The sequence below is a fragment of the Spinacia oleracea genome, chromosome 2 (assembly GCF_020520425.1).
Source record: "Spinacia oleracea cultivar Varoflay chromosome 2, BTI_SOV_V1, whole genome shotgun sequence".
Taxonomy (NCBI): Eukaryota; Viridiplantae; Streptophyta; class Magnoliopsida; order Caryophyllales; family Amaranthaceae; genus Spinacia; species Spinacia oleracea.
Window position 1 is genome coordinate 75,285,258 of NC_079488.1, and position 72,089 is coordinate 75,357,346.

General features: G+C 35.2%; 1 protein-coding gene and 3 long non-coding RNA genes across 4 annotated transcripts; 1 reads left to right on the forward strand and 3 right to left on the reverse strand.

The window, feature by feature from the left end:
* Positions 1-22,745: 22,745 nt before the first annotated feature.
* Positions 22,746-25,854, forward strand: LOC110792910 (leucine-rich repeat extensin-like protein 4). Its single transcript, XM_021997729.2, has one exon. The coding sequence runs from the start codon at positions 23,250-23,252 to the stop codon at positions 25,125-25,127; it is 1,878 nt and encodes a 625-aa protein (XP_021853421.1). The 5' UTR covers positions 22,746-23,249; the 3' UTR covers positions 25,128-25,854.
* A 12,890-nt stretch (positions 25,855-38,744) lies between these two features.
* Positions 38,745-42,012, reverse strand: LOC130467004 (uncharacterized). The gene is made up of 2 exons (XR_008927162.1): positions 40,871-42,012; positions 38,745-39,014 (listed from the first exon to the last, which is right to left on the reverse strand). It is a non-coding gene; the product is annotated as an uncharacterized lncRNA (long non-coding RNA).
* A 3,815-nt stretch (positions 42,013-45,827) lies between these two features.
* On the reverse strand, positions 45,828-49,717 carry LOC130467005 (uncharacterized). Its single transcript, XR_008927163.1, has 3 exons — positions 49,570-49,717; positions 49,372-49,471; positions 45,828-46,105 (listed from the first exon to the last, which is right to left on the reverse strand). It is a non-coding gene; the product is annotated as an uncharacterized lncRNA (long non-coding RNA).
* Positions 49,718-50,224: 507 nt separating this feature from the next.
* Positions 50,225-51,473, reverse strand: LOC110792906 (uncharacterized). The gene is made up of 4 exons (XR_002534534.2): positions 50,676-51,473; positions 50,524-50,589; positions 50,390-50,438; positions 50,225-50,309 (listed from the first exon to the last, which is right to left on the reverse strand). It is a non-coding gene; the product is annotated as an uncharacterized lncRNA (long non-coding RNA).
* Between the last annotated feature and the right edge of the window lie 20,616 nt (positions 51,474-72,089).

The window sequence follows — 72,089 nt, forward strand, 5'->3', positions numbered from 1 at the left end:
ACTTCTGAATCTTTGAACTAGCCAAACAGATTCAACTTATATCACATTTGAGTAAATAAACCTATATTCACTCAAATCCATGTGAAATAATAAAGTCATAAAACCTTTCTTTAGCTTTGAACTCTATCGTCTAGGCGTTCTAACAATAGTTCATATTCTTTGTTACTTTCAACAAGTAAGACTAGCTTGTCTTAAGTTGATCTAGAAATCAACCAACTTTCAAAAGTCCATTAAAATAGAGCTTGTGAATGTTAACTTGTTGATATGGTCTAAGCAACAATGCCAAAGATTAGTGGAACTCAAATCAAGGGGTTGATTTGAACCTAGTAAAGTTCTTTAAAGAGTTGTTTGTTTTAATCAAGCATATTGACTCAACCTGTAATTGACCATTTCATTCAAATAAACAAACAAATATTGTTTCTGTTTTTCTTGAATGTGAGTCTTTCTGTGTTTGAAAACAGAAATTTAGGTATGTTGATTATGGAACAAAATAGCCATTAAGTTCCAGCCTTTGAAAGGACTTAAAACAAACTAGATGACCCTACAACTAATGTAGCATTGCCATGCTTCATTTCCCACTTGTAGGTCATTAGTGTAGCCTAACTTCCATTGTTTGAGTTATTACCGAAGTAAGAACCTCAAGCGGTATATGATACCAAGGAAGTTTGATTGCTAGGTCACTTCTCTTTAAACATAAACTTATAGGTAGAAACGGAATCGTAAATTCCTTTCATTTGTTCCTTGTTTTCCTATTTCTTGTACCCTTTCTTATAGTCTTAAGAATTGAATTCTTTAGTGTTGACTTTTATACTTTAGACATGTCCAATGTCACCAACAAGGTTCTTTACCATTTTAATTTATGTTGAATATTTTGTTTCAACTAGATGATCTTACCAGAAGCTTCTAAATTTCTCTAAGTATCGATCTATTCGAATGTCTAGGGACTAGACTCATTCGAGAAATAAATGGACAAAGATATTAGGCTATTAACCATTGGTAAGGCTGAGCGTTTAAACTCAATGCTTTATGATCTCAACTACATTGTATTTTGAATTCACAAGCACCAATTGGTTTGCCATTCGATTTTGATATTCGAAAACAACCATAAAAGTCGATATAAGAAACGTACATCTTAAATTGCTCACTTTCTCTCATTTCCGTGAATCGTTCTTGGATTCACTACCAATCGAGGAAATTTACTGTTACCTTTCTAAAAGGATTTATTGCAGTGCAAGATATTTAATTATAAACAATAATTAAAACATAAATTGAAGCATGCAAAGTCTAAACATTTATCATGAATAATAACTTGAAAATTAAAGCAATCATGCAATTCAAACAAGTTATTACATTTTATTCGAATTTATTGTTCCGGCAGGTGTGAATAAAATGATTCCAAGATCCTAAAATCATTGAAGAATTAAGCACAGTTTGTCGACTTAATCCTAAAACATCTTAGGTAAGCAAAAACCTTTTGCTAATAGTCTAGAAACTATTCTTCGTTGATAGGCACGTCTAAGAACTTATTAGGTAAACCTATCGATTTTGCCACGACATAAAAGGACTCCTTACTTATATCGTTGAGTTTCACCAAAACTAACATGTACTCACAATTATTTGTGTACCTTGCCCCTTTAGGACCAATAAGTAACACCTCGCTGAGCGAAAACTATTACTAGATTGATGTAAAGGATATCCAAGCAAGTGTATATTTTGGCATGGCACCTTTTAACTCAATTTTTAAGTTTGGAACTTAAGGCTCTTATTATGTTGGTTAGATTTTAAGTGAACTAAAATCCTTAATCATGCAACATAATCAAGCTTTGATCTCATGCATATTTAAGACATATTTAAAAGCAATAAATAACTTAAAACATGCATAAGATAAATGTGATCTAGTATGGCCCGACTTCATCTTGAAGCTTTAACTTCAAAGTCCGTCTTGAAAATCTCCGTGGGAGGCACCATTTTCTTCAAATAGGATAAGCTATAATTAAAACTAATTACAACTATTTGATGGTACGCAGACCATATTTGAATTAAAAAACAACTTTGGTACTTTAGACCAATTACATTCAAATTAATGGTACGCAGACCATATTTTCTATCCTATTTGGGCCATACTAGTCACTTCATAACCTGCAAAACAGTACATATACAATATATACCATTCACCCATTCATTATCATGAATGGCCCACATAGCTGGTTAGTAAAACACATTATGCATCACGTAAATATTTGCAGCAATTAATCAAGGGCACCAATAATCTACCAATTATTCAGTCCTTATTAATTCTAATCAAGTTGTTTTAACCTTAAGGATTTGTAGACCTAATCAAGAGTATATGACTAAAAGGGCTCCCACTTAAACCAATAAATTCATATGCTTTACTAATTTTAAACATAAAAATGTATTTCTAGTCTAACCGGAAACATACAAATTTAATTAAAATTTAAAGTTCATATAAATTTATAATTGAATCCAAAAATTTAATTTATTTTCAGTCGTATTTAAATTAATTCATGATTTTAATTTTAGTAAAATAATTAGAATAAATAAGATTTATTATAATTATAATATTCAAAATTAAAATCCAAGAAAACAATTTAAATTATTAATTTTAAAATTAATTAAAATTACGTAAACTGAAAATTTCAAATTAAAATTTTAAAACAATCTAATCGTAACGCAACAACCCCACGCAACGCACAGCCATGGGCCACACGCACACAGCCATTGCTGGCCATGTGCGCGCAGCCCATGCGCTGCGTCGCGTCGCTGCTGCTCACCATCGCAAGGCGCGCGCCAGCGCTCGTCGCAACAAGCACGCTGCTCACCATCGCTGGGCGCAGCGCTCGTCGCACGCTTGCGCGAGGCAGTGCGCGCTGTGGCGCAGCTCGCTTGCTGCCCACACGCGACTGCTCTTGCCTTGCTCTCGCCCTCGCCCATTCGCCCATCGCACATAGCCCACGACACAAGGCAGGGCTGCTGCCTTGTGCTCGTGCACCATGGCCTTGCTCATTGCATTCGTACTGCATGGGCGACGAGCTCCCTTGCTCGTCGTCACACGCCCGCACTATACAACACCCCTTAAGGGTAACACGTAGCGTCCATTGCTTTGTGCGTGCAAGGTATATGAGCGAATCGCATAAAAATTTAAAATTTATATTCAAAATTAATGACAAATTAATAAATAACATTAATTTCATAATTTTAGGGCAAAAAATCGAAAATTTATTATTCAATTGATTTCCGATTAACATGGATTCAAGTCTAGGTCATAAAAATTTAAAATTTTAACATAAATTTACAATTTTTATGGTGGTTTTTAATCATAGGTATCTAATTAAATTATAACTAATTATGAAAATCAAATTAATTCTAAATTATTCCAATTTTCAACAAATTAATCATAATTACAAATTAGATTGCATAATTAACAAGGCTAGGCATTCAAACTTGTTAAACATATACAATAGGTCAATCAAAAATTCAAGATTTATCAACAAGAATCGCAAATATTTAATTTAACATCTTAAATTTACGAAATTTTGCATTCGAAAAACTAAAACCTCCGAAAATTCATAGTTAGGCTTCGAATTTGAGAATTCTGGGTTCGGCCGAAAAATTTTATTTTTGTCAAAATTTTAGAATGCCTTTTACATGCGGAATTGACACAAAAATCACTCGATTTGGATGAGTAACGAAGAAACTGCCGAAAAACTGCGTACGTATAATTAAATAAACGCAATTTGCAATTAATTAACAATTACGAAAATTAATCACCCCTTTTAATTCTTGCAAATTTGTAATATTTAACCATGTTCATGCAATTTAGATTATGAAAATAATAAGAGGCTCGTGATACCACTGTTAGGTTATGATACATATGACAATTCATAAATCATGCGGAAAAACCATAAAGTCAGGAAAGCATATTATTTACACATAATCATTTAGCATAGAATAGATGCATACATGTTGTAGCGTGCCTTCCCTAGTTGCGCCCGAACCGAACAAGAACAAGTCTTTAGGACTCCAAATGTCGTCCCTCCGTAGATAGTCCACAGTACGTCCGGATCCGCCTCAAGTTAGATCGACCAACTAGAATCGCCCTTAAGGTGCTTAGGATTTTCGGCTCTTATTGCAAGTGTATGGCTGATTTATATTTCAAAAACTTACCCTTTGAATACTTCAATCGTACCTGCAAATAATGACCCTAGGCCCTTATTTATAGAGGTATGGAAAAGGAACTGGAATCCTATTAGGATACTAATTAGTTAAACTAGAATCCTAGTAGGACTCTAACTAATTAATTTTATCCTTTTAGGATTAGGAATTTAATCATCAAACAAATCCTACACAATTTAGGTTTCGTATGTGAACACAAACTCTACACGAGCATGACCCACGAGCGTGCAGGCCATGCCCGCGCACAGCCCACACGGCCGCTCGGCCCACGCGAGCCGCAAGCCCACGCGAGCAGCAGCACAGCTCGCAGCCCATTGCTGCGCGCGCTGCCATGGCCTAGCCTTGCGCTGGGCCTGGCGTGGCCTTGGCTGTTCGTGTGGCGCGCTTGGCTTGCTGGGCGATGGCTTGGCTTCGTGCTGGGCCCTCGTCCGGCAGGCCTCGTCCGATGCTTATTCGTACGATACGCTTCCGATTAAATTCCCGGTTCCGGAATTCATTTCCGATACGAACAATATTTAATATTTCCGATTCCGGAATTAATTTTCGTTTCAAACAAATATTTAATATTTCCGTTTCCGGAATTATTTTCCGATTCCGATAATATTTCCGATTCTGACAATATTTCCGTTTCCGGCAATATTTCCGATTCCGGCAATATTTCCATTTCCGATAATATTTTCCGATACGTACCATGTTTCCGTTTCCGGCAACATCTACGACTTGGATAATATTTATATTTCCGATACGATCCATATTTCCGTTTTCGGCAATATCATCGTTTCCGGAGTATTCATTTCTTGCTTGTGACGATCTCAGCTCCCACTGAAACCAAGATCCGTCGATTCCGAATATCCATAGATAGAGTATTTAATGCCATTAAATACTTGATCCGTTTACGTACTATTTGTGTGACCCTACGGGTTCAGTCAAGAGTAAGCTGTGGATTAATATCATTAATTCCACTTGAACTGAAGCGGCCTCTAGCTAGGCATTCAGCTCACTTGATCTCACTGAATTATTAACTTGTTAATTAATACTGAACCGCATTTATTAGACTTAACATTGAATGCATACTTGGACCAAGGGCATTATTTCCTTCAAAATGATGATTAGGAGAGTTGTGAATAATGATGGATGTTGGACAGAAATGAGTGTAAATAGGCAAAAACTATAACATGTGCCCTGCACATGATGAGTCAAAGGCCGGAATTGCGAAGTCAACGTCAGAAATGGGTTAGGGTTGTCTTTCGCAAAAAAAATTTACTTTAAGGCTTGTCTTCACAAAAAAATTTTAAAAGGTTGTTTCTCGCAACAGTCAGGTTATAAAAGGTTGTTTTTGATAAATTTGTCATTTATTTAATGGCATTGAATTTTATGTTAAAATACATAGCATCCAATATGCGCTATGTTCTTATTGGTACATTGATCCTTAGGGTTAACGACCTCCCTCATTGTTATTAATGTAAATAGATGTAGACCTATAAATTAAAAACTAAGACATTTAATAATACCATGACAGTACGACAACTTTTGTGTAAGACCGTCTTTCCGAAAAGACCGCTTTAATTGCTTAACTAATTGGTTCTATTGCTTAACTAATTGGTTCCATTTCTTAACTAATTGGTTCCATTGCTTAACTAATTGGTTTCAGTGCTTAACTAATTAGTTCCAGTGCTTAACTTATATGACACCAAGGCGGTCTTTTTTGTAAGACCGTCTTATATAAAAGTTTGTAATGACAGCACACCAATACTCATACTTTGACTTATTTAAAATTTATGGGTGCTAAAATTAAACTTATTCAAATATAATCAAAATCATAACTTGTTTTTATTAAACGGTCTAAATATTGACTTATTCCCATCAATTTATCCTATATAATTATTCTCCGAATAACAATTATTATTCTACCTCGGACTACCATGATCACAATTAACAAAAAGAAAAGGAAGGTGTTGTAAAGAAACACCATGCTTTCAGAGAGTGATAGATAGCTCAATTGGTTAGAGCTTCCATTCCGGTTTCAGGTGATCCTGGAATCGATTCACATTCCCGCCCTTGTGGCTCATTCGAACCAAAAAAAACACCATGTTTTCACACTAGCTACTTCCTAGACGACGCCGTTACCTCACTTTTACTTTCTTTCTTTCTTTCTTTGTTCCGTAAATGATGCCTGAAATGCATTTGAAAGAAATGACAAAGATTGGAATTAACATTTTAGAATATTATTATTCTAGTTGTTACTTGGATTGCGTTTGAATAACGTACAAATATTGGAGAAACTCAACGTAGCCTTTAATCATGCCAATTTGCTAATTATAAAATTACTACTCCGTGTGATTTGGAAGTTTTAATTATTAACGCGTAATACGAAAGATTAAGAGTGTAATTACGCATAATTAAGGCTAAAAAGTTCACTAAGGTGAAAGAATGAAAGATTGGTATGTGGCCGGATATGTCGTTTAGTTTACCCTAGAGATCCTCTTAGTTCTTAGATTATAGATTTATAGTTTCTCATCATAATCCTTGCTATTTTTCAGGGTAGGATATGATGAGGGCAAATGTCTTCTTTATCACCCTAAAGACTTGAATAGACTAAGATAGTTGGTCATCAAACATATGTTCTATTGGTTGAAACTCAATGTTGTTCACATGTGAACTGTCCCACATTAGAAATGTTGTACTCCGTATTTAAGTGTTTTCAATGTTAATATGAAGAACAAGAAAGTAAAAACTTACAGAACTTGTTAAGGTTTATACAACTCTCAACACACACTGTCACTCTTGGGTGTGAGATGGAGTTACTGGTACTTATGTCCAAAAGAGAGACAACAAAGGAAGAGAAGAGGGAATGATTTTTAGTAAGCAAAACAAAAAATGAAGCATGTATTTATGGGATTAGTAGAGAAATAAAAAAAGCCAAGAGATTCAAAGGAATCCAATGACCATAATCATGACAATTAATCTTTGATAATGAAGAGTTAAAACCACCTTACAGATTAGTAGAGGAATCAAAACAACCAAGAAAGCCAAGAGATTCAAATGAATTCAATAACCATAATCATGACAATTAATCTTTGATAATGAAGAGTTAAATCTACCTAAATGAAGAGGAACTCAAATACATTTTAATTCAACATAGAAAGATTAATAGCCCTTAACTTATTCTTAATAAGACTGTTACAAAACGAATCACGAGGAAGCAAATCCATTGTACAAAATACGTCTTTTGGTCTCCGCCCGATGGTCCGCCCGATCAAGCTACCACCGTCTGGTCGAGCGCACGTTCAACAGACCAAAATCTCTTTAATTCGCCCGGTCTGGCGACCTCATCAGTAAAATAATACGAGTCATCCGCTCGGTCGGGCGAATTACTCACTCACTTTCACTTTTATACCTGCACCCGATCGGGCGACATCCGCCCGATGACCATCGGACGGACTCTTTTTTATGGCTTCACTTCCAATAGGAGAAAGAGGAGATAAACAGTAATTCTTAAATGGAATTGGTTCACTCTAAATTTATTGTGGGTCATGCCGAAAAGAAAGTCGACAAATTGATTCTAATTTATTTTGACATGTTTATTAGAATTATTATGAAAAAAATAACAAATTGGTGTCATTAGTACATGTTGTGTGCTTGAATAATGTGATTTTAAGTCACGACTCTCTTTTGAAAACACATGGTTACTTTGATCCAAAAAATGGTTACTATATCTAAATTTATATACTCATTATATGAACAATAAAGGTCATTTATGTATGTAAAAGAGGTGTTAGAGTAAATTGTTGGTTTTGGGTCCATAATAATTATTGTGGACCAGATACACGCAAGAATTATTCGGAGATAAAATAAAACCTTACTACCTCCGTTTCAGAAAGTTCTTTACGCTTTGGAAAATGTGTCCAAAGTATAAAAACTTTGACCGTAAAATTCTCACCATTATATAAATCAAAACGTTACATGTAAGTTCTTGTTAGATTGGTCTCGGGATGTATTTTCAGAATATCAAATTTTTATAATTTTTTCACATACGAAATTGGATATATTAGTAGTTAAATATTGCATTGAAATCCGTGCAAATAGTAACTGTAAAGATCTTTTTGAAACAGAGGTAGTATAAGATTGTGTAGTCACTCTCATTATTTCCAATTTGTTTTAGTGTGGAACCTCCATCATGCTTATAAGTGAATCGAAAATTTCTCCTCGTTATTAGGTTGTCCAGACCCATTTCATATTTCTCTGAAATTTAACATGGTATCAGAGCCCAGGTTTGTTGGACCTTTCATAACTGAGTATTTCTAAGCCACTGGTTAAGGGAAGACCTCTATAGGATGTTCATTCCCAATGAGGGCTATAATATCTTCTGGTGTGCTCTAAGGACAATCCACTATTGTCAATTGGTTTTAGTGTGAAACCTCCATATTTCCCTGAAATTTAACACTATTGTCTAATTTATTTTTTTGGGTGTAGAGAAAGCCACTAAGGGTAAGGCGACAAATGATGTAAACGGGATTCAATCTTAGGTCTTGAGTACCACACCCTGAAAACTTTATCAACTAAGCTAGTTGACATTCACAACACCATTGTCTATGAGACAATGAGTAGATGCATTGGCAATAATTGTTTAAGAACTTGATTGTTATTTATCTGAAATTTAACATATCCATGAGACTATAAGTAGATGCATTGCCAATAATTGTTTAAGAACTTAATTACTCAGTATTTATTTTATGCAATAGTCCATGCAAAATCATCTTCATATTTTCACATAGTTTTATAAACAAATCTCATCAAATTCTCCTATGCCAGGGGAAAAAGAAAAAAATCTCATCAAATTCAATGTTATTTTTCGATGGTATTTGTCTTCCCCTTTATAAAATTATACTACCTTATATTTCTAACAGGGCCGTCTCTGGCAATTCGGAGGCCCTGTGCTAAAATAAAAATATTGGGCCCTTATAAATTTTTACGGGCAATTATTTAATGTGAACACATAATTATTTTATTTATACAAAATATAGAGTCGAATTAATAATATGGTTTAACATTTTATGTGCGATGGTTTGAGAAAATTGATGTAAATGTTTGATGGACATGAAAAAAACAAATAAAAAAGGGGGTAGGGGAAGAATCGAACTCTAGACTTTGCTACCTCAATTATTAGTCCTTACCAACTGGGACAAAGATCACACAATGCATAAAAAACAGCTGTTAAATATATAATATTTGTTCTTGGAGGTTTAACCAATATAAATTTATTTTGGGCCCCCAAATTTTTGTGGCCCGGTGTTGTAGGTCCACCTAGACCTCCCTTTAGCCGGCCCTGATTTCTAATTTCTATTCACTTCTTTTTTTTTGACGGGGAAGAACAATTTCATTAATAATCAGCCATACGGCATCTACAATAACAAAATAGATCTGCATACGACAAATTCAAAGAAAATACATAACAATTACAGTCAAAACAATTACTATTCTGCATCCTAAAGCACATCTCGTACTCCACCGCTTCTAGCTTAACGCGAGCAGTGATTTTCGATGTTTTCGCATCTTTCCATGTAGAGCCCTTCGTAATATGCGCCCGAATTGTTCTGATTGGCGAGTTGATGATAAACTCTAAACCTGTATGAATCCAAATTTCCTTCCCAATTATTGAAACCCTAAAAAAATTCTCATCCATGGATGAGAATCAAGAACCTAGAAAACTCTAGGAAAAACCCAAATAAATTGGGAACAAACCCAAAAATAAATTGGGAACAAATCAACGGAAAAAACAAAACAAGACAATACATAAGGAGAAAACAATACCAATTGACTGTTGGTTCAGTGGTGATTGAGGCTGAACTTGGTAGGGAGGACCCGTGTTCGATCCCCCGCAACAACAATTGGGAGGGGAATGGAACCTAACCACTCAGAACTCGCCCCGAATCCGGATTAGCCCTAAGGGTGAACCGCGGATGGTACACCAAAAAAAATAAGGAGAAAACAATGAAAAAACAAGAATGAGGAGAGAGAAATTAGACTATTTCCCACCTAAACGGCAAAGAAAACTAAAACTCTAAAAGAGGAGAGAGAAGAGAGAAAAAGGAGAGAGAGAGGAGCGGCGCAACTTTCCATTTCTATTCACTTCATGTCTGATGTTTACATATAATCTTCATTGTTGGTTCCAATATTTTATTATCTTTACCGTTTAACGCAAACCTTTAAATCAAATTTTTTTTATTACCATTGAATATTATCGTTAAATTTCTACTTTCATCCTTATAACTTATCTCTTTTATTGTCTTCCCAACCTTTTCTCTTCCTGTCGTATTAATTAACTTTCTATTATTATGATTAGTTTACGGAGTACTCTCTTCACCCTGCAAAAAACTTACCATTTGTTTTGAAATAAATAATAGGAGTTATAATCTTTTTCTAACTCTAAAATAAAACTAAAGCTTGAAAATGTCAAATTAATTTTTTTCGTATTTAGTATCGATAAATCATGTCTAAAAGGTTGAAGTACGTACAGCATTTCTTATAATACAACCCTTGGACAAACTTTGAGGGACAGAGGCCGGCAGTACGATCAACAAAAATATAAAAAATGATAAGAAAAATTGACATAAATACTCCCAACTTTCACACATCTTCTAAAAATAATTCCAACTTTTGATTATTTTAGAATAATCCAAAGTTTAGGGGTTATCTTCTCAAAATAATCTAAACTATCAATTTGTCTATGTACAATAGACCCAAAATAGATTAGTAATGACAAGAAAAAAAGACTTCGGATTATTCTGAGAAGGTAACCACTAAAGTTTGGATTATTCTAAAATAATACAAAGTTGAGATTATTTTGAAAAGATGAGTGAAAGGTGGGATTATTTATGTCAATTTTTCCAAAATGACATCATTAACTAGAATCCCAAACATGAAACTCTAACAGAGACTCGAAGTATCGATTAGATGGAATGAAAATGTGTGAATAGAAATAGTACGAAGTATAACTTTAATGAACAAAGTACATTTCATTTTTAAATTTTCCTTTACAATTTGCTTATTGGCATAATTATATGCATTTCTATGTGTACAGATTGAATGATTCGTTAGAACAAAAATTCATGGCACACTGATCAAATTTCCTGACAACAATCATCCAAAAGAGGATGGTTAGTTGATGCTTTAATTTTATTTATATAAAGGCCAAACGACTCTATGAGTTATTTTAGGAATACATGAAACTGCTATGAGTTAGAGCATGTGAATATGGCAGGGGAAAACACTCACACTCCCAGTTTCTCACATACATAAACATTTACACAAAGTTACGTTGCCAAACTGGTTAGGAAAGTATCAATGGGATTTTGACCTAGTATTCCGTAGTAGTTAAATTAAGGGTACGTGACAAATTATTCAGTAAGATATGATTTTACCATTTTGCAATCACAGGTTCAAATTGAAACCCCCATCCGCTAGTTGTAGTTCACTAATTTGTACTTCCTTTATAGTTCATTCGCACACACAAAAAAGTTGCAAAAGTTATATGTTGGTTTACAGCATTGCCAGCATGCTGATCAATCGTTCATTGTAAGCAATGCAGCCATACATCAGCACAACAACAACAGCAACAACCACATCAATGCTCTAAAGTCCAAGCAAGCTTCTAGAAGATTTCCTAACTGATTTCCCTTGAAATCAGGAGGTTGTTAGAGCTGCATATTTATGATTCATGTAATGATATCTTGTATGTAATCTGAGATGTACAAACCAAGCATTCCCATTGGTTTAAACACATCACTAGTTGTAGCCAACAAAGCTGTATATATACAGCTTGATCATTGTAATTCATTTTCATGATTCATCAATAAAAACATTCTCTCTTTCTCTTAATCTTTTCTAAGACAGAATTCATCCTAGAAGGAGAATTCTGACATGGTATCAGAGCAAATCAATAGATCCTGCTCAAATTTTTCCGCAAAATCTCTTTCTATCCTCTGATTAATCAGCCAGCTTGATTCAGATTGTTTCAATCAGCTGATTTGCTTGATCAATCTCTTGAATTGTTCGAGGTTTTTTGTTTTAGTTTGATTCAAATTCTTGAAAATTTACTCAAGAATCTCAAAATTTCATTATGCCTGATCAAGAAGAACCTTCAATCAATCCTAATTCAGCTTACTACCTAAGCAACAATGATCTTAATGCATCCAAGTTAGTCAGCATCATCTTCGATGGAAAATGCTTTAATGACTGGAAAAGGTCTATGATGATAGCACTCTCAGCAAGAAACAAATTATGTTTTGTTGATGGAAGCCTCAACCAACCAGCTTCAAACTCTGCAAATTTCAGAATATGGAACAGGTGCAATGATTTGGTGATTTCCTGGATTTTAGCTTCATTAGAACCTTCTATTGCTAGAAGTGTGTTGTATCTTAAAACAGCTAGAGAGATATGGTTGGATTTAGGAGAAAGATTTTGTCAATCATCAGGACCACAACTTTTCTCAGTACAACAGAAGCTGTATGACTTGAATCAGGAAGATGATGAACAGATTTCAAGTTTTTTCACTAAGATTAAGTTGTTATGGGACCAACTTGATGGCCTAGATCCTTTACCATCTTGTGTTTGCACAGGTTGTAACTGCACTCTAACTCAGAAACTTCTGAAGTCTCAACAGGATCAAAGACTTATTCAATTCTTGATGAAATTGAATGAAAAGTATGATCATTCCAAAAGCACCATTCTGATGATGACACCTTTGCCAACAATATCAAGAGCTTATGGACTTCTTCTTCAAGAAGAGCAACAGAAAGAAGTCAACAGCAGTAGAAGTCATGGTTTGGAATCTACAATTTTTGCTGCCAGAAAATTCACTGAAAATAAAGCATACAAGCCACAATATACTTCATCTTTTGGTTCACAGAATCTGAGTGGAGGAAATACTTCAAGAAACTTCACTTACACAAGGAATAGCTTATACTGTGAACACTGCAAAATGAAAAACCACACAGTTGACAAGTGTTGGAAATTACATGGCTATCCTAAAGATTTTAAGGGAAAAGGAAAAAGAGTGGCAGCTGCTGCACACTTAGAAGAATTTGCTGAACAGGATGCAACAGGAAATGCAGAACAAGGCACTGTCTATGCAACTTTTACTCAAGAACAATATGATCAACTGATGAATTTTCTCAATAATCAGAAGGTTGCTAATCAAGCTGAACATAATGGCTCTAGTTCTCTTGGCTTAGCAACTAGCACTCATTTGAGAGGTACTTTCTGTCTTTTGTCTAATTTCAAAACTAAGTGGATATTAGACAGTGGGGCAAGTGATCACATGTGCTCAGATTTGGCTATGTTCAGTAGTATTGAATCAGTAAATGATAAATTGCACACTATCACCATTCCTGATGGCACAGAACTCACAGTTACACATAAAGGAGAAGTTGATCTAGGCACTATCATTCTGAAAGGTGTACTGCATGTTCCAGGGTTCCAGTTCAATTTAATTTCTGTTTCCAAGCTGTGCTGTGATGATCAATGTTCAATATCATTTACAACTGATGAATGTTTTGCACAGGACCTTTCCAAGAACAAGCATACTCTGCTTGGTAGATTGGACAAAGGCCTATACAGTTTCAATAAAGATTTGCTAAAATCTGACAACAATTCAGTAATCAATAATCAAGCTCTCTCAACTATGTCAGAAGTGGAAGAAGCAAAATTATGGCACCTTAGACTTGGACATATGTCATTTGGAAAAATAAAGAACATCAGAGGAGTTGATGTTAAAGGATGTTTAGCAGAGTGTTTTTGTCAGATATGCCCCTTAGCTAAACAGTCTAGATTTCCCTTTTCTGTAAGCAGCATTAAAACAGTTCAACCTTTTGAGTTGTTACATATAGATGTTTGGGGTCCCTACTCTGTGTATGATACTGCTAAATGTAATCAATTCCTCACCATTGTGGATGATTACACCAGGATGACCTGGACTCATTTAATGAGAAATAAGACTGATTCTGTCAAAATAATGCATGATTTTCTTTTGTATGTTGAGAATCAGTTTGGTTATACAGTTAAGCAAATCAGATCTGATAATGCTCTTGACTTAACTGAAGGAGATATGAGACTTCTGTTTTTAAAAATAGGCATTGTTCATCAAAAGAGCTGTAGTTATACACCACAGCAAAATGGTGTTGTTGAAAGAAAACACAAACACCTTTTGGAGACCGCAAGGGCTCTTTCTTTTCAATCTAAACTCCCTGATAAATACTGGAGTGATTGTGTTCTCACTGCCACCTATTTGATCAATAGGATGCCATTGAAAAGTATTAATTTCATCACTCCTTATGAAAGATTGTTTCATAAACCACCTGATCTGTCTCATTTGAGGGTGTTTGGATGTTTATGTTTCATCAGCACTCCTACCATTCATAGGTCAAAGTTTGATCCTAGAGCAGTTCCATGTGTGTTGCTTGGTTATCCTCTACATCAAAAGGCTTATAAGGTCCTTAACCTTGTCACAAAGAAATTTGTTGTGACTAGAGACATTATTTTTCATGAACATCACTTCCCTTTTCATTTTTCAACTACACCTGATCTAGCCTATTCTAATCAGTTTTTCTTACCTGTTGTTACTCCTTATACTTCAGAATTGTGTTCAACAGATATCTTTCAACCCCATTCACATACTTGTACTGATTCTCCTTCACAAACTCTTTCAGAAACCAATCAACAATCTTCTAGTACACCCTCATTTTCTACACCAGACACATATAATTCTGCCTCACCAACAAACCATATCTCACCAACACATAGTCCACCAGCACCAAGAAAATCCACTAGACCCTCCAAACCTCCATCTCACTTGAAAGATTTTGTTTGTCAAAAGCCTACCAGACACTGGTGCAATTTAGTTGCCTATGACAGTTTACCTATGCATCACAAAGTGTTAGTTGCTGCTCATATGGAGTTAATTGAACCAACTACTTATTCTGAAGCAGCAAAGAATTCTCAGTGGATTGAAGCTATGGACAAAGAAATCACAGCTCTCCAAAACAATAAAACATGGGATTTTGTTTTGCTTCCTAAAGGAAAGAAGGCAATTGGTTCTAAGTGGGTCTACAGAATAAAGAAAAATGCTGATGGATCAGTTGAAAGATATAAAGCTAGGTTGGTTGCTAAGGGTTTTACCCAAAAATATGGCATAGATTACCATGAAACTTTCTCTCCTGTGGTAAAAATGTCTACTGTCAGATGCTTGATTAGTCTTGCTGCTAGCAGAAACTGGAAATTGTTTCAGCTGGACATAAACAATGCTTTTCTCCATGGCACACTTGATGAAGAGGTTTACATGAAAGTGCCTGAAGGTGTGACAGCTCCTCCTGGTTTTGTTTGCAAACTTAATAAATCTCTATATGGTCTTAAGCAGGCATCAAGACAGTGGTTTGCTAGACTCCACCAAGAACTCAAGTCTCAAGGTTTTCACCAATCCAAGAATGACTATTCATTGTTCATTAAGAACACTTCATCAGATATCACTGTGGTTGCAGTTTATGTTGATGATATCATCATCACTGGGTCTAATGAATCTGTTATTACTGATCTAAAGAACCATCTTCACCATACTTTTAGCATCAAAGATCTTGGTGTTCTTAATTTCTTCCTTGGGATTGAAGTTAGTCATACAACTGAAGGATACATTCTCACACAGAAGAAGTATACCAAAGAGTTACTTCAAGATTGTGAGTTGGATATATCTAAGCCTGCTGTCACCCCCTTTCCACTCAATCTTAAGCTCTCTAATGAAGGTGAAGATTATCCCAATGCTGAACTCTACAGGTGCTATGTAGGGAAACTGAATTTTTTAACTCATACTAGACCTGATATATCTTTTGCAGTTCAAACTCTCAGCCAATTCATGCATTCTCCCAAGTACCAGCATATTGATGCTCTCTCTCACACTCTTAGATATATTAATAGCACTGCTGGTCAAGGGATTTTGTTGAAAGCAACTGACAAACTTACTCTTCAAGCATTTTCTGATTCAGACTGGGCTGCTTGCCCTACTACAAGAAGATCTGTCACAGGGTATGTTCTTCTTCTTGGCAACTCACCTATCAGTTGGAAATCCAAGAAGCAATCTACTATTTCTAAGAGTTCCTCTGAAGCTGAGTATAGAGCAATGTCTCATGCTGCTGGTGAAGTGACTTGGATCATTCGATTACTTGAAGAACTAGGTGTCACTGATCTCAAGCCAGTTGTTCTGCATTGTGACAATCAGTCTGCCATACACATAGCCACCAATCCAATCTTTCATGAAAGGACAAAACACATTGAAGTGGATTGTCATTTCACTAGGGATAATGTATTGGATGGTTTACTCCAATTAAGTTATCTTCCCACTCAAAATCAGCTTGCTGATCTCTTCACTAAAGTCCTTCCTGGTGCTCAACACAGAAATCTATCTAGCAAACTAGGCATGGTTCATACCTTCCCTATGTCTAGTTTGAGGGGGGGTGTTGGTTTACAGCATTGCCAGCATGCTGATCAATCGTTCATTGTAAGCAATGCAGCCATACATCAGCACAACAACAACAGCAACAACCACATCAATGCTCTAAAGTCCAAGCAAGCTTCTAGAAGATTTCCTAACTGATTTCCCTTGAAATCAGGAGGTTGTTAGAGCTGCATATTTATGATTCATGTAATGATATCTTGTATGTAATCTGAGATGTACAAACCAAGCATTCCCATTGGTTTAAACACATCACTAGTTGTAGCCAACAAAGCTGTATATATACAGCTTGATCATTGTAATTCATTTTCATGATTCATCAATAAAAACATTCTCTCTTTCTCTTAATCTTTTCTAAGACAGAATTCATCCTAGAAGGAGAATTCTGACATTATATTTGTACAATAACTACTCCTTGTCATTAACCAATTCAAACCATTATTTTTTAACATTGTCCAAATGTTGAACATACTTGATATTTGTTGCACTATAGTGTCATATATATCCATACAAGAAATCTCGTGTTCATATGAATAGTTTGTTCTAAAACTTTTACTATTTTTTTTTTTTTGATAAATTCTAAAACTTTTACTATATCCCTCCCTTCTTTTTTTTCCGAGAAAATCAACGTTTGTCATTCTATTAAAGCTTTGTTTTCGAGGATATAATAGGAATAATGTACATCCCTAAATATGTATCTATTTTGGACGGTCTTAAAATACAACACCCTATACTAATTCACTCTCTTAATTAAAGAATACAAATTTTTATATAAGGCGGTTTTACACAAAAGACCACATTGGTGCCATATAAGTCAAGAGATGGAACCAATTAGGTAAGCAATGAAACTAATTAGTTAAACAATGAAACTAATTAGTTAAGCACTGGAACTAATTAGTTAACCGCTTAAAACAATTAGTTAAGCAATAGAACTAATTAGTTTAATGATGGAACCAATTAGTCAAGCAATCAAAGCGGTCTTTTCGGTAAGGCGGTCTTAAACAAAAGTTACCGATTAAAGAATGACAATTATGACTAATGCGATCTTAACCTAGTGGCAAAAACAAGGGATATGTAGATCTTATGTTCGAATCTCCATCACTCGTATTTATCACTGTATGAATAATTGTAATGGCGTAATGCATTGGTGGCTCGTGCTAGAAAAACATACATCTAACCCATTAACGGGCATATGATAACCATCTGATTGTATAAATAATAAAATTTTCCTGAAAATTGAGTTTTATAATTATTAAATTTCCGTCCTTGATTGATGAACGTGAATAAATTAAAGCTTCGGCAAAGGAGTAGAAAGATGAGGGGTGTAATTAGAGGGAAATAAAGGGGAGCGTGGCAAAGGCAAATGCAAAGACAATGTTTATGTGAAATTCAGAAGACGTTATTGTCAGTTCCATTGACTCTATAAGCTCCTTTTGCTTGACAATTGGCGCCTCTTTTCTTCCAATTCGACCCCTTTTTTTCTTTCTACTTCTTAACGGCCAAATCAAACCTCATGGCTGATGGCTAGACCTGTCAAACGGGTCGGTCGGGTCGGGTTGTAAAAAATTATTTTCGGGTTCGGGTTAGATCGGGTCGGTCACTTTCGGGTTCGGGTTTACAAATGCTTGTTCAAGACCCAGAACTTTCGGGTTCGGGTTGACCCAACGGGTTGAGAGATTTTAAAACGCGCATTATATTTTCATTAATTTAGGTGATAAATATACAAAATATGGGCACAAATTAACAAATTTTCCTACATAAGTTTATATTAGTCAAATTCAACCGTAAAATGGCGTATAATTCAAATTAAAATCATATTACACACAATAATAGTAAAAATAGCGTGTTTATTATGCTTAAATTTTCTCATAATCGCATTTATTACTATAAATACAACGATTTTCAATCGGTCGGGTCCAAAACGGGTTCGGTCGGGTTTTGACCCATTACTTTTCGGGTTGCTCGGGTTCGGATAAAATCGGGTTACGGGTCGCAAAATCTTGTTCGAAAAAAATGTGTATGAACCGAATTATCGAAAAGATTATAGTTCTGGGTCTTGAACAAGCATTACCTAAATTTTTTAGCATTTGCATGCCATTATAATATGATTGGACAGTTTTCATGACCATGTTTTCGTAGAGGGGCCAAAACTACATGAATCTTCTAACTATTTCATGAAGAAAACACTTCCAACCACAATTTCTTGTAACCAATGTACTTTCTATTTAATGAAAGAAAATCATACTATAGCCTGTAATGACAGATCACCCTAACTTACCTCTAGCTTACCTCTTTCGAATGATCGAACCAACATAAAATGCTTGTTCAAGACCCAGAACTTACCTCATTCGAAAGAGGTAGGCTAGAGGTAAGTTAGGCTCTTATTGCTCTTGCTTTATTTTGGTTTCCTCCTTTTTTTTTTTTTTTTACTCTCTCCGTTCCTGAATACTCGCAACGGTTTGACTTTTTGCACTCTTCATATAATTCACTTTGACCCTATTTTATTTATAGTATATGAAAATAAGTGTTAGCATATAATATATTGTTGGTTTCATCTTAATATATATTTTCAAAAGACTAATATCTTATAAGTTTTTAGAATATATAATTGAAGATATTGATGGTCAAAGTTGTGCATTGGCAAACGTGTCCAGTCAAACTGTTGCTAGTATTCCGGAACGGAGGGAGAACTATTTTTTGGTTTAACTTTTGTCTGTTTGAGCTTATATTTTGTATCATCTATCATCTGTTTTGTTCGACTTATTTTGACTTATTTTAGATAAAATAAGTTCAGATATGATAAGTAAATAAAAAAAAGTGTTTTTTTTACAGACATTTTCACACATAAATAAATTTATTTTAGATAAAATAAGTTCATATAATATATGTTCAAGCAAAATAAGGAGAATAGGACACAATCGGAACAGGTAAAAATAAGGTAGAAGAATAGAGCATCAAACTTATCTGACCTTGTTAGTCTTATATTTATACTTAGAATTTTTAACATTAAACCCAAATAAATTAGACTATCTTCGACCTACCCGGCATAAAAAAAAAAATGAAACCTCTTGAAGGGGAGGGTGAAAAGAGAAAAAGAGAAATTATCTACACTTATCTGAACTTATATGCTATAAACTTATATTATCTTAACTTACATGCTTTAAACATCATATCTGAACTTATTAATTAGTCCTATATTTATACCTATTAATAAACGAACTTAACATATCTCAAGTTATACCGTAAACTTATCTTATCTTATGCTATAAACTTATCTGTATCTAATTATATAAAGTTATTAACCCTTGGCCTTTCCGAACTTATTAGCTCCGGTTTAAGAGACCCAAAATAAATTAAATTAAGGTTAACATAACAAAGTTTAAGTGCTGACAAAATAAACTTTATAATGGAAACAAGCTTAGACTTACAAATAAAAGGACGATGATATAAGTCGCAAGTTGCGACAACAAAATGTTGTCACAATCTTACGTGTCGGCGTTTCATTGGTACATATAGGCGCCACGTAGATTACGCGTCCTCGATTTTTTTTACTATCAATTCAATATTTTTACTATGAAAATATATAAATAAGGTAGACTATACAATATATGAAGTAAACAAATATTTATTATATTTATAGTAAATATATATTTCCTTTTATCTTATATATTACAAATTTAAAAACTAAAAATTATAATCTAATAATATAATTTTGTGTAATTAAAAAAATACATCAATTTAATTTAAAAAATACACTGATATGTAATCTAATAATATATTTTATGTAAATAAATATACATAATTATACATTACTTTAAAATATTATTTTAATTTTAATGATTAGGTTAGTTTTAGGTTCTTTTTCAGTAAAAGCTAGTGCCATTCATCTCTCCGGCCACAATACACGCAGTCAATAAACCAATAAAGACGAAATACCTTTTTTCTAATAGTTTTTTTTATGTACTATATTTTTATTTTCTAAGTACGAGTATAAATTAGTAACTGTATTTTTTTATTTATTTCCTATATCATATAAATAATTAAAAGTGTTTTTTTTCTTCTAATTTTCTATATACAAATTAGAATTATTTTTCTGAAATAAAAAATTACATTATTCAATTTGTAAATTAGAATATTAAGATTTTCCTACCTCTTTTGTAACATGTATAATAGGTTATATAATCTAAATATTTTAGTGTTCAAACACATTTATGACACGTAGGCGTGCCATGTCACCACTGTGACACGGCTTTAAGGTCGCATGTTGCGACCTTTATCATTTCCGCAAATAAAGTTATGCTAGTATGCTACCGTAAAAACAAATTTAAATAATTCAAGATAAGTTCATACAAAATAAATTGAATATAACAAAGTGTTATATTGCACGATTAAATGCGAATATTATTGACAATATATATTATATATGTACAATGAAAATACACATCTAACTGAGAAGTAATTACATGTGGTCCTTATCATTAGTAGACAAAGACTTCGCTAATAAAAATGATTATGATAATTACTTAAACAAGCAAAGAGAGTGATATCATATGTCTTTGTTTCTTCATACAACACCAACTGGTAGTGTGGTACAGAGTTATCGAATTCTAAGCCTTAATTGCTGGTGTTTAACTCTTTAAACGCGTAGAACAAATATAATTTGATTTAATGGAAAAAGAAAACAAAGAATTTTCAGATATTTAATTTTCAAAAATGCTAACCAGCTAATTTCTTAGTAGGCAGTAGTTTTGGAATGTTTCATTACCACCTCAGCTAATTAGGAGTCATATAGGACTAACAAACACAAACCTCTATTATTGCCAATCATAATTCTAACAAATTCTCTATAATTATATGGTTCATTAGTTTGACAAAACATGTTTGACTTACTACTTTTACTGAATATTTTATTTTGACGTGGATGAGTTATAAGGACAAATCAATTATAAATGAGAATGAAGTATTCGAACCTATGATCTCAATATACAAGCCCTTGATTTTAACTTTACTGGCCTTCTTGCTACTACTACGTACGCTGTATTACAGAGTATTCGTATTAAGGATGATCAAAGTTATTACACTATTCAACGTTATTACTCTTTTTTCTCCCTTATGAGATATACCTAAATTTTTTAGCATTTGCATGCCATTATAATATGATTGGACAGTTTTCATGACCATGTTTTCGTAGAGGGGCCAAAACTACATGAATCTTCTAACTATTTCATGAAGAAAACACTTCCAACCACAATTTCTTGTAACCAATGTACTTTCTATTTAATGAAAGAAAATCATACTATAGCCTGTAATGACAGATCACCCTAACTTACCTCTAGCTTACCTCTTTCGAATGATCGAACCAATTATCCATCAAAAAAATGTGTATGAACCGAATTATCGAAAAGATTATAATTCTTTTTTTTTTGTTTGTTTGGAGGAAGGTGGGAGTATTTGAGTTATGATTAAAATTTTCCTAAGCTCAAGTTCTTAATTAATTCTAATTAACATTTAACTAATGTACTCATAATTCGATTTAATCTAATTTATACATGTAAAACAAATCATACTAGTCTCTAATGACAGATCACACTAAGTTATCCTTTTGAATGATCAAATCAATTATACGAAATAGAAGAATGTATGTGAACTAAATTATCAAAAGGGTTATAATTTTTTTTTTCTTTCGGTTGGAGGAGGGTGGAAGGATTAGAGTTATGATTAGATTTTGTCCTAATGTCAAGCTATCTCAAGTTCATAATTATAATTAACATTTGACTAATGTAATCATAATTCCACCTAATTTAATTTTTCACATATATACATATAAATATATTAAAAAAAAGAAATAAGGAACAAATTTTTGTCTTCCGTTGGTTGGTCCCTAATAAAATATACTCCATCCCATATTCCATAATTCCATACCCTTTCCTTTACCTTCGAAGAGGTTTGAACACCAAAAAGGTCCAAAAACCAAAGGTAATAAGAAAAGAATAAAGTCGCCAACCTTATACTATAAATACATAATTTATCATCCAAAGTACCCTAGAAAATAAAACTACTCCTCCTAACAAACACGTCCTTAACAAATTTAAAATTAAAAATAAAATACAAAAATCAAGTGGGCTTTGAGCTGTGATTTAGCTGGCCCTTTCTCCCCACCCGCCTTCCTCACTAAATATACACATACAACTCTCCTCACATTTCATTCACAAACCCCCAAAAATCCTTATTATTAATAATAAAAAAAAGGAAAAACAAATTATCAAAAACCAACAACAAAAAGAAAAACCCCTTCTCCTCCTCCTCCCCCTCCTCTCCCTTCTTCTTCACCTCACACTCAAAATCTCATTCTCTCTCTGACTCAAACAACCCACATTTCTCTCAGATCTCTTTCCCTGCAAATTTTGCTAATTAAACTTCAACAATCTGAGAGCAGCTCACTCTCTCCCTTCTCTTTCTTTCTCTTGTTGTTTGTTAGTAATTGAACAAAGATATATAGGATTTTTGTCAAATTTGTTTGAAATTTCTGGGTTGTTTTATAGATGTCTCATGTGAGATGAAGAAGACAACAACAACCCACCCTTCTAATTCTTTCTTCTTCGTCTCTTATCTTTCCCTCATCTTTATCATCTCCGCCGCGTTGTTGGCGGGGACATCATCGGGTTTCGTCGGAAATGGGAAGCTCAGTGAGGCGGAAGTGAGGTACATTCAACGCCGGCAGCTTTTGTACTACAAGGATGAGTTCGGCGACCGGGGGGAGAAAGTAAGCGTCCCACCTAACCTGAGTTTCGCTAACCCGAGGTTGAGGGACGCCTACATTGCTCTTCAAGCGTGGAAACAAGCTATTTTATCCGACCCGTTTAACTACACTGTTAATTGGGTCGGATCTGATGTTTGTCATTACACTGGTGTTTTCTGTGCTCCTGCACCTGATGATCATTACACTGTGACGGTTGCAGGTGTCGATCTTAACCATGCTGATATCGCCGGGTACTTACCGGAGGAGCTGGGTCTTCTTCGAGACCTTGCTCTTTTTCACATCAACTCGAATCGGTTTTGTGGAACTGTGCCGCAGAGGTTTCGCAACATGAGACTGTTGCACGAGATAGATCTGAGTAACAACCGCTTCGCTGGGAGGTTTCCGAAGGTGTTGATTACTTTACCGAGTTTGAAATACTTGGATCTAAGATTTAATGAGTTTGAAGGGACGGTCCCTCGGGAGCTTTTTGATAAAGATCTTGATGCCATTTTCATTAATCATAACCGGTTCCAGTTTGAGTTGCCGGATAATTTCGGGAACTCACCGGTGTCTGTTATCGTCCTTGCGAATAACAAGTTCCATGGTTGTGTGCCGGAGAGTTTGGTTCACATGGAGAATTTGAATGAGATTATAATGATGAATAATGGGTTCAGATCTTGTTTGCCGAGTGACCTTGGTTTGTTGCAGAATTTGACGGTGTTTGATGTCAGTTTCAATGAGTTGATGGGTCCGTTACCGGAGTCTATTGGTCAGATTATGACCTTGGAGCAGCTTGATGTGGCGCATAATATGTTTTCTGGGAATATTCCGGCGAGTATTTGTAAGTTGCCCAACTTACAGAACTTTACTTTCTCGTACAATTTCTTTACCGGTGAGCCACCTGTTTGTTTGCGGCTTGCTTCCACTAGTGACCGCAGGAATTGTATTCCGAGGCGCCCTGTGCAGCGGTCTTCTTCTCAGTGTAGAGCGTTCTTGTCTCACCCTGTTGATTGCAGCTCCTTCGGCTGTGGTGCGTCTACTCCTACACCATCTTATCCTGTTAACCCACCTCCTATCGTCGTTTATCCTTCGTCACCGCCTCCTCCAGTGTTTTCTCCTCCCCCACCACCTCCTCCTGTGTTCTCTCCTCCCCCACCTCCTCCTCCAGTGTACTCCCCACCACCACCCCCACCATCTCCACCACCGCCTTCACCCCCACCTCCTCCTCCCCCAGTCTACTCTCCACCTCCGCCTCCTCCAGTTTATTCTCCACCTCCACCACCTCCCTCACCACCACCTCCATCTCCCCCACCACCACCACCACCTTCCCCACCTCCACCATCTCCTCCACCACCATCTCCACCTCCGCCAGTATACTCTCCTCCACCACCGCCCCCATCACCACCTCCTCCTTCACCGCCACCACCCTCACCCCCACCGCCTTACATTTACAATTCACCACCCCCACCTCCTTACTTGTACAATTCACCACCCCCACCACCACCTTACATTGAACACCCACCACCTCCAGCATCACCGCCACCTTGTCCGGAACATCCACCACCATTCATGCCTCACCCATCACCTCCTTATGTATATGTCTCACCACCGCCACCAGCTCCGACATACCAAGGTCCAATGCCACCCATCTTCGGATTACCCTATGCATCACCTCCACCCCCACCTTTCTATTGATTCTTTTGAGATGGATATGAATTTTTCACCTCTAACTTCCCCTCTATTGTTGAAAACCATGATCAAATTCTCAGCTACCATTATTATTACTTCAACTACTAGTACTATCATCACATTTTATTTCACTTCTTCATCAATTGGTGTTTTCTTTGGGCAATACTAATAAAGAGGTTGTTGCGAAAGGGTAACAAGTTTATATGAGAGTTTAGTATGTCGTTCTGTATCGACGGCGACAACGACAACGACGAGCAGCCGTGAAAGAAGTGAAAACAAAGAGGAGGAGGAAGGAGGAAGGTCTCTGTATTCCACAAAATTCATTCAGAAAATTGTTAAATGGATATTCTGAGTTTGTCAAATAAAAATTGGTGCAGCCGGGTCGGAAACAAGAACAAAATTTCAAAAAAAAAAAAGAAAAAAAAAGAAGAGTAGGATTTGCAGGGGAAAGTGTATGTATATAGGCTTTTGTTTATGCAAATTTGAGGAACAACCATAAATCTTGATGGCTGGCTAAGGGGGAAATTTGCAGCTAAACACTAATCCCTGGTGTTGCTGCTAGCTGCTGCTATGTGGGTTTTTGTTATTAATTTCTTTTTTTTCTTTCTTATTTATGATCATACCTTTTTTTTTAATTTCATTTTGATTATTCTCCATATAGTATAATTTTGGAACATTTTTACTTTGTATTCATTTTCTCAGAATTCATATCACTTTAGTTAGTCTTTTTTTCTGTTTTGTTTGTGTTCATATGTTATGTTGCACTATGTAGCAGTAGTTCTTCCATTGAAGAATTTGATCACGTCGATGAATTTGGGAATGTACAATCTATATATGAATTCTACGAATATAAATAGAATCAATCAAATTTATGCATATTAGATGATATTTTATTTCTTAGCTCGTAGTTTGATTTCGTTGATTCTTGGCATGTTAAAAGGGGTGAGAATTTTGTTGCTAGTCGCCTTGATAGGTTAGTGCCGTTTGGTTTTGAACAAGTTCGTGAGAACCTCAGAGGTCTCCCCACCCGTATGTACTTATGGATTCTTTAACCATCAAGTAAACAAAATAGTCAACCGGAAAATAGCACAAAAGTGGGTGCCCCATTTGTGCTCCCAAGAACCAAAGTCTACATCAAATCGTCAAGATTAGGAAATCCACATGGGGTTGGTTAAATGGTGATCCAATTCTTTTCAACAACTTGTTTTCAATCTTTTGTTCTTGGATTTGGACAATTGAGTGCTAGTTGTTTCCAGCTCTTTGCCCCGAGCGCGGAAATAATTATGTGATAGTGATATAGTTTAGGTGAAATGATTAAAACCAGGGATGGAGTAACATGAAGGATGTTAATATAGAATGTGATCTGGTGAAGTGGTGATCCATAATTTTCGACCGAGGCAGGGGAGGTTGAGACTTGAGAGAGATAAATGAAATAATGTTTAAAGCATAGTAGTTCTAGTTTAGAGGTCAGAATTTTTAAGATTAATTAATTAGTACTCCGTAGATCAGTGTCACGAGATCCCACCATTATTTGTTCAAATTTCAAACTTGCTTCAACTATACACTTTAATCCCCCTCCTTGAATTCCGGGAAATTATGATCAAACCCCAAGAAAAGATACAGCCACAAAGAACTTTGGTGCAGGATTTTAAAAGAAATCTTGGCATTATTTAACCCATTTCAGGGGGGGTGTTAATCCTTTTTTTTAAAGGATTATTCATTCTCGATGAAATCATGTGTTATCGATGTTACTAATGTGTAAGCCGTTGGGGTGGGACGAGTAAATCATTCTCAGACTTTCTGATTTCGTGTTGCAAAGTAGGAAATGCAATAGCGTGAAGGGAGCGGAATTTCGGCATGCTCTGATGTATATCAGAGGCATTTTGTGTACCATTCATTGAAAAGAAAGTACTATTTTATTAAACGGAGTACCATTACGATAAAAACATGTACCACTACGATAAAAACATGTACCATTACGATTAAAACATGTTGTTAAGGGAAGAATTACAAATAAAGATCATAGTCAACGCATTGACTTTGCATAACTGAATTCTGTTATTGACTTTCTGTTATTTGGTGTAACTGAATTCTGTTATTCAGTGCTAGCTGGAATTGTAATATATATACTCAAATGCTGTAAGCTGAGATTCATTCATGAAATATATTACAAACTCCTCTCTAAATTCTCCTTTCTTAATTCTCTCTTTCTGTTCCATTCTGTTTCTATTTCTGTTCTTCTTCTTCTTCTTCTTCTTTCTTCTTCTTTCTTATGCTGCAAGCTATCTCTTTCTGTATTTTGATGGTTCTATTACAAAACTGATAACAGGATTAAGAATCCTGTAACATTGGTATCAGAGCTAATTTGATCACATTCGATCAATTAGACAGTGTGATCTTCTGAAAAAAATTGAGAATCGACCTGGAACCAAATTGATTGATTAACTGGGAATTCAATCTGGCTCCTGCAACCAGACGAGCAGCAATGGATGATCACTTGAGGCAATTGGAGGAAAAGTTGCTCGAGCAATCAAAGAGGGTTGAAAGTCAATCTGTTCAGATTGAAGATCAATCCAAGAAATTGGATGGGGTGATGAATCTGTTGCTGGAATTGAGGAATCAGATGAGAGATTCCAGTTCTGAACACAGCAGACACAATGACACTCCAAGAGAGGGTAATACTGCTAAACCTATTGGATATAATCCAAAAATTTCTTTTCCTAAATTTGATGGAACTAATAGTAGAGTCTGGATCAAGAAATGTAGCAGATATTTTAGCCTTTGCAACATCAGTGATGATCATAAAGTAGATTTGGCTTCACTTAATATGGTTGATAAGGCAGAAAAGTGGGTAACTAGTTACTTGTCAACTAAAAGAAATGTGGATTGGGGTGAGTTTTGCCTAGATTTATCTGCTAGATTTAGGGATAATAGGGGCACCAACACTGTAGAACAGTTTAACAAATTGCAGCAAACTGATTCTATAGAAACTTACTTGGATAATTTTGAAGATTTGAAATCAGATGTTATAAACACTCATCATGGGTTACCTGAAGAATTTGTGTTGGAAAGCTTTATTGGGGGTTTGAATCCTATTGTTAAACCCTTTGTTAAAGCCTTTAGACCCAATACAATTGCTGAGGCAGTTGAATTTGCTAGGTTACAAGAAGAACAACTAGCAGCATTTCCACAGAAAGCATATACTTCTAAACCATACCCTTTTAACTACAATCAAAAGGCTATACAAGCTGTACCTCTTAACTCCAGCAAACCCATAAACACCAACCTACCTGCATTGCTACCTACACCAAACACAAAACCCACTCAAACAACCAAATTCAACCCAAGATATAACAAGAACTTTAGACACATTCCGGCAGATGTGAGAGCTGATAAAATTGCTAAAGGTTTGTGCTATTACTGTGATGCACCCTATGACAGATCACATAAATGCCAATTTAAAGAACCACAGCTGTTTACTGTGGAAATATCTAGTAGTAATGAGGATAAGGGATCAGAAGTCAGTGAGGATGATGGGGATGATGATGAGCTAGATAGTGCTGGGGTAGCTGAGCCAATTTTGTCTCTTAATGCATTATCTGGAAACCAGAACTTCCAAACAATGAGAGTGACAGGCACTAGAAACAACAAATTGTTCCATGTTCTAGTGGATTCTGGAAGCACTCACAATTTCTTGGACCTGGAGCTGGCTAAGAAAATGGGATGTGCCATTGAATCTATACCATCACAGCATGTAACTGTAGCTGATGGCAATCATTTAGCATGCCAACATGTTTCCAAAGGTTTCACTTGGACTATGCAAGGGAAATCTTTTACAGCTGATATGATGCTAATCTCTTTGGGGGGCTGTGATATGGTTCTTGGAGTCCAATGGTTAGCAACACTAGGACCTATATGTTGGGATTTTAAAGCCTTGCTTATGGAATTTCACTTGGATGGTTGTCAGTTTGTCTTACAAGGTATACACCCACAGAAAGTGAAAGTAGTAGAGGGTGCTCCTTCAGCAAAGTTGTTAACCAATGCAGTTCAACTCTGTTTGTTACAAGTAAGAGATATGTCTTTTCACCCTGTACAACAATCAGTTACTCCACAACAAGGGGACAGTACATTGGAAGCTTTGAAAGAGCAGTACAAGGATATATTTGCTGACCCTGCAGAATTACCACCTCACAGGGGAGTATTTGATCATACAATTCCATTGGAACCCAATGCAAGACCAGTGAACATCAGGCCTTACAGATATCCATTAAGGCAGAGAGATGTGATTGAGCAATTAGTTCAAGATATGCTGGAAAGGGGTGTTATTCAAAACAGTTCAAGTCCCTTTGCTTCTCCTGTAGTGTTGGTGGGAAAGAAGGATGGCACTTGGAGATTATGTGTAGACTATAGGGAATTAAACAACAGGACTGTTAAGAACAAGTTCCCTATACCTGTTATTGATGAGTTAATTGATGAATTAGCAGGTGCTTCAGTGTTTACTAAACTGGATTTAAGGGCTGGCTACCATCAACTTAGAGTACAGGAAAGTGATGTTTACAAAACTGCTTTCAAAACACATTCGGGTCACTTTGAGTTCCTAGTTATGCCATTTGGTTTAACCAATGCACCTGCCTCATTTCAGAGTTGGATGTATCATGTTTTCAAACCTTTACTCAGGAAATGTGTTTTAGTTTTCTTTGATGATATACTGATTTACAGTAGATCCAAGGAACAACATTGGTCCCATTTAACTCAAGTGTTTGATCTGATGAGATGTAACAAGATGTTTGCCAAAGCTAGTAAATGTTGCTTTGCTATTGACAAGGTTGAGTACCTTGGTCATTATATTTCTGCCATGGGGGTAGAGACTGATCCCAATAAGATAGCTGCTGTGGAAAGTTGGCCTGTACCAACTTCAGCCAAAGAATTGAGAAGTTTCTTAGGCCTGGCTGGGTACTACAGAAAGTTTGTGATGCATTACTCTCTCATTAGTAAACCATTAACTGATCTGTTGAAGAAAGGAGCTTTTGCTTGGTCTGATACAGCTCAGAAGGCTTTCAATACCCTTAAACAAGCTTTAGTTTCTGCACCTGTCCTATCAGTTCCTGATTTCTCTAAAACATTTGTGGTAGAGACTGATGCATCTAATACAGGGATTGGTGCAGTATTGATGCAGGATAATCATCCTTTGGCTTTCATAAGTAGAGCTTTAGGACCTAAGTGGCAGAAATTATCTGTGTATGAGAAAGAGTTGCTTGCTATTGTGTTTGCTGTTCAAAAGTGGGAGCAATATTTAATGAGCTCTCATTTCATTATTAGAACAGATCAGAAAAGTTTGAAATGGCTTCTCCAACAGAAAGTATCCACACCATTCCAGCAATTTTGGCTTTCTAAACTTATGGGGTTTGACTATGATATCCAGTACAAATCAGGAAGGGAAAACTTAGCTGCTGATGCTCTTTCTAGAGTTCCTGGTGCCACCATTTTGTGTATGGCAATATCAGTTGTTCAATCTGATCTTACTGCTTTGATCAAAGCCAGTTATGTGTTGGATAATACCTTGTTAGCCATCATTACTAAGTTGCAGAATGGTGAATTTGTTGACAACTACTCATTGCAAGATGATTTACTCAGGAGAAAAGGCAAACTAGTTTTAGGATCAGACTTGACTTTAAAGAATAAGGTGATCAATTGGTTGCACTCTTCTCCAGAAAGTGGACATTCAGGAAGAGATTTAACCATTAAGAGGGTCCAAAGTCTCTTCTACTGGAAGGGATTAGCAACAGATGTGAGGTCTTTTGTCAGACAATGTAAGATTTGTCAATCTTCCAAGTATGACACTGCAGCTAGTCCTGGTTTGTTGCAACCATTACCTATTCCTGAAACTGTGTGGTCTGATATCTCTATGGATTTTATTACTGGGTTACCTAAGTCAGGGGGAAAAGATGTCATATTTGTGGTGGTGGATAGGTTGAGCAAATACAGCCACTTTGTAGCTTTATCTCATCCTTACACTGCTATTCAAGTGGCTCAGTCATACTTAGACAATGTCTTTAAACTGCATGGTTGGCCAAGGAGCATTGTTAGTGATAGGGATACTATATTTTTGAGCCAATTTTGGAGAGGTTTGTTCAGTATACATGGTACTGAATTCATGTTATCTTCATCTTATCACCCTGAGACAGATGGTCAAACTGAAGTGGTTAACAGATGTTTGGAAACTTACTTAAGATGCATGTGTAGTGATCAGCCTAAAGATTGGGCTGCCTGGCTACCAGTGGCTGAGTGGTGGTTTAATACTCATTTCCACTCTAGTACTCAACTCACACCTTATGAAGTAGTCTATGGGCAACCCCCACCTTTACATCTGCCTTACCTTCCAGGGGGTTCTGCAGTGGATGAAATAGATAGAAGCCTTCACAGAAGAGAGCAGATGATTGATTTGGTCAAATTTCATCTTACAAGAGCTCAATCTAGAATGAAATATCAAGCTGACAAAAAGAGATCTGATAGATCCTTTGCTGTGGGAGACTGGGTATGGTTGAAGTTGCAACCATATAGACAGTTGACAGTACAAATTAGGAGCAATCAGAAGCTGTCTCCCAAATATTATGGACCCTTTCAGGTGATTGAGTGTGTGGGCAAGGTTGCATATAAGTTACAGCTTCCTGTTTCAGCTAAAATTCATAATGTTTTTCATGTTTCACAACTGAAAGTGTTTCATGGTTCCTTGCCTATTGCAACGCACATTCCTATTTGGTTGCAAGGCAAAGATTCTTCTGTGGACCTCATTCCTGCTGCTATTTTGGATCAAAGGGTGGTGCAGTCCAACAATCAGGCTAAAGTACAGTTTTTAGTCCAATGGGAGGACACTCTTCCTCATGATGCTACTTGGATGGATGCTTCCATTTTTGAATCTAAGTATCCACAATTTACTGTCCTTCAAACTTGAGGACAAGTTTGCTTAAGGGGGATGGAATGTTAAGGGAAGAATTACAAATAAAGATCATAGTCAACGCATTGACTTTGCATAACTGAATTCTGTTATTGACTTTCTGTTATTTGGTGTAACTGAATTCTGTTATTCAGTGCTAGCTGGAATTGTAATATATATACTCAAATGCTGTAAGCTGAGATTCATTCATGAAATATATTACAAACTCCTCTCTAAATTCTCCTTTCTTAATTCTCTCTTTCTGTTCCATTCTGTTTCTATTTCTGTTCTTCTTCTTCTTCTTCTTCTTTCTTCTTCTTTCTTATGCTGCAAGCTATCTCTTTCTGTATTTTGATGGTTCTATTACAAAACTGATAACAGGATTAAGAATCCTGTAACACATGTACCATTGAAATTCAATTTATTTACAGAAATGCCCCACATTACAGCATGCCGAAATGACTTCCTCATAGCGTGAATGAGTTTCACAATATCACAGGGAGTGGTTCTAAAAGTCTTGCTTTCCTGTGTTTTTTTGAAGAGCATTATAAGGATGACTGGTGGCCTGGTGAGGGGGTGAAAAGGGCCAAAAAAGGCACAGTATTATAAGATAAAAGCACAGGGGAGATATGAGGGAGAATGGTCATCAACATTTTACCGACAATCTAGGATGGGAATTTTAGAACTCAACATTTTTCTTTTATGCTACTCTAAATTAGAGGTGGGTACATGGCGGGCTATGTAGGCCCAAGTACCTGCCTCTCACGCGCTAATGGATTAAGGAAAAGTTTTGTCGTGTTAGGTTCGTGTCTCTCTCTGTAAAGAAGGCAGAGCTGGATCGTTCGTGTTAGAGGACTCCCTTACTATTTTTTTTTTTTGTTAATTGCTTAAAGTAAGTGTGATGGTGTGGGGGCTGACCTATCAGCTCGTATTGAACTTGTGACAAATTTCTAAAATAATGTTCATACATGAAATCGTCATATCTCTTGTATAGTTGTATTGTGCCAGACCAAATTTGTGATGGCTTGACCCACAGGCCACAACCCATCTCTAATCCATATAAACGTCTTTTATAAACACTTAGTCATATGTCAAAAAGAAGATTTTGAGCAAACTAATTTAATTTTGTCCCATAGCTAAAGAACTAGTTAGCACATTTTGAGGATAAAAGAGTTGTCTACCCTATCATAGGAAAAAATAAATCACTCATCATCCTTTTAGCATCAACAATTCACCATAGCATGTCAAGGTCGCCACAAGATATTCTTATTTCGCAAATGTTACTGTAAACATTAAGCCAAAATTTTACCATTAAGAAACATCTTTAATCCAGAATATTATGTTACTGAGAACATTAAGCCAAAATTTTACCACACGATTTCATGTCATTAAGAGCATTAAGCCAAACTTCTACCACATGAGAAAGTTATCTTATATCCCACGTTCAAAGACCACCGTTGTTATTATTATTATTATTATTATTATTATTATTATTATTATTATTATCATTATTTTTTTTTTTTTTTTTTTTTGAGAAGAACCGTTATTATTATTATTGTTATTATTATTATTATGGGAAAACTCCAAACCGTTACAAGCTTAACAAGCTACAAAGATCAAGTGAACTACAAGAAGTTGGAGGGGAGCCGAGATACAATCTGGGCCCCCACTCCTCTAGCTATGGCGAACCCGATCCTGCTGAAAATGTGGGCAGCTGCCCGTGCCCCAATGTCTTGAGCCCTGGAGTACGCCTGGACCCGCTTCAGCAACGAAACAACCCCTTTCTCTAATTCCCTAAAAGAAGAGAAGGAAAAAGGAAAGAAACCGTAACCCAAAGCCCTACAGCGTGCCGCATACTTATCCTGCTTCCGCTGCGCTGCATCTAATTATTATTATTATTATTATTATTATTATTATTATTATTATTATTATTATTATTATTATAATCAAATGCTAACAAAGTCAAATATTTTACAAATAAGTAGTGGAAAGCCGAGATACAATATGGACCCCCACTCCTCTGGCTATAGCAAAGCCTATACTGGTGAAAATATGAGCAACAACACGAGCCACAATGTCCTGTGTCCTAGAAAACTTCTGAATCCGCTTCAGCAACCCAACATCATCCTTATCCAGCTCCCCCCACAAAAAAAAAAACGGAAAAAAGACACAACCAATGGCCCTGCAAGTCTGCAACGAGAATTATTATTATTATTATTATTATTATTATTATTATTTCGGAGAATGATTGGCCATAAACTCATGATTCGTAGTTTGTTACGAGTAAAAAATAAATTTATGTTTCTTTGACAGTAGTGAACCTCTAATTATAATAAAAATTGAAAGGTGAAAGGTGGCAAAAAAAAGAAAAAAAGAAAAAAAAAGAGGGGAGCATGCTGCATGGACAATGAATTAATGATGATGTAAACCAAGAAAATAAGGCCGTTAAAAATGGAGCGGGGAAACGCACCACCTTATCTCTCTCGTGCAAGTGATGATCTCTTTGAATAAGTCACTGTTGACCCCCCACTAATTAAGGCCTTAAGGGGTAGTTGGATTTTGCATTCACTACTATTTTGCATGTGAACTCAATATTACATCTAAAGTCCTTTTCTTTGCCACAACTAATTTGTTTTTGATTAAATGTTTACATTATTTCATTTTCCTACTCTTTCAATAACAACAAATGAGGTATGGTTTAGCTAGAGATGACTATCGGATAATAACAACATTGAGAACGATTTCAATGTACATGTACCGGTGAAATATTTAAACTATATGTTCTATGAATTTGAACTATATGTTCATTGGATATATGTTCTTTGAGTATGAACAATATATTATTTGTATTTTGAACTATATGTTCTTTGTAAAACAGGGTTCGAATACATAAACAAGCATAGGACTCACTTTTGCAATACCTTCGTGATTCATTTGAGGGGGGAATAAATAAAAATACCTAGTATAATAAAGTTTGTGTAAGGTCGCACCAACGGTTCTAAGCCGGCATTGGCCAGAAATTTTGCCCAAAATAACAAAGAAAATAACGTATTAGATAATTGAAACCACATGCAATTTTTGTAGGCGTCGTTTTTCCACATCCAAGAAAGATAGGAATTGATTTAATTTTTCTAAATGATAGTGATTAGTGAAAATGGCTTTGTTATCATTTCTAATCATTTGTCTATATGTGATGTTAACGATCTTGGATGTGAACCCTCCCTTGCAAAGGAAAGTCTTGTAAAAATTAGGTAGAAAAACTAATCCAAATTTATGTAAATTCAAGTGAGACCCACCATTCTAATTTCGATTTAAATGGTAGGGAGTATAGACGTTTTTCCAATGTATTACCTTCTCCGTTTATAAAAGTTCTTAATTTACGCTTTCTGTTTAAGTCTGTTCCTGAAAGTTTTTTACACTTATGTTTTTAGAATACAATGTTTACAATTATACCCTCTATTTTTAATTTTATATTCATTCACTTACAACATTTATTGGTCCACTTGCATAATTATACCCTATATTCTGATTCTTTAAACAAGATGTCATTTTCTGTTGAGAAGATTAACCTGTTGGAAGTTCTCATTGGGAAACACAAAGAAAAGAGAGTAAAAATTAGAGAGTTCCACATTGGAAAAACTCTTCATATTCCCCTTGTTTATTAGTAGGGGTGTGGGTGTAACTCTTGTTTGAGAAAGTGTGAGAGTAGTAAGGGTGGACACTTAACACACACGCACACGGCAGGCCGGGCCGTGCGTCGTGGGCATGACCCATGGGCCTTAGGCCTTGGTACTTGGGAATGCGGTTTGCGGGCGTAGGGTGGGTTTTGTGGGCCAACCTATTTTTTTTGGTACCAGACTGTTTTGGTTAAGTCTTTGTTATGGGAATCTGTGTTGATTATGTAACCGTTGGATTAATTTCCATTAATTGCGTCCGTTACAACCTTATGATTCTGCAGTTATAATCATTATTGTTTCTGCCCGTTTTTTACTGTTGGTTGTCTTAGTTCTGATTACTTAATCAAAATTCCGTTTTCATTTTCACAACACACAGAAATTATTCAAACACTCTTTACAGAAAACTGAAAACACATTTATTTTATCTCACACAAAAACTTGCTCTCGGTTTTGGGCATATGTTTTGACTCTATCCGGTTTTGTGAGTGCACATAAATTCAGAGTTGCGATAATCCTGGAGCATGGCCGCATTCTGTTCTACTGCAACGGGAGGTAGCGCGGAATCGTCTTTTAGGACAGTGGGTGTCCACCATGCAACAATTGTTCATCAATCAATCCATTCATCTTCTAGATAAGTTTGTTCTAATTTTTGTTTAATCGCAACAATCTAAAAGACGACTATTATGGCTATGAATTCGAAATTCCTGATTCCTGATATGTCTAAGTTAGAACCTCTTGATGGCAAGAATTATAAATGTTGGGCTGTTAGGATGCGATTTTACTTGGAACAAATTGATGTTTCTTATGTGATTGATAATGTTGTCGAACCTGATGATGAAACTGAATTGGATGCTTTTGAGTTGAAATTTTCTAAAGATGATAGGACATGTAAGGGCATGTTGCTGCATCATATGTCGAATGTATTGCTTGATATCTATATGGGTTTTGGTCATGCTAGGGATATTTTGGAAGCGTTAGATTAAAAGTATGGAATTGATGATGCTGGCACTAAACGTTATTGTGTTAGTAAGTGGTTAGGCTTTCAAGTTGAGGATGATAAACCAATTATAGATCAGATTCATACTTATGAGAATGTGTGCATTGCTATGGCTACTGAAGGGCTTTAAATCTGTGATATTACTCTTGCTATTGTGTTGATTGAGAGACTCCCCCCCATCATTGAAAGATTTTCGTAATTAGTTAATGTATAAAAAGAAAGACCTTACCTTAGAAGAGCTTGCAGGTCACCTGAAAATTGAGGAGGAAAATCGTATTAAGGATAAGGGTCATTATGTGTTTTCTGGTTCCGCTAAGGCTAACCTTGTAGAACCCAAGCCTAATTCATATTCTGATAAGTTCAAGGGAAAAGCAGTCCTTTCAAGCCTCAAGCAGGGAAACTGATGAAGTATAAGTTCAAGGGGAAATGTTTTGAATGTGGGAAAATTGGTCACAAGTCTATGGATTGCAGATCCAAGAAGAAGTCGGATCAGAACCAAGTCAATCTTGCTGAAGCTACTATGCTTCTGATCCTAACAATTTTGTTGTTGTTGTTGTTTCGAATGCTAACTTGACATGTAATGTTGCTGAATGGATCGTTGATACTGGAGCAACGAGACACATCTGCACCAACAAAGACATGTTCACCACCTACGAAAAAATTGATGGTGAAAATGTCTTCATGGGTAATTCATCTTCTGCAACTTTTCAAGGCAAAGGGAAGATCATTCTCACTCTTACTTATGGAAAAATTATTACTCTCACCAATGTGTACGTTGCATGTCCCAAAAATGCATAGGAACTTGATTTATGGTAGCTTGCTTATAAAGGTTGGACTGAAACTTTCATTTGATTCTGATAGGCTTGTTATTACTCACAATAGGAATTTGTGGGAAAGGGTTTTTATAATGGGGGTTTATTTACACTTGATGTCAAACTTAAAATTATGAATAAGAATGCTAGTACCTCTTCTGTTTATATTGCTAAGTCTATTGTTTTATGGCATGCAAGGTTGGGTCATCTCAACATTGCTTCTATTAAAAAGCTTAAACAACTTAACTTGATTCCCATTTTTTCTAAAATTTATTTTTTAAAATGTGAAGTATGTGTTGAGGTCAAGTTTGGAAAGAAGCCATTTAAATCAACAGATAGACAAACTTTAATACTAGAGCTTGTTCATAGTGACTTGGGGAATTTTAATAATTATGAGAGTAGGGGTGGTAAAAGGTATTATATTACTTTGTTGATGACTGCTCAAAATTTACCATGGTTTATCGATCTTCTCATGTCAAAAGATGAAGGTGAGGCAATGTTCCTCAAATACAAGGCAGAAGTGGGAAACCAACTTGATAGGAAGATCAAGAGACTTAGGAGTGATAGGGGTCACTACAAGAAAAACAGTTTTGGGCAACGAAAAATATCGTCGCCCAAACATAGAAATTCGTCGCCTTTAGTTTGGGGCGACGATTTTATCCGGCCCAAAGGTCGTTGTAATAGGGTCGAAGGCCTTTTGGGCGTCGAAGTCATATTTCGTTGCACATAATGTACTTTGGGCGTCGCGTAAAAGTCGTTGCCTAAAGTTTGTATTGGGCAACGAGATGTATATTTGTCGCCTATAATGTAAACAAATGTGCGACGAGGTTCAACATCGTTGCCCTCTATTGGTGATTTTGTGCAACGACTTACATTTTCGTTGTCCATAAGTCGATATCTTTGGGCAACAAATTATCTTTTTCGTTGCCTATAAACTGTCACTTTGTGCGACGAATGTTTGAATTCCATCGCCCAAATTAGTGATTAGTTTTTTAAATGTAATTTTGTGCAACACTATTTTTGTCGCCCAAAGTATTATGGGCAACGAAACTTGTTGCACATAAGTTTAAATCACACGCCAAATTATTAATGCTTATATGCTACACATATTTTCCGCCCATGCGTATTATAAGCTACATACTTCGTATATGATTTCTTCTCTGTTCATATATGCGGTAAACGATTAATGAAAAAAGATGGACATAAAAAATAATTTTGAATAACTAGTACATATTTATCCAAATACAATAAAATAAAATATAAATTCATACATGTCACTCTAACATCGTATGCAAAAGTTTAGAATTAAACTAAAAGTTTGGATATATATCTAAACTAAAAGTTTGGAATAAACTAAATACTTAACACTAGTTGTAGTCTAAGGAGTTCATATACAGCAAACTCGAATGCTCGATCATGCTTCAAAGAGCTCTCCTCGACCCAAATTAGGACGATGTTCTAGACTCATTGTTCCTGATAAGATAAAACACCAAATTAGGTACTTGTGTGATTAAAAAATAATAACCAATCTAACCTTTAGCATATAATTCAAATTAACGATTCAAGTATATCTCGATGGTATGGACACAAATTTCTATTTATTTCTCAAATACAATACACAAATTTCTGAGAACTTTACCCAAAAAGTCAACACTTTCTTCACTATCTGTTTCATTGCATATTAAACGTTCGTGCTTTCGCCAATCAGTATTATCTGATTTTATAGGAAGATCAAAATACTGCATAATTTTTGAATCAATCATACCTTATAGTTTTATACATTTACATATTTTTAATAATGAATCACTCAAACTAACTATGGAATCTTTATACTATAAAAAAAAACTATTGAATCTTTATCTAATACAATCTTAGTATTTACCAAAACCTTGCTCTTAGAACTAAAGAAAACCGTCATGAATCACTCCAAACTAATTATTGAATCTTGATCTAGCTAATTACTCCAAACTGACGAATATGACACACACCAAAAACTTGTTCTTAGACCTAAAAAGAAAACCATCAAGAATCAAACCAAAATACCGTACTCATTATCATTAGAGTGCTTGGTTGCAGGTTGCAAGTTGGTATCAATCTTACAGATGCGGGGCAAGGTAAGTGCTAAATCAGTTTCAATTCGTGGTGTTCCCTCCCCACAAATAAAAACACCCACTTTCACTTCATTAAAAAGCCTAGATATATAATATGGTGATTTCCATTACATTTTGTCCCTATTAAAGACTTGTGTGACTTCCAAGCATTGTTGAAAGAATGTTATCATTTTGATTCTATCATTTTGCTTAATCAGTAAGAATACTATTTGATTTACTGATAAAGGAAGCAAAATGATAGAATCAAAATGATAGAATCAAATCAGTTGGATCATGAATGATATAATCAATAGGAAGAATGCTATCATGAAAGACTTGTGTGATTTGACTTGTGTGATCTAACTGATTGATTTACGATTCAGGAAGCAAAATGATAGAATCAAAATGATAGAATCACACAAGTCTTTCATGATAGCATTCTTCTTATTGATTTACTGATTATTTTGCTATTTGACTTGTGTCATCCAACTGATTGAATGCTATTTGACTTGTGTGATCCAAATGATTGATTTACTGATTCAGGAAGCAAAATGATAGAATCAAAATGATAGAATCACACAAGTCTTTCATGATAGCATTCAGTTTCAAATACTGTCCCTAGTAAATCCAACTGATTGATTTACTGATTCAGGAAGCAAAATAGACTGGAATGGTCTGTTCTTCCTATCAAACTAGCATGTTTGACCTGTAAGGATCTTGGCAAAATAACCTAAACAGAACCAAAGCAGCTGAAGCTTTAAAGAACTGGTATCGACAGACCATGTTCCATTTTGTGTGTATGGATTAGACACTATGTAAATATTCAAGTTTCAAGCAAATAATATGCCTACGTACTAGAAAAGGGAGGCAAAGGTTCTACAGCAGGCATAAGCATAGGCAAGTAGCAACACATTTGTGTATGTTTGGCATCTTGGTTCATACCACTGTTGTTTGCAAAGCAGGCCAAATATCTAGGATAATGTCTTTGTTAGAAATGATTCGGTAGAAATGATATTTAAGCAGTCCATAGAGTATATAATATTATAAACCCATCAATAAAACGATGTGGATTCATGAATCTATCACAGAACCTAAGTAGATGTTAACCAGTCACCTAAAAATCCACTAAGCCACCACAATCAAGGAATATTCGTACATTCGTACAATATATAGACTAATCTTAGATAGAATGATTAGAAATTCAGCAATGCAACAAGAAGAAAAAAAATCCCAGCTGACCTTGAGAGCAAACCCCCATTTGTAGTGTTGAATAGCCTCGTCTAAGCTTCCAAAACAGCTTTTGGCGATAAAATCTTAAACTTTTTAGACCCGACTTTTCCCTCAATGGCTCTAATGGCTGCCTCGGTCCACAGTATCTTTGATAATTCCTTTTTCTGCAGTTTCTGTAACCCCTTCAACACGGGTACCACGGTCTTGTTTGCTGCTACACTAAACCTTCTTTTTTACTGGATTTCTTTCATTGAGGCATTTCTTCGAACAAGTGGAAGGCATACACGAAGGCGACAACCAGCTGAAATTAATTAGTGAATCTACACATACAATATCAATCAGCTTATGATTCAGTAACATTGAACCAAATAACAATTCGCAGGAAAAGAAAAGAGAAGTTTGCAGTTCCTCAAAATTCGTCGACAGAGATATAACACTTTTATATAAAAACAAAATTCAGCATAATTTGTGAATTAGTACTCCTTATGAAAAAACTAACTGATATAATTCATCCTTCAATTATAAAATTGAACTTGTAAACCTAAAATACCACACAAATCGAAATCCAAATTATAAAATAACGGAACTCAAACACAATAACTGAACTTGATGCAAATTACCTGAAAACGCCAGAATTTTCAAAACTGTATTCAACCAACAAATCAACAAATTCAACCCAAAAAAACTTAATTATAGGAAAGTAAACAAAAATTGAATTTTCAATCAAACAAATAAAATAACAGCTATGGAGATCGATAAGAACCTCGAAGAAGAGCAGTACCACTGACCTAGCCGCCGATCCACCAACCTCCCCGATTGTAATTTAAAAAAAATTGAATTAATTTAGGGATTGAGTGCTCAATCTCTTTTTGAATTCACAGAAAATAATGAATTAATAATTCTCAATAATTTACCTGGTAATTTCCGTGAAGAAGAAATATTAGAGAATCGTAGCGCTCGGATTCACATGGGAAGGAGATGGATGTGAATCCGGAAGAGAAAGAGGGGCAGGAGAGGAGTTACACAGTTTCTGCGTATGGAATCATGGAGTAGGTCGTGGAGTAGTGAGAATAAGAAAGCGTGATTTTTCCCGCCTTCTTTGGGTTAGGGCAACGACTCAACAAGTGTTAAACTGTTAAATGAGTCATTTAATTTAGAATGGGTAACAACGTGAAAAAAAGGTGTTGCACAAACATATTCAAGGACAACAAAATAAAAATTTGTGGACAAAAACTAAATTTTGGGCCACGGATTACTATATTGTCGCCCATAAAATGTTTTGGGCTACGGAAAATGTCCTTGTTGTACAAAATCAGATATTTGGGCAACGAAATTCTACGTTGTCGCCTTTTGTTCTAGTTTGGGCTACAAACATATTTTTCGTCGCCCATACATTACTAACTCGTCGCCCAAACCTGATTTTTTTTTGTAGTGGTGGTGTGTATGACCCTAATACTCTTAAGGCATTTAGCGAGCAGAATGGAATCATTCACGAGACAACGACTCCCTACACACACGAGCAGAACGGAATTGCTGAAAGGAAGAACAGACCACTGAAGAACATGATTAATTCTATGCTTATTAGTTCTGGGTTTTCTGATAATATGTGGGGGGAAGCTATCTTATCTGCTTTTCATGTTTTGAACAGGGTATCTCACAAGAAGGTAGACAAGACTCCATATGAAATATGGAAGGGTCATGCACCTAACCTAAGTTACCTGAAAGTGTGGGTATGTCTAGCAAATGTGGCTATACCCAGCTTCAAGAGGGATACGATTGGTCCCAAAACTGTTGATTGATTTTTATTTGTTATGCTTACCAAAGTGTTGCATATCGTTTTCTAGTTAAGGGTGCTACCAATTATTATGCAGGTGGTAACGTCATTGAGGCAAGAGATGCCGAGTTTTTTAAAACTGTATTTTCTTTGAAAATATCTTGCATCAATGATGTGCCTTCTTCTAGTACTTCTTCTAGTGTGCCTGTTGTTGCTCCTCCCACCTCTAATGTTGATTCTTAATTCGAGCCAAGGAGGAGAAAGAGGGAAAGAAAGGAAACCAGTTATGGTGATGATTTTATTACTGCTTTCTTAACTGAACCTTTCTTGATTGATGATGATTTTATTTATGTCTTCATTTTGGAAGATGATCCCAGGACCTATGAAGAGGCAATGAAATCTATTGATGCAGTATTTTGGAAAGAGGCAATAGATAGTGAACTTCAGTCAATCCTAATTCCTAAGTAATAATATTTGTGAGTTTGTTGACTTGCCCAGGGGTTGCATGTTAGGTTATGAATAATATAAACAATATAATTCATGCGGGAAAACCATAAATAAGCCATGAATCCAACTTAATTGCCACATAGTCAATTAGCATAATTAGTATACACACAATGTGATGCGTGCCTTCCCTAGCTGCTCCCGAACCGAACAAGAACAAGTATAAGACTCCAAATGTCGCCCCTCCATAGATAGTCCACAACACGTTCGGATCCGCCTTAGATTCAACCAACTAGAATATTCTCTAAGGTTTTATGTGCACTCGGGAAACTCACAATAGTGATAGGCAAGTACTAAATTCTCTTTTGAATTTAATGTGTTGGAATAGTATATTGAATCGAATAATAAATTTTGATCATGAATCACATATTTATAGGGTGGAAATAAAGAAGTTGTAATCCTACTAGGAATCGATTAACTAAATCCATTAGGACTCTAGTTAATTAATAACATTAGAATTCTAGGGACAATCAAACACTAAGTATTTCAGATTTACCCTAAACATCTAATTTTAGTAGATTTAGGAAAACACAAGATTGCTTAGCTTACAAGAAACCGACCGGCCAAGGCCTTGCAGCGTGTGGCCTAAGCCCACGTTGCTGCGCTGACCTTGGCGTCCTAGCAACAACACGCGTCCCACGCTAGCTAGGGCGCTGCTGCCTTGCTTCGGCCCAAGCGCGCTTGGCGTCCAGCAACAGCACGTAGCCCACGGCTGGGCGCTGCTGTCTTGTTCGGCCCAATCGTTGCTGCTCCGCGCGGGCTTGCTCGACGCTGGGCCTGGCGCTTGCGCTGAGCCTTGCGTCTCGCAAGCTCGTTCGTCGAGCATTCGCACGTCGCGCTTCCGATTCGTTTTCCGATTCCGGAATTTATTTCCGATTCGAACAAATATTTACGTTTCCGTTAATATTTCCGATTCCGGAAATATTTTCCTTTTCCGATAATATTTCCGATTCCGGTAATATTTCTTTTTCCGGCAATATTTCCGATTCCGACAATATTTCTATTTCCGATAATATTTTCCGATACGAGCATGTTTCCGTTTCCGGCAACATCTACGACTTGGATAATATTTATATTTCCGTCATGATCCATATTTCCGTTTCCGTCAATATCATCATTTCTGGAGTATTCTTTATTTTGCCTTTTGACGATTTCAGCTCCCACTGGAACCGAGATCCGTCGTTTCCGAATGTTCATAAATGGAGTACTTAATGAATAATATATTCACTTAAATACTTGATCCGTTCACGTACTATTTGTGTGACCCTATGGGTTCAGTCAAGAGTAAGTTATGGATTAATATTATTAATTCCACTTGAACTAAAGCGGTCTCTAGCTAGGCATTCAGCTCACTTGATCTCATTGAATTTATTAACTTGTTTAATTAATACCGAACTGCATTTATTAGACTTAGCATTGAATGCATACGTGGACCAAGGGCATTATTTCCTTCATTGCAAGCCCATTACTTGTAAGTGGATCTTTAGAAAGAAATTGAAATCTACTAGATCCATTGAAAAGTATAAGGCTAGAATTATGGTAAGGGGTTTCCCCCAAAGGCATGGTATTGATTATTTTGATACTTACTCTTCTGTCACTAAAATTGCAACTATTAGAACTTTGATTGTTCTTGCTTGCATTCATGATCTTGTTGTGCATCAAATGGATGTTAAAAATGCATTTTTGAATTGTGATTCGGATGAGGAAATTTATATGGTTCAAACAAAAGGGTTTGTTATTCCTGGTCAAGAGAATAAGGTTTATAAATTAGTCAAGTCTTTGTAGGGGCTTAAGCAAGCCCTAAATCAATGGCATGACAAATTTGACAAGACCATAACAGGTAATGGGTTCCATGTAAACGAAGGTGACTCTTGTGTATGTTCTAAGCATGATTTTAATGGTTGTGTGATTATTTATCTTTATGTGGACGACATGCTAATTTTTGGGACTACCTTGGATCGAGTAAATGAGACAATTTTTTTTTCTAAGTTCTAAATTTGAAATGAAAGATATGGGTGAGGCAGATGTGATTTTGGGAGTAAGAATCAAAAGAACTCCAAAATGGCATTTGTCTTAGCCAAGTTCACTATGTTGAAAAACTACTTTAAAAGTTTAACTCATTTGACGTCGATCCAGTTAGGACTCCCTATGATCCGAGCATTCACTTAAAGAAAAATAATGGTGATCCTATTAGTCAATCTGAATATGTTAAGATTATTGGTAGTGTCATGTTTCTAATGAACTACACTAGACCTGTCCACTAGTAGAAAAAACCCTTATTGCAGCGGGCTTTTAGACCCCTGTTGCAGCGTACATCGTATGCTGCAACTGGGGGGCCTGCAACAAGTCTGAACTTGTTGCAGCGCACAATGTACGCTGCAAAAAAGTACTTTTTGCAGCGTACATATACATGTACGCTGTAACAAGTGTCAAAAATTTTGCCAAAATCTTGACTTGTTGCAGCGTACAAATTCGTGTACGCTGCAAAAAAACCCCACCTGTTGCAGGGTACATCTATTTGTACGCTGCAACAAGTTTGGAATTTTGCCAAATTTTACACCCTTGTTGCAGCGTACACATATATATGTACGCTGCAACAAAACACTTTTGGCGGGAAAATTTTAATCTTATTTAGGGATACCTAGAGTGCCTTGTACCAAATATAGAAACCTGTCACAACAATAATAATATCGCAACCTGTATAACAATTATAAAAACAATAACTGGTGTTTTGTATACTATATATCCCAAAACAAAGTGCATGTAGTACATTTAAATATATGTACGTTCCAATTTCAACGTACGCATACATTTTAATATACAAGATTGTTCTATAACATCTAAGCCAACTCGATCAAACGCGCTCAGGCCAATAATAAATACTTGCTCGTAAAAAACTTAGCCCATTGCTCACGAACCACCTCAATTTCCTCACTAGCATAAGGCGCATTCCTCGTAGTATAGACCTTCAAAAACAAAAATTTGATGGGAGCATTAGATTAAATGTCATTTTAGTCTAAATTGACCTATAAATACCCAATAAGCCTTAAATGTGCATAAATAGATTGGAATGAGTATTGAAAACTTTAAAACTAAGCATATTAATCATGTAATAAGTTTGAAATAAGTCATTAGTTTCTTTAGTTCAAAGTTGGGAACGAAAATGTCATTTTAGTCTAAATATGAACTATAACGGCCAAAGAAGTCTCGAATGTGCATAATAGATCGGATTGAGTCTTGAAAAGTTAAAAATAATCATATGAATCATGTAATAAGTTTGAAATTAGTTTTTAAGTTCGTTAGTTCAAATTAAAGTCGGGAGCGAAAATGTCATTTTAGCCTAAATAGGACCTATAACGGCCAAAGAAGTCTCGAATGTGCATAAATATATTGGATTAAGTCTTGGAAAGTTAAAACTAATCATATGAATCATGTAGTAAGTTTGAAATGAGTTCTTAAGTTCGTTAGTTCAAAGTTGGGAGCGAAAAAGTCATTTTAGCCTAAATATGACCTATAAAGATCCAATGATCCTTAAATATGCATAAACAGATTGGAACGAGTATTGAAAACTTAAAACTAAGCATATTAATCATGTAATAAGTTTGAAATGAGTCCTTAGGTTATTTAGTTCAAAATTGGGACCGAAAATGATTTATTTTAGCATTATGACCTATAACGACCAAACAAGTCTCAAATGTGCATAAATAGATTGGATTGAGTCTTGGAAACTTAAAACTAATCTTATGAATCATGTAATAAGTTTGAAATGATTTCTTAAGTTCGTTAGTTCAAAGTTGTGAGCGAAAATGTCATTTTAGCTTAAATATGACCAATAACGGCCAAACAAGTCTCAAATGTGCATGAATAGATTGGATTGAGTCTTGAAAAGTTAAAAATAATCATATGAATCATGTAGTAAGTTTGAAATGAGTTTTTAGGTTCGTTAGTTCAAAGTTGGGAGCGAAAATGTCATATTAGCCTAAATATGACCTATAATGGTCAAACAAGTCTCAAATGCGCATAAATAGATTGGATTGAGTCTTGGAAAGTTAAAACTAATCATATGAATCATGTAGTAAGTTTGAAATGAGTTCTTAGGTTCGTTAGTTCAAAGTTGGGAGCGAAAATGCCTCATTTTAGCCTAAATATGACCTTTAACGACCAAACAAGTCTCAAATGTGCATAAATCGATTGGATTGAGTCTTGAAAACTTACAATAATCATATTAATCATGTAATAAGTTGGAAGTGAGTCCTTAGGTTCGTTAGTTCAAAGTTGTGAGAGAAAATGTCATTTTAGCCTAAATATGACCTATAATGGCCAAACAAGTCTCAAATGTGCATAAATATATTGGATTGAGTCTTGGAAAGTTAAAACTAATCATATGAATCATGCAGTAAGTTTGAAATGAGTTCTTAAGTTCGTTAGTTCAAAGTTGGGAGCGAAAAAGTCATTTTAGCCTAAATATGACCTATAAAGATCCAATGATCCTTAAATATGCATAAACAGATTGGAACGAGTATTGAAAACTTAAAACTAAGCATATTAATCATGTAATAAGTTTGAAATGAGTCCTTAGGTTATTTAGTTCAAAATTGGGACCGAAAATGATTTATTTTAGCATTATGACCTATAACGACCAAACAAGTCTCAAATGTGCATAAATAGATTGGATTGAGTCTTGGAAACTTAAAACTAATCTTATGAATCATGTAATAAGTTTGAAATGATTTCTTAAGTTCGTTAGTTCAAAGTTGTGAGCGAAAATGTCATTTTAGCTTAAATATGACCAATAACGGCCAAACAAGTCTCAAATGTGCATGAATAGATTGGATTGAGTCTTGAAAAGTTAAAAATAATCATATGAATCATGTAGTAAGTTTGAAATGAGTTTTTAGGTTCGTTAGTTCAAAGTTGGGAGCGAAAATGTCATATTAGCCTAAATATGACCTATAATGGTCAAACAAGTCTCAAATGCGCATAAATAGATTGGATTGAGTCTTGGAAAGTTAAAACTAATCATATGAATCATGTAGTAAGTTTGAAATGAGTTCTTAGGTTCGTTAGTTCAAAGTTGGGAGCGAAAATGCCTCATTTTATCCTAAATATGACGTTTAACGACCAAACAAGTCTCAAATGTGCATAAATCGATTGGATTGAGTCTTGAAAACTTACAATAATCATATTAATCATGTAATAAGTTGGAAGTGAGTCCTTAGGTTCGTTAGTTCAAAGTTGTGAGAGAAAATGTCATTTTAGCCTAAATATGACCTATAATGGCCAAACAAGTCTCAAATGTGCATAAATAGATTGGATTGAGTCTTGAAAAGTTAAAAATAATCATATGAATCATGTAGTAAGTTTGAAATGAGTTCTTAAGTTCGTTAGTTCAAAGTTGGGAGCGAAAAAGTCATTTTAGCCTAAATATGACCTATAAAGATTCAATGATCCTTAAATATGCATAAACAGATTGGAACGAGTATTGAAAACTTAAAACTAAGCATATTAATCATGTAATAAGTTTGAAATGAGTCCTTAGGTTATTTAGTTCAAAATTGGGACCGAAAATGATTTATTTTAGCATTATGACCTATAACGACCAAACAAGTCTCAAATGTGCATAAATAGATTGAATTGAGTCTTGGAAACTTAAAACTAATCTTATGAATCATGTAATAAGTTTGAAATGAGTTCTTAAGTTCGTTAGTTCAAAGTTGGGAGCGAAAATGTCATTTTAGCCTAAATATGACCTATAACGATCCAATGATCCTTAAATGTGCATAAATCGATTGGAACGAGTATTGAAAACTTAAAACTAAGCATATTAATCATGTAATAAGTTTGAAATGAGTCCTTAGGTTATTTAGTTCAAAATTGGGAACGAAAGTCCTTAGGTTCTTAGGTGGCCTGAAGTATAAGATTAATTAGCTCATATGTTTCAGTTATGTACTTCACTTTAATAGCTTCATATTGTTTTTCACTTTTTTGTTCTTCTATAAATAGCGCTTATGAGCAGTACGGACGTAGGATCAGAACATAAGAGCAACTATCTATTTCAGAACATAATCTCTTAATTTATGTTGATACTTCTATTAAGCTCAGATGTATTACCGTGAAACATTTCTGAATCTTAAGCTGTATTAGGTGTTTGAGAATAAGAGCTAGAATGTGCTTGAATCAGAAACTCTGAAAAGAAATAGTGCTTTGAAGTGGTATAGTTAAGAATAAAAACCTTTATTTAGCAGTGCGTCATTTCAGAAACATAGATGATTTGTTCAACTCCGAAATAAAGCAGTACTTGAGCAGCCTCCATAATTGCCCGATTATTGTAGCTAGAAATCAAAATCCAAAGTAAATTAGAAACAATTAACAAACGACATAATATACACACTGGATGTAATAGAGAAGGTTATTATTAAGAGTAGTATACCGCATAAGTTAGTACCCTACAAGAACAATGTTAAACACAAGAATATAATACTTGAGATGCATTCAACTCTGGAAGACCTGGAGCGCCAAATCGACGAGGCAAAGTATTTCAAACCACCTGCATCTCGACTTCATGTCCCATCAAATGGTGATAAATACACCTGTACCAATTCACAGACTTAAAATATCAAGCAACAAAGTGAAAAGGAATACAATGCTTATAATTGCATGGAAATGCTGACATAAAGAGCTGTCAAAGAATAACTAGTATTTTTTAAATTACGACAACTATCAATACATCTTGTTCTCAAAAATCTAAGACTGTAGTTGACAATAAAATCATGTAAATATGGGATAATCAAACTATAAAAGCAAAAAATTAAATAGGAGGGGCAAAAATTGCGTAAAAATCTAATCACAGGGCGATTAAAGGTCTACTTGAAATCTAAATCTCACATTATATATGAAGTATATATCTTTTAAAATCCCTCAAAGTTCATCTCATGTAATTGTTCCACTGTGAGTGGGGCAAAATTTCAGCAGCTCTAGAGTATACGACGACTATACTCGGCGAAGGTAGCACACAAGTCATGTATGACTAGTTTAGGTTAGTCCTAGCATTGTTGTAATCTTGTCCAAGCTAAGGTATGTAGTTTACCAGAGTGTGGCCTCCTAAAAGCGCGACAATATCCTTGTCAGAAAGCCCCATTCTGTAAAAGATTTCTCTCAAATTTCCGGCACCTGCAACCCATTTTATGCTTTTAGTAACATGTACTACTAAACTGTCATATTACTGATGAGAGGGTAGAATACTTACGTACCTTGATTTGCATCAAGAAGGCGTCCTTCATCAGGAGAATCTGCGCAATCCTGGTATAACATCGATAATCAGGTACTATTGTTATACAATAACGAACAAGAATATAACAATCATGAATGTATAGGAAGCACAAACCATTCTTCCTGGAACAAAGTCGATGGTTGGCCCTCCTGTGACTTCAACCGCAACAACCCCAGCAAGCTGAAATTAAGAAACAAGGGATCGATGCTTGAGAATTAATGACCTAGAAAGGATTGCAATTTGAATCATATAACCAGGAAATTCACCTGATAATCTTTGGGTGATTAGCCTTAACCTCTTCTGAGATCAGCGACCAAAATAGTTCAGTTACTGCTACTAGAAATTATTATGCACAATAATCAGTTTTAGCTCACCACAAAGTTCAACAGCAATCTTGAGGCCACTGATGGCTTTGTGTCTCAACTCGTGCTCGTGCTCGTTGGCTTCTATAGGAGGAAGAGACGCAAGGAAATTGGAATGAGTTGATACCCAAGCAAACAATTTGTTTGATTATTTTGCTAAAAGTAAGAGGGCCTGTTTAATTGATTGTCTGTTTTACGTTTTCAGTAAATGTGACAGGAAAGCTCAACATGTACAAGTTATCCTCAACAGTTATATATCAGTCTAGCCCTAAGCTGACATGCCTGCATGTATCTTTCATTTTTCAGGCTTTCGTAGCAGAGCAGGGTGGGTGAACATCATCTTAACTATCCACATTCTTCAATCACCGTGTGGAACTTCTCCAAAGATTCACATACAGATTTGACAAGTTACTCTTGGAAAACAAAGGCAGAAATAGTGAACATATGAGTATATATCCTAGCTTGTAATAGCACCCAACACACCCACAATAGGATGAGCCATCCACCTCAACGACAAAAGGGTAAACCATTCGATTACAATCAGAGACTCTGGATGTTGTTGATTTCTAGCTACTAGGGAAACTACTACAAGTCTACAGATCAAGCATGCACCTTTGCTTTTCATCACTATTTTCACACCCATAATTTGTCCCACAGTGTTCGCCGAGATGAGCAAGATGTTGGGCAAACATTGTGGTTGACGGGATGAGTAATTTTTTTATGCTGGAAAGTGTAAACCTTATCATGTGAATTGCTAAAAACGAATTGAACAACAGTAAAAAAAAATCAAAAAAAAATATAAATTGAATAAAACCCTAATCTGAAAACGAAAATACAGCTAGGAAGATAATTACTTACTGGTTGTGGCGAGGAGAGTAACGGCCGAGCAAGCACCGGAACCAGGACGCGACGGTGGGACGCTGAACCCTCGGCCGACCAAGCTGACCGAGTTTTCAGCAATTGAAAAGTCACCCTTCGGAGAGGACAGCGACGGGGGAGATGAGGCGAGAACAGACACCCACCGAAGAGGACAGCGACGCAGGGCCGAGCAAGGGCGGATTTCGACGGCGACGCAGGGCCGAGCAAGGGTTGGAGTTCGACGACGACGGCGAAAAATTGGGAGATGTTTGGAGAGTTGGAGTTGAGCGCGGGGAAATGAGTTCTAAAATTTTGAGATATTTTGGAGTATTTTGAATTGCAGGGTATTTTAAAACACGGAGCCCGCAGCAAATTTTGAGAAATGAGCTAACATATTTTGAAACACGGATCAGGACCTGTTGCAGGGTACAATAGCATATACGCTGCAACAGAGTCTGTATATTGCTGCGGGCTTTAATTTTGTACGCTGCAATAAACTATTTCGCAGCGAACAATAAAAATGTACGCTGCGATAACCCTTTAAAAGGTTTGACCCGCGTTGACCGATTGGTTGTTGAAGCGTATTAATACTTGTACGCTGCAACAAGGGGGTTGCAACAGGGGTTTTTTCTACTAGTGGTCATTGCTTATTCTATGAGTAGATTGAGCAAGTACACTCATAACCCAAGTCATGAATATTGAGATGCCTTAAAAAGATTGCTTAGGTACCTTAAGGGTACCATGGATTGGATTTTTCACTACTTCAAGTTTCCTGGAGTTTTGGAAGGCTATTGTGATGCCAACTGGATTTCTGGCAATGATGAAATCAACTCTACCAGTGGTTATGTCTTCACCCTAGGGGGTGGAGCTGTATCTTGGAAATCTTGTAAACAATCTTGTACTGCTATATCTACTATAAAACATGAGTTTATTATTCTTGAATTGGCAGGTGATGAGGCAAAATGGTTGAGAAACGTGCTTGCAGATATTCCGCTGTGGGGGAAGCCAGCTCCTTCAGTTGCACTTCTTTGTGATTCGCAAGCGGCTATTGCTCTGGCAAACAACCATGCCTACAATGGGAAGAAAAGACACATAGTTTGAGGCATAAGGCCGTCAAAGAATTGTTGTCAAGTGGGGTGATATCACTAGAGTATGTAAAGTATGAAATGAACATTGCAGATCCTTTAACGAAATGCATGTGTAGAAAACTAGTTTTGGAAACATCGAAAGAGATGAGCTTGAGACCCATTGGATGAATTGTAAAATAAGAAACTCCTACTCTAGAGTTCAAAGGACGACATTATGTTATAATTCGGAAGCACAAAATTTGTTTTTTGTCCATCCCCTAAATGTTATTATGTGCTTGCTACAATCGAAAAGAGGTTGAGCATATGGCTCTTATTGAACCCATACCATATGTTTGGTGGTGTGAAGGTAACTCACACTTGATGGGATTCACCTACTTAGGTGTAGAAGTGTGGCCGCTTCCTATGAGAATTGCGATATGGGCAATTCTCTAGAACACCTATGAGCATATCCAGGTCGGACGTATGACCAGTTTAAGGCGTCACTTTATTCGCGGAGTCAGAATGCCATACATATTCAGTTGCGTTCTTTAAGTGACGAGTTTCTAACTCCCTATCAAGTTCAATATGAAAGTCACTTGGTAGGAAATAAATTCAACTCGAAAGACATTAACACCTATTTTTGTTTTGTTTTGCCGAAAACCAATATCCTTCTCTTCTTTCTTTCTTTACCACATCTTCGAACTTGTGGGGAATTGTTGGAAGTTCATTGGGAAACACAAAGAAAAGAGAGTGAAAATTAGAGAGTCCCACATTGGAAAAACTCTTCATATTCCCCTTGTTTATTAGTTGGGGTGTGGGTGTAACTCTTGTTTGAGAAAGTGTGAGAGTGGTAAGGGTGGACACTTAACACACACGCACGCGCGCCAAGCCGGGCCGGGCCGTGCGCCGTGGGCATGACCCATGGGCCTTAGGCCTTGGTACGTGGGAATGCGGTTCGCGGGTATGGGGTGGGTTTTGTGGGCCAACCTATTCTTTTTGTTACCGGACTGTTTTGGTGAAGTCTTTGTGACGGGAATCTGTATTGATTACGTAACCGTTGGATTACTTACCATTAATTACGTACATTACAGCCTTATGATTTTGCAGTTACAATCATTATTGTTTCTGCCCGTTTTTTTACTGTTGGTTGTCTTAGTTTTGATTACTTAATGAGAATTCCGTTTTCAATTTCACAACACACAGAAATTATTCAAACGCTCTTTACAGAAAACAGAAAACGCATTCCTTTTATCTCACACAAAAACTTGCTCTCGATTTTGGGCATATGTTCTGACTCCATCCAGTTTTTTGAGTGCACACAGAGTCGGAGTTGCGCTAATCGTGGAGGGCGACCGTATTCTGTTCTACTTCACCAGGAGGTAGCGCGGAATCGTCTTTTAGGACAATGGGTGTCCACGACGCAACAATTGTTCACCAATCAATCCATTCATCATCTAGATAAGTTTGTTCTAATCGCAACATAACCTACAAGTGAGTTGGGACTAATTGTCTCACATGGAAGAAATAGAAAGAGATTGACTAACATATAAGATTGGTGGGTGACAAGAGATTTTCGCGTCGTTATACGAATATTACCTAATCAAACAAAATTTATAAACTCCTAAACAAACCAACTATATTGACTATAGTGGCAAGCTAGGGATCGTCCCAAGAGAACGGTGAAAATGAGTTTAACAAAATCAAGCTAGCTTAGAAAAGGAGAGTAAATTGGATTATACTATCTAGCAATTATACGCTAATTAACAAGTTGATCAATAGGGAAAGAGCTAGGGGAATTGGGGTTCCGCTTGGGTTTATTAGGGGAGGACAAAGATTCAATCACTAAGATGTTACAAAGACATGATAATTAGGGGAAAAACTGGAAATGTTGCATTCACCACCTCTCGGATAGAATGCATTGAGTTGCCTAATCCGAGGGAGAACTTTCGCATGACCCTTAGACTAGGTGACTACCAATTAGAACTAGTTCATCCACATGCTCACACTAATTCACAATTTCTTGCCAAACTAACATGAAGGATTCCAATTAACCAACTAGAAATAGCATTCGCGACTACTAATCTAACTAGACATGGAAATCCTTATCATCAAATCACAATTTAATCACAACATCAACATGAATTCTCTTCTAAAGTCCCCTAATTCATTCCCAAGCTTCCCCCTAACCCTAGCAAGTAACTACTCACAAGCCATAAAAGGGATCAACAAGCTAAATTTGAAATTCAAACAAAGAACCATCACAATTGAGCAAAATTCAAAGAAATTACCAAAATCAAACAAGCATGTAGTGGGAATTATGGGTATGAAAAACATCAACAAAAATAACAAAGAGAAACAAGTTGAAGAACGAAATTCAAAGGACAAGAGGAAAGAGGAAAGAGGAAAGAAATTACTTGAAGCTTCAAGAATTCTACAAATTCAAGTTGGGTACCAAAGCAATAAGATTATCTAAGTGTTTATCTCTCTAAAAACCCTAAAAACTGAAAACTAAGAGCAATAAAATGAATGTGTCCTAAAAGTGGGGAAGAGGGGGTATTTATACCCTTTCCCGAAAAAGAACGAAAGAAAAGTAAATATTTCGAATCAGGACAAGGGTGCGGGCGCGCCAAAGTAGAGTGGGCGCACAAATGAGGGTCTTCAAGGGCGCACCCGCATTGGGTGTGGGCGCACCGATGAGTGAGAGAAAACGAGTAAAAACCAGATCTGACTTTGGTGCGGGCGCACCATACTTTGCGCGGGCGCGCGCCTCTGAGGCGTTGGAGGCTCAACATGAAGCTGTTTGTAGAAACTTGGGGCAAGGTGCGGGCGCGCTGCAATTGGGCGCGAGCACACCCTCACAGAAATGCATATTCTTGATTTTTCAAAAGTTCCTGTAAGTCTTGGTGAATTGGGTGCGAGCGCGGCAATATCTTGCGCGGGCGCACCGTCATGGAAGAGGCATATTTGCAGATTCAACTTTGCTCCAACTTGTTCGCGCGCACCAGATAGGGGAGTGAGCGGACCGGGCTGCATTTTTGCTCAACTTGATTTCCATTCTCAACTCATCCGAAATCCTAAAAAAATCAAATAAAACCAAACAAAATTCAAGGAAAAACAAACTAAACTAGGAGACACTGCGAATTCAATTAAAACTAAAATGTAAGCAAAATAATAGAGCAAAAAGGAAAAATAAGAACGAAAATTAAAAGAAAGTAATAAAGGAAATCAAGGTTTAGAGCGACATAAATGTCGCTCATCAGTGTACTACTCCACCTATCCCCAATTCGTTTTAGGATGCAACCCACCAGATTTTATGTGATTAGTCTCTTCTCTTGTCTTGGCTCGTGTATGGCTCGACGAGTTTATCATGGTATCATAGCCAGACCCATAGTTGAGACTTTACTATACTGTATTATGTGCCAACTAAAGGGAATCCACGTTAGGGGGAGTGATAAAGACACTCTGACCCATGAAATATCACATGTGACCCATATTGAAAAAGGGACCTCACACGTGAGGGGAAGTGTTAAGATCTGACCCATGAAACATCACGTGTGAGAGTCCCACATTGATAAAAGATGAGATAGTTAATCACTTAATAAGGCTAAGAGGCTAGTCCCCTTATTGTCATATGATTTTAAGGTGGAACCTCTTTTGGACTTGTTAACTGTACTCTTTCTCTTAATGACGGGTGCGGCACATGCTCTCTTTATTGCCATATGATTTTAAGGTGGAACCTCATTTGGGCTTGTTAAGTGTACTCTCTCTCTTAATGACGGTGCGGCTCAGGCTCGTATTTAACTTGGTATTAGAGCCCAAGTTTGTTGGGCCTTTCATATATGGGCATTTCTAAGCCACTGGTTAAGGGACCTCTATTGGATGTTCGTTCCCAATGAAGGCTATAATACCTTCTAGTGTGTTCTAAGTTCTAAGGACATTCGCATGTGAGGGGGAATGTTGAAACCCTATGTTGTCCACATGTGAGTTGTCCCACATTGGAGAAAGAGAAAAGAAGATATCACCTCATAAGGTTGTGAAGTCACTCTCATTATTGCCAATTGATTTTAGTGGGGTTTTTTTTTTTTTTTTTTGGTGAAGACCTCCATTGGATTTATAAGTGGACCGAACTCTTCTCCTCTTTATTGGGTTGCCCAGACCCATTTCATATTTGTCTGAAATTTAACACTTTCACCCACTTAAAAATAACTACAGCACTTACTCACCATCTCTTTTACCTTAATTTGCGTAAAAACAGTAACCGTGAATAACATATAGGAACGAAGACCGTAGTTTAGTTTTCCTAAAAAGTGTGAAATGTTGTTTTTGACGAGTTTGGCTAAAATTGATGTGCTAAGCGAACCTAAACAACTTAGGGTAGATTTCATCAAGAATTAGGCCAAATCACTAAACAAGAAACGCATTGCCCGTGAGTCCGTGACTAGCGTAATTGGCTATTAGTTGTTCCAAATAATCTCAAACAAATTAATAAATTTTCCACAATGTATATTTTCTCACAAACTGTCCAAATCATACCCTCCATTTGATTTTTCCCTTCAACTGACCAAAATATTTTATTTTTCCACACTGGCATGCTTCAACCTAGCAAGTCCTTTTTATGCAGTAAATGCCATGCATTTTTTTCCGTTCCTAACAGTTAGAAATATGGAATATATACCTTATATTACTACCTTCTTTTCTATATATAACTAGTTTTGGGCCCCCCCTATCTGCATTACACCAGGACACTGCATTGACAGAGTCAGATTCTAGGATGAGTGAGGAGGTTTGGTGTCTTTTATCAGTTTGTGAGATGGTGATTGCTCTGTGGATGGCAAGGACTTCAGCACAATTGATCTCCATTGGTGGGATGGGTGATGAGAATACACATACAAACTTTCCTTGGTGATCTCTAAGGACTCTTCCAATGGTTGTTCTGTTATGGGCCATGATCCAAGACTGTGCGCCACATATGAAGTTGAACAAGTCAAGGAAGCAGTCGAAGACTAAATAAGCCGTCGAGGATAAGCAGGAGACATGAAGATGCTGGCCACCTAACATTTTCCAATTTCCCGGGTATTCTCGTAAGTCGTAACCAATCTACCCGTTGGGCTCAAGCTTTAAAAGGACGAAGCCAGGCGAAGCAGAGACCACGTTCACTCAAGCACTCAAGCATCCAAGCATTCTAGCATTATTATTCTAGCAATCATTAAACAATCATTGTATTTTCATTAACGCAAGCATTCTTTCTTTTTATTAGATTATTAGGGATCGGATATTAGTGGGTTGGTAGCCTCATTGCTACCCGAGATTTTCTCCCTATTCCTGGGTTTTCCGCGTCACCATCTCCTTGTGTCGTCTCTCTTTTCTTGCTTTCTTTATTCATTTGCTTAGTGAGTGTCGACCAAAGCCAAATGTCACCCTTTAGACGAAATTTGGCATAAACACATTCTACCATTAATATATCCAATTTCGTTTGAGGAAAAAAAAAAGAGTTATAAATAGTAAATATTTTGAAAGTATATACTTCATATTAAGAGTTTATCAAAGTCTTAATAGGGGCTAAACTACATTTTTAATGCCTTTTTTTTCCAATCCACTAAATATTGTTAATTTCAATGGTTTACGATCTATTTCTCTTCAAAATAAATTAAGTCTCAATGCTTTAATTAAGAGGGAGATGAACTCGTTTGATATACGGAGTATTTGAATCCACTTAATAATATCCCCGGCCCCGCCACCGCCACTATGTTAACCTAGGCTTTATATTATAATAAGGTCATAACCTAGCCACTATACAATAACGTTTACCTTTGAAATGTGAAGTACAATGAGGTTTATGACGCTAATTTAAGTTGACTCTTAATTTCGTTATATATCGTGGTTAGGTAATCTTTATTTTTCATGCATTAATATGAATTTATCCAAATTTATTGATTTACACCTATTTTCTTAAAATAAAAGGAAGTAAGCTAATAAAACAAAGCCTAATTCATATACTACGTTTCAGAAAGAACTTTGTACAGTTACTATTTGCACAAATATTAAGATAAAAGTAGTAAATTTGGTTGAATATACGGAATAATAAAATATGAATAAAGTAAGAGAAATGTGTAAAAAGGTAGGTGAGTGTAAGAAAAATGAATAAAGTAAGAGAAAATGAGTAGAAAATGACAAATATTGTGGGATAAGAAAGGTAAGGTAGTAAATTTTTATGTCCAAAAATAAAATAAAGCAACGTGTAAAGAACAATATAAAACGAACTAAAACGGAAAGTGTAAAGATCTTTTTAAAACAAAGGTACGTAGTACAAAGTAGTTATAAATTCTCCAAATAATTACATTTAATTCGTGTTTGAATATTTTCTTATTTAACTCCGAGCACTTACGAGGGCGGAGAGGCCAATATCTGATATGTATTTCAAGATACATATCACCCCACTAAACGACAAAATAGGGATAAGACAAACATTAAAACAGGTACCATTTTTCAAAGAACATATGCCATTTTTCCAAAACAGATGTCATTTTGGAAAAATGGATGCCATTTTTTAAAAACCGATGCCATTTTTAAAAAACGGATGCCATTTAAAAAAAAAATGATTTTGTCCTTTAACGTTTGTCTTTAGTCTATTTTGTCATTTAGTGAGGTGATATGTATTTTGAAGTACATATCAGATATTAATTTATACTTTCTCGAGCACTTACATATGTGGCATATATTTTTTGAGACGGAGACACGTGGCAAAGTAACATTTGGTAACATGAAGTACAAAAGTGGTATAGGATTATATAAAATAAATTTCTATTTATCCATTTGAATATTTTCGCATTATCGCATAGACAAAAACACATCTGTCTAGTGTGGAAAAAACGAAGCGTGAAAAGGGCCCCTTAAAACATAGCTTCTCACATGGGACTTGTTAGTCGTTACTTGTTACGTTGATAGGTTCTCAACTCAATTACAAATGGTTCTCAACTCAATACGGAGTACTAATTTAATTGCACCACAAAAAACAAATACTAATTTAATAATTATTTTTGTTTGAATATACAAGTATATAATTAAATACTAACTTGTACTAATACTCCCTCTGTCCTTTAATACTCGCACCACTTTTCTTTTCGGGTTGTCTCTTAATACTTGCACCGCTTGTATAAATAGAAATATTTACCAATATTATATTATTTCTCACACTTACCTACTACCCCACCTACACCCCTACTCCATACAAAAAATCATTTAAAAATTCACACCCCTCACTCACCACTCCCCACCCCTTACACATTTCCCACTAACTATATTAAAAAAATACCCCACTTTCAACTAACACCCATTAAATTAATAAGTCAATTCAAATGTCTTAAACTCCGCACCGGTCAAACCGGTGCGAGTATTAAGGGACGGAGGGAGTACGTGTTACTCCCTCCGTCCCGGAATACTTGACCTGTTTTCCTTATCGGACCGTCCCTTAATACTTGACCTGTTTCTAAAAATGGAAATATTCTAACAATATTATATTATTTCTCACTCCACCCCTATTAACCCACCTACCCCCTACTCCATACAAAAAATAATTAAAAATTCAACCCATACTCTCCACCAACCCCACCTCTTAATCCACCTCCCACTAACTACATTAAAATAATACCCCACTATCAACTACTACCTATTAAATTAAATAAATCAATTCAAGTTCCTTAAACTCTGTGCCGGTCAAACCGGATCGAGTATTCCGGAACGGAGGAAGTATAAAAAAAGTATATTAATGCGTTGCACAGGGGAATATTACGTGTATATATACTTTGTCCGTTATTCTTATACGACATGTTTTAGCTTTTGACTTTTTGAGTTTATTTACATATGAAGTACTTTGATTATCTTTTGTAATTTACACTTTAAGAAAACATAATCAGATAAGATCTTTAAAAAGTAATTTTCCGTAAATTCACTTATTTAAAAGGTGATTTTTTTTGATAAATTTTCTGCGGACCAATTTTTTACTTATCTACAATTGAAAATATTAATTATAAGTTGAACTTATGTACTGATAAACTCATAAACATGCATGTTACGTAGTCAAAGAAACGTGTCAACTCGAGAAATAAAGTATTCTGAAATGGAGTTGAGGGAGTACTTATGTAATTGAGATATTAATCCTATTAGTTCAACGTAATCTATATAATATACTAAAAGAGGGGAAATCAATGTGGTGATGACAAATGTCACTCATTGATTGGCCTCTCTTTTAATTTTAAAAAATAATTATTAATCTAAATTTATTTTGTCTTATTGAGGAAAAATCGGAGAGGAAATTATTGATTGCCATTATAAAACTTAAAGATTTTTTGAATATTCCGTTCTTAAAGATTCATATATTATGCTAAATAATCTTTCCTAAACCTAAAAAACTGACTATATTGTTATTTAGTTAAAAAATATTAATGTCATTATATTATTTTCACTTAGCTATGTAAAATATATGTACATATATTTATGCACGTAATCAGAAGCTTAAGTAATTATTGCACGAATGTTTCGATTATCTACGCTATTATATACCACGTAATAACTTATGGAAATTAACTTGCAAAGAATAAAATGCTAATATGTTACTTGGTTACTTAAGCTGTGAAATTGGAAATTACAATATTGGCGAACAATTTTTTTTATTAATGCCGTTTATCATACATAATAAGATAAAACAATGGTCTCCAATATAATTAATATAAGTGATACGTGTGCAGTAATCGAATTATGGCATAGTTATATATACACAGTAGATTTTTGGTGTAATATTCGTATATGGTGAATTATGATCAATGTTAATCATCTACTATTAACCATCTAAACATGCATATTTAGGGCATTTATATGCGTAAATTTGCAATCATGACATACATTGCAATAGTATGTGTAACTAAGATATTTTTTTACATAAGCTAAGTGTGTAATTAATATCAAATTATATAAAAAGTAAAACATTTCCTAAAATGATAATTCATATATTGCCGTGAATAATCATGATCATCTTAAAGTATTCGCACGACTATTTTCTAAAATTTGCTTAGCTTTCCCATATGACTATCTAAAGATATTTGAATTACCAAATACTACTTAGCTTTGTATCTACACCATTTACCAATATCACCAAATTTTGACCTCTATTCTATAAGGGAATATGAGATGATTTGGTGTCCATGTAAAAAGATTAAAATGCACCCATTATGTTACTAATTAAACTACGTTACCTCTATTATAAATAAGAAAATGATTTAAATTAAGAAAACAAATAAGCATGCCGACAATATAAAGAGGAAAATAATCAATAATACTTATAAAAACCCCCCATAAAAAAATTAGAGTAATATCAAATGTTGAAATTAAATTCTTTGATTGATTTTGTCATTTTGTATACCATACATTAAAGCATAGAATATACCATTAAAATCTTAGCTCAAAAAGCAATGTACAGTCAAAAATCAACACAAATTCATGAAAATAAGGGCATAAGAATAATTTTCAATTTTTTATTCCTTTCAAATTCTACTAATATTTTTTATGTATTTAATTTAATTCAAACTTCTTTTATTTCATCTCAATTTTCACTTATTAATTTGTTGACAAAAGTTGATAAAACTAATACGTATTACATTTTCTTTAATTCAAAAACATGGTAAAACTAATTATCTAAGAGTCAAAATTGCAGTGTAAATATTAAGGGATAAAGTACTTAGTTTATCCCTCAAATTCTGCAATTTAGAACCAACAATAAATTTAAAAGGACATGCATTCTGTCACAAAACCAAAAATGCAAGAACCTAACATGTATGGACTCAAGCAAATTTTGAATTGACTATTAATTGTAATTGAATGTGAATGAAACTAATTAAGAAAATAGTTGTTTATAAATTTTATTCAATAAAATTTCAATTTCAAACAAAATCATATTGTTAAGAAGTAATTATTTATTTAAGGAATAGACTTAAATTTAGCAAAGTAAATAAGTTTAAATGAAAATTTAGAAAATAAGAAATTAAGGAAATGATCAAGAAAAACAACTTATGATAAAATTTTCTAAAAAAAAATAGATCAAAATTAATGTTGAGATTCCTCTCAAACCAAAACAATTAGTCAAAATTGTGAGGCTGACAAAAAATGATGGTAGTATTATAATAAAATTATTACATTATTAATAAGTTTGCACTACATAAATATTTTGAATATGTTATGTAAAGGATTGCAATATTTTATGCATGCATCACACTTTATGATCGGGCGAGTTTGGTTTTAGGTTGGGCCGACGACGAAGATAGACATAGATGATTGACTAATATTGACTAATAAATAGAGATTTTGTGTTGATGAGCGGGTTTGAGGATATCATCTACCCACCTTGGAGATGGAGTGAGTTTGAATTTATTGGATTTGAATACACTCACTAAATCCTAACCATGTATGTCACTTTTTAAATAATTTTATCAACACAATCAATTTTAATACCCCGTAATAACCTTATGTCAATATATTCAAAAGTTAATTGAAAAATAAAGTAAATTATGTACCGAATATAGGGATGTAGATTGTTTACGGGGCGGGTTCTTTTGGAGACCCTCCCGCGGATTCATCTCATGGCCGAGCAGGGATGGAGGAAAGTTTGGTGGGTGATGTGGTTAAAAAATGTATGATCCAACGCGGGTGATGAAGCGGTAATAGATTTTAGATTGGACCTGCCTTCCTTGATTTTCCTTCATCTAATTCATTATAAATAAATATTTCAACATTTTTTTACACTCCTTTTATTCCAATTTAATCGTCACACTTTCTTTTTTCGACAGTCAATTTAATTTTCATACTTCTTTTATGGCATGAACTCACTAATATATTGCATCTCTCTTCTCACTATCAAAATTTAAGGTCTCACTTATTCTCTCATTCACTTCAACTACTTTTGTGCTTAAATATACTCCATATTAGATAAGCCAAAAGCTACTTATCATATAAAACTCCGTGAAAACTTAATGTGACGATTAAATTGGGAGGGATATGATACTATCCTACACATTATGTAATATAACGTTTAGTTTATTTACTCAATTACTCTAATTAATCAGATAACCAAATTGTCGAATTCTCTAGAAAAAAGATTTAAAATTCAAAACACTCTTACCGAAAAAAATAGGTGAGTCTAGGGGAGTGTTTGAGGTGGATGGGGATACACGGGTGGGTGGTGGAGCAGAGAGGGATTTTGTGTTTTACCCCATCGAGACGAGGATGGGGAGGGGTGGTTATCGTTCCTATCACTGGTGGTGGCGGGTATGGGGATGAAATTTTTTAGACGGGTACGAAGTAAAGGTCGCGCCCCGTCTCAACGTCATCTCTAGATAAATAAAGTAAATGGTGGGGTTATGTGTTAAGTGGTCGGATAATGAGGCAGAGGGGACGAGTATTAAGGTAACTATCGAAGGGAATGGTGGATACAAATAAATTTAATTTTGATAGAGGTGATGAGATGATGAATATAAGTTTGTCCATGTACCCTTTTTTGTTTTATTTTTTCAATAAATAAGACGACAGATAGGTTAACACCAAATTTATCCATCATTAATTTGCAACTTGACAATTTAAAACAAACCTTTCAATTTGGAAAATTTGGTAATATTAATCCAACCTTTGGCCGATTTTCTTTTATTAATCCCACCTACGACATATTTTTTAATAATCCCACCTTTACTACCCGACGGCTTAAGTGGCCGGTAATCGGTGAAAAAGTCAACGAGATGGTGATGAATTGATGATGATGACTGAATATATCGAGAGAGAGTACTGCCATGTAGAGAAATAATGCCGCTTACAACAGTTTTATGACATGTTGGGCCCAATAAAAGTTGTTGGGTAATAAATGTGGGATTATTAAAAAATATGTCGTAGGTGGGCTTAATAAAAGAAAATCGGTCAAAGGTTGGATTAATATTACCAAATTTTCCTAATTTTAATTAGCAGAATATCTATGACCTCTATTATGATGATTATTATCTACCACTATAGTTTAAATTTCATATAAATTTATATTTAGATTACAAACCGTGCATCGCACGGGTACTATACTAGTTTTGTACTATAGATAAAACGACAAACATGATAAATAAAGAGAGTCAACTTGACAGATAAAATATTATGTCTAATCAATATTTTTGAAAGGCAAGATAAATAACTTAGAAAATCCTCTGCACGATGGAAAAACCCTAATAATAGTTTTATACAATCGAATATAAGTGCGGAGTATTACAAAGATCAATATTCAAATTATTATTAACTAGATGTCTTATATTTGCTATCTACTCTAGTGCTTTATTTGCTACCCGGTAGACATAATGGATTTCCTAGGACTCGAATCGTTGAAGAAGAGTCTTAATTGATGTCTATACGCATATTTTAGCTTGACTTTTGGTTCCAACTCATCACAACATCATTGATATTACGTAGGTAGCTACTTCCATTGGATCAATTAATAGGCTCACCATACAGCCTGCTAGTTGGTCGAATTATTTAATGCTCGTGCATTCGACGTCAACATATGTTTGGTCATGTACTAACCACATTGCATTCACCACATCCACCTTTGCATTATAACCATATCTATTTTAACCGTTTTCGTTGTGGGGTTTTTCCGATCAGCTGATGACAAGGAGGTTTCCGGTAAAACACGATACGATCTCAACTCTGACCTGCAAAACAAGAATATTCCTCTCGGAATATTACCTGCGATGTCTAAGTAAGTATGGGTTTTTAGAGAGAGAAAATAGAGAGAAGACAAAGCATATAATACTTGGGCAAATTTGCCTAATACAACCTAATAAAGTTCTCTATTTGCCAATTACAACCTCAAATTTCTAATTTTGCCAATTACAACCATAAACGTGTACATCTATTTTAAATTACAACCCGAAATCATTTTCCGGAAAACATCACCGGGAAATGATGTCATAACGTTATTAAAAAAAAATTATAAAGTACAAAAAAAAAAAATTATTTTTTCGATTATTTTATTTATTTTTTTGTTTTAATTCTTATTTATCGATTTAATTTTTTTATAGAAAATATGTAACTATTTTTTTAATAACATTATGACATCATTTTCCGGTGATTTTTATCGGAAAATAATTTCGGCCGGGTTGTAATTTAAAATGGATGTATAAGTTTAAGGTTGTAATTGACAAAAATAGAAACTTGAAGTTGTAATTGGCAAATAGAAAAGTTTATTAGGTTGTATTTGGCAAATTTATTTCTCGAGTAAGTGTTTGGACCATAAAAAGGAGAGAAATCTATTACTATATACTAAAAGAGACACCAGGAATGACACGTGTCAATTACTGGTGCCATTTTTTCCCGCCAAAAACTACTTTACCAAAAAAAAATATTTGTTTTATTTCATTTTTATTCTCTACCTTTTTTTAATAAACTATTTATGTATGGAAACAAAATTTAGTTTATAAATTATCAAAATTCGTGTTTGCACGGGATCTAATCTAGTATTAATATAATTGGAAGTGGTGACCATGACATGCCAAAAAAGAAAAGTGTTCTTTTAATTAAATAAGGCTGATTATATAAAGTGTATATTTTAATTAAATACGGAATGAGTACTCATGTGAAGAAGAGAGTGATATGCAAGACTTCTGATTTTTAAAACGAAAAACAATTTGAACTTTTCCGCTTCTATCAATACCTAGTATTTAAAAATCATAACCGTCTCCATTTCAAGGACACATAAGCAACATCATTTTGAAGACATGTGGCGGACACGTAAGCAACAACATTTTGAAGACACGTGGCCTACAATCCTCCCTTTCAGCTTCTATAACCTCCAAAATTAATTCAATTTAATTCAATGAAGTAATGAATTAATTTCTTCAATTCCTAATCTTCTCCTCTTCTCCCTCCACCTTCCCTTCCAATGTAACTGAATTGAGTTTGTTATTTAGCTCATAACATCCCTTACAAATTCAACATCCCTTATAAGTACCTCATTTGCAGATACTCACTTAGATTGCATTTCTCATCCCAAACTATCAATGCACAATTGAACGTTGCCGGCTGCCTCAAGATCTCTGGTGACCTTCTATCTCTTTCCTCTATTTTAAGTTGAATTCCATTTATATGTATATATAAGCAGTTGATAGTTGATATTTTTACTGCTGGTTCATAATTATTATTGAAATCAATGTGCAGCATTTAGCAATAAGATATTCTATCAAAGGATTGGATTATAAGGTGAAAAGGGACCATGTTAAACAAGGGGATGATGAGAGACTGTTTTAAATTTTTGGAAAATGGTTTCAGTTATGAGAGACTATTTTCTACAATTTTAGACAGCAAAATTATTGATGCATCTTAGATGAAACCATTCTTTCGCGGGTTTAAATTGGCATTCTCTTTGTAAATATATGCATTCGTAGGTAGATTGCCGTTATTTTTTCTTTTAAGCATTATAATAGCAGCTTGTGCAATTGTGCTTAATATAACTTATCATTTGTTTGAAAATTTGTAATTTCTCCTTCAAAAAAATAGTTTCAAGTGAGTAAAAGCCCGTGTGAAGAACGGGCCCAAAAACTAGTTTTGTTAAAAATGCATGGAAATGAGTTTTTTTAATACTTTTACCGAACACGTTTTGCTTTAATTTTCTAAACAACAAAACGGAAAATAGGAAACAAAAGCTATTTGGTTTGATTTTTGTTATCTCAATGTGGGTTTTGGAAATGGGCCAAATGGCTTCGAATGTTTCCAATTTGAGTCAAATAAATAGAGAATTACTATCAAATGGGCCGTATGTACATCATGCTCCTCTAACATTAGCCCATTATCAGACCAGGTATATCATGTGAAGCTTACAATTTTTTGGCTGCCCTCGGGTACAGCCAAGCTGGCTGTACCCCTAATCAAACGACGTCGTGTGATGCGGGTACAGCCATCGCTGGCTGTACCCCCCCGAAAACGACGTCGTTCAGCGTATTTTTATCCCCTTCCTGAGTTTCCTAAGTTAGACAACTCTTTAATTTTTTGTTTCTTCTTCTTCAAGTTGCGATATATCTTGTTCTTAGGGTTTATTTCGATTTTTTCTCTCCTATTTTCTCTCTCCTCTGTTTCCATGGATCTCGCAGTTATGGAAAATTCTGAAGCTCTTTTCGAATCTAATTCTGGAATTTTAAGTACATTGATGTCAGAACGTAAGTTTATATTTTTATTATTTTCATTTATTTGTTTTGATTTCAATGTTTTTGGTTTTGATTGTTTTCGATTTTATATTTTGATTTTGGATAAAATGTGTTTAGAATTTTGTTATTTTTCGTGTTTTCGCTGGATATTTCGATTTTGATTTGTTTCTTTGTTTTTGTTTTCTGCAGATTTTCTTATTTTTTTGCAATTGTACGTTATTTTTTGTTCGATTTTTATTCATAATTTTATTTATTATCAATGTATATAATGTTAATGAATTTTTACCTCAGATCTTATGAACATTATATATTTTGATAAAATACATATTATGTTATGAATTTTTGAATTGTTCTGTCCCAAAAGAAAATATCGTCATTGTTTACTTATAACATTCTTAACAAATATATGAATATTCAGTTCAAGGAAATTGAACATTGTCTACAACAATAATGAACATTTTATTGAATGACTTTGAATGTTACGTATATTAGTAATGAACATTGCATTAAAATATATTGAATATTTTTTATTTAGATAATGAACATTGTATTGTATTATATTGAACTTTCTATTAAGAGTTATTGATCATTACCTATGTTACAATGAACATTTAATTCAAGTATTTTATCATTATTTATAATTTATAATGAACATTTTATTTAATGATTTTGAATATTACCTATGTTCGTAATTACCATTTTATTTAAGTACATTGAACAACACCTAATTAAGCAATGGACATTCTATTTTTAACATTACTATTTTAATATTGAATATTTTATTTAAGGATATTGAACATTTCAATTTTCCATTGTTAGTTATTATTGAAATTGATCATTCACTATTTTAACATTGAACAATCACTAGTTTAACATTGAACATTTCTTCCTTTCGCAGTGAATAAGGAAGTAAGTGTTTTTGTTGAAGGGTCAGAATCTATGTTAATGATGAAGGAAGTTAAAAATGAAGACGAAGCTTATGATTTGTATAATGAATATGCTTTTAGTAAAGGTTTTGGTATTAGGGTTGGGAAAGGTCGGAAGCGTCAAAACAGTGAATTTTATACTATGAAACGGTTCTTGTGTAGCTGTGAAGGGGTTAAAGATGAAAAAAGGAAGAGAACAAGGTCTTATGCTAGATTGGATACGCGTACTGGGTGTACTGCTTTTGTTCAGTTTTCTATTGGTAAAGATGGTGTATGGACGGTTGTGAATCATAATATGATTCATAATCATGCTATGGTTCCTCTAAATAAGAGGCATTTGATAAGATCACAAAGGAAGGTTAGTAAGGAGGCTCTTTACTTTATGTCTACTTTAAAAGCTAGTGGTGTTAAAGTGTCTGATACCTTGAGGGTTTTGAGGAAAGAAGTAGGCGGATCACCTATGGTCGGTTTTACAGCTAGTGATGCTTATAATGCTTTATCACGTGCAAAAGCTAATAAACTTGAAGGTCATGACTGTCATCAGTTAATCAAGTATTTTGCTCAGAGAAATTCTAGTGAAGAAGGTTTTTATTATGACTTTGAGCTTAGTGAAGAAGAGGGACTTTTAAGTTTCTTTTGGCGTGATGGTCGGATGAAGAGAGATTATGATTATTTTGGGGATTTATTGGTTTTTGATACTACTTATAGGACCAATAAATATGATATGATTTGTGCTCCTTTTGTTGGTATGAACCATCATTCTAATAATGTTATGTTTGGAATGGGTTTTGTTATCAATGAAAAAACCGAATCTTTTAATTGGCTTTTTCAAACTTTCCTTACATCCATGGGTGGAAATCCCCCAATAACCATTATGACAGACCAAGCTCCATCCATTGCTGCTGGGATAAGGAATGTTTTTCCAGATGCTAGACATAGATTATGTACGTGGCATATTGGGGAAAATTCAAAGAAGCATATTGGGCAGTATAGAGCTTTAGATGGTTTTTCTGACATATTCAATTATCTTCTGAAGTATTGTGAAACTGCTGCTGAGTTTGAATATCATTGGCCAAGGTAATTAATTTGGATTACTTATTTACTTTTAATTAATAAATAATATGTACTTGTAACCTTATGAACATCTACTTACAAACAAATGAACATTTAGGAATTTCATGTTATTACTAAGTTATATGCTTTCTGATCGACTTTGATCAAATAGGTATATTCCGATGAACAAATTTGATTTTTATATTGAACATTTTGTTTTTCAGAATGTTGACTCACTATAAATGCGTTGAAAATCCATGGTTGAAGAATTTATATACAATTAGAGAGATGTGGTGTCCTGCTTATTCTAAGAATTATTGGTCTGGTGGTGTGTTATCATCACAGCGATGTGAAACTACCAACAAGTCAGTTTCCCATCGACTTGATAAGACACAAGGGTTATGTGATTTTTATCATGTTTTTTTGGATGTTATTTCTGATTGGAGGAGCAAAGAGAATGGTCATGACTACAGAAATTGGAAAGGTAGACCAGAAGTTGCAGCTGCAAATTGCGGAATTCTTCTTCATGCGAGAAAGATTTACACTATAGAAGCATATGTTTTGTTTGAAGAACAATTTCTTAAAGGGATGGCATGTTCTCAAGAAGAAATACGTGGAAACACAGCTATAGAGAAAAGTTATTATGTGTGGAGGCCTAAAAAAGACTTGATTAAACATGAAGTTCGGTTTAACCAAGAGACTTTTGCAGTGGATTGTACTTGTCAGTACTTTACTGAAATGGGTTTTTTATGTTCTCATGCGCTTCGTGTTTATCATGTGCATTGTGTCCCAGAGATTCCCAATCTTTATATATTGAAGAGGTGGACAAAAGCGGCTATGTGCAGTCATTTGGTTGAAGATGATGGGGAAAAGTCTAATATAGTTGCGGCTTCTGTTTGGAGGGCACAGACCCTTAGGAATTTTGTTAAGCTTGTTATGTCTAGTCAAGATTCTCTTCAAGCTAGGGCTGAGGTTGATTCTGCCTTTGGTCTTTTAAAAGAAAAAGTGGAGAGTATTAGGGGTACTATTGATTTTTCTGATCCTAAAGAGGGTGAAGATATCTTTGTGCCGTTAGTAAAAAACCCACAGAATTTAAGGAAAAAAGGTGAGAGGAATGACAGATTGAAGGGTACAGTTGAGAAAATCTACAATAAAGCTAAAGGGAATTGGAGGAGGAGGAAAGCAAAATTTACAGATGCAACAAGGTTTAAGGCTCAATCTGCAGTCATGGTAAATATTTATTAATATTGAACATATATGTTTTATAAACTGATCATTTGCTTATAACTAATTGAACATTTTTGTTTTTTTTTTTTTTTTTTTGCTTGGTTTTTGCAGGAGTTGGATGAAGTTGGTGCTCCTGTGATTTTTTCTAATTCTCTTAGTGACTCATCTGATCTAGTTGTACTAGATCCATCACTATTTCAGGTTTTTTTTCTTGCGAAGTTTGAACATTTAGTTATAAATATAGTAACATTTACTTGATAAATGATCACTATATTATTTCAGGTTGATGCTTCTTTTCCAAAGCCACCTCCAAAATATTTTAGAAGAGGTGCAGCTGTTGATAAAAATGTAGAATCATCGGACAAGGTAGATATTAATATTTAATTCTTTAAAGTGAATATTTAAATTTCTGTTTTTGAATGTCTTTACATTTTGTGTCAATTTTAGGAAAACAATTCAACAAATGAAACATCAAATGATTCATATGTTCATGGAAGTACTAAAACCGATGCATGTACAAAAGTTAAAGCACCATTGGCTACTAAAGCACCATCGGCTACTAAAGCACCATCGGCTACTAAAGCACCATCGGTTAATAAAGCACCATCGGCTACTAAAGCACCATCGGTTAATAAAGCACCATTGGCTACTAAAGGAACATCAGCCACTAAAGCAAAAAAGGATCAGCAGAGATTTGAGTATAATATCAAGAGTGCATTTGACTTGGGACTTTCACCAACACCGATGCTTACTAAAGTTTCATCTGTTACTAAAGCTCCATCTTGTACTGAAGCTAAAGTTCAACGACCTATGCATGCTTCAGAAATTATTCAAGTAGTACCTACAGTTCACGGATCTATTCAGGCTGAAAAAATTACTCAAGTTGGATCTAAGGTTCAAGGACCTCAAGTTTCATTGGTTACTAAACCTCCGTTGGGTATTAAAGGATCTCATCAATCTGCTAATGATCAAGCT

Coding starts and splice junctions, on each gene's coding strand:
- LOC110792910 (XM_021997729.2), top strand. CDS start 23,250: ATGAAGAAGACAACAACAACCCACCCTTCTAATTCTTTCTTCTTCGTC.